This window comes from Ictidomys tridecemlineatus, chromosome 4, assembly GCF_052094955.1.
Source record: "Ictidomys tridecemlineatus isolate mIctTri1 chromosome 4, mIctTri1.hap1, whole genome shotgun sequence".
NCBI lineage: Eukaryota > Metazoa > Chordata > Mammalia > Rodentia > Sciuridae > Ictidomys > Ictidomys tridecemlineatus.
In genome coordinates, this window is record NC_135480.1 from 166,459,669 (window position 1) to 166,531,757 (window position 72,089).

Here is a 72,089-nt window from a genome sequence, read left to right on the forward strand (position 1 = left end):
ACTATGAGACTAAGAAATGCAAAAAGCACAAAAATAATATAAAGTTAGTAGTTAAAATGACTCCTTCAATCTGTGGTAATTTCAGGCCAGTTCCTTACCATACTATGATTATTTTCTCCTATGCAGATGGGGATAAAGATATGTACCTATGTTTCTGAGGTTGTTGGGAGTTTAAAATAAAGTAACATATGAAGATGATTTGAAATTATAAAGTATTGTATGAGAAAAAAATTATGGTATTAAAATATGGAACCTCCAATTCAAGATCTGAGTTGTATAGTAAAAGAATGAACAGGCCTTTGTACACAAAAGACTGAGCCAGATATCAGAACCATAGTGCAAATATTTCTTCTGAGAAACATGGATAATAATGTCTATCACTTAGAAACTGCTCTGAAGACTACGGAGATAAAGTTCATCTCTGAACTGCCTTTCCCTCCCAACCTCCACTTACATCATCCTATCTTCCAAATTCATTCATCTCAAACTTTTAGAAGTCTACATGTAAGTTTTATTTAAGAATTAAAAAGAAATCTCTCTCCTATGGCTTCCAATATACCTGCGTAGCTCCATCATGAAAAAGTATTTCACCATAATTGTTTTTTTGTTGTTGTTTTTTCACTGCTTCTTAGGTTATACCATAAATTCCTTGAAACATAACAATTGACTTAATTGGCTTTACATTCCCAAGACCTGCCTGACAAATGTTGGATACTTAGCACTCTATAAAACTTTATGGAATTAAGGTAACTAGCTCAGGAAAGGACATTCAATTGATGCTAACTATATAAAAATTCTATTTTTTTTGCTTATAATATTTAATTTCAAATTTTTTCTCTATTGTTTGAAATCATAAAAAACACCCCCCTGTAACATTGGTGTTATGTTGAATATTATTAAGGGAAAGGTTTTTTTTCTATAATAAACTGAATATTACAGTAGAATTTCATTAAAAAATTCCCCTGTATCTTGTAAATTGCAACACCATTCCTCTAAAGACATGTGTGCTATATTCATACCTTAGAGATCTTACTAGTGTTACTTAAGTTCCAAACCACCAGCAAGACCCACCTAAGTGGTTCATATGTCCTTTGATACAATAGTCATATATAAAGAATGTGTTTAGCCACAATGGAATTGTAGCTGAGATGGATGGTATGAAATGAACTTTACAGCTTCTCAGAAATTCCTAGATGTGTAATAGTAATGAATAAAAAGGAAAAATTTCTCACTCTGCCAGTCTTCACTCTTTTCATCTCCAGAATTGAAAAAAATAAATTAAGTGATCTCGGTCTTCAAGTACAAGTAGAAGCTTGGAGCTCCCTTGGAGTAGCTTTTCCTACAGTCTGTCCTCTTACTGACTCTCTGTGTGTATTTGTAGTGCATTTCACCATCCTCCACCTTCCTCATTTCCTTGGTCCTTTCTATTTTCCTCAAAAGTATATAGAAGCAGACATCAGGAACCAAAGGAGTAATGATGAAGTTTGGAAACCGAGGTGGGAACTTCTGCCTCTGATATTTATAAATGCTACTTTCCCCCACAAAGAACATTAACAGCATCTGACATGGTGAGAATCACAGATCCATAGATGGATGATCCTTCTGAGGACAATAGATACAGAATTTGTATGTTTCCTGTGTGAGAAATCTTCCAAATGGCAAACCTGAAAGTCAGTTGTTCCTGTTCAAAACACAGCACCCTCCAGAGAAAGATAATGCTCCTTTCATCAGAGAGAATGAAAGGAGTTTTCAACAGTTAGTTATTCTGGAATAGGAAAGCAAAATATTTGCAAGATATTTTATGTGTGTGTGTGTGTGTGTGTGTGTGTATATATATATGTGTGTGTGTGTGTGTGTGTGTGTGTGTGTGTATGTGTGTGTGTGTTTATGTATATCATAGTAGAAATGCTCAATGTTTGTTGGGGCAGAAAAAAAAACCCTCTGTAGCCAATACAAGTATCATATCTGAAGATGCCTCCATTCACAGACAATAGCACAGATATCAAAAGGATGTAAACACAAAACAGTGTTTAAAACAACTGAAAGAAATTATGAGGACATAGAAGTGATGACCCATACTGGAGAAGTCCTCATAGTGGAGATGGTACTTATCTCAGATAAGGAAAACTGTGGATAATATTCACACTTGAATATAGTAAAGTTTTTCAGTGGCTACATTTGTTTACCAATTTTGAAATTAAGTTGGTTTTAATCCATTTAATTGATTGGAAAGTTAATGTGAAAATGAACTGTTCAAATGTACTTTAACAAAAGTATATTTCTTTAATTTCCTACATTCCTTAAGTTGAATTTGAACCAACAATAAAAGGGAACAAACTATAGTTACATAGGATAAAGACAAGTTTGAGAAAAAGCAGCCAAACACAAGGGTAGTTACTATACAACTAACTTTATGTGAAGTTCTAAGATAACTATTTGGTGATATAATGGTAGAGGTAAAAACAGTTTTCATGGGGTTGAGTGACTGAAAGAGGCTTTGTAGATGGAGACAGGGGCCTCTGCATGACAGTAAGATCACTTTTTTATCTGGATGGCAATTATAAAGCTATAAACTCTCTGGGAACTTTGATACAACTAGAGTAAGACTTGTTCACTTTTTTGTTATGTATGCTATCCTTTATTCAAATTCAAAATAAACAAATATATCAGTCATGAGTGTAATGCATAGAAGACATATGAGGCAGGAAAATTTTCTTCTTAACAAGTCTCACATTTAAGACTCCAGCTGCCACACTTATATCTCTATGAACAATTTGTCATCTCCACGTATCCAAATAATTTGACTTGTTGCTTTGGTTCATTCCATCTTCTAGCTTAGACCATCTATCTACCTCACCCTTCTCTGGGGAGACCCTGTTCAACCAACAAACCTCATTGTGGTTTCCCTCTGTATTTAAGAGTTCCTGATCTAAATATCTTTGAGCATCTGTAAAGGAAATTTTCTTTTCTGCCTATTTTAGTATGTGTGCTTGTGCTAACATAACTTTTAAACTTAAAGCTTCCTTGAGTCAGAAGTTGTGTTATAACCCCTAGAGATCATTTCCATCCTGAAGTACTTGGCATGGTACATGGCCTATAATAGAAGCCATGCCCTATAAATAGGTGTCAAACTGATCTTTATATTAATTTTAACTTTAGTTAAATCTTTATATTCCATACCATCTTGTGGGTGATTTTTCCAGCTCCTCAGGTACTTTAACATAATATAACTATTAAGAGGAAGCTTCTATTGTTTAATATTTCAATCTAAAAGATCTACTTATAATTTTTTTTTGCTACCAAGAACTGGAAATTGAACCCAGAGGTACTTAACCACTGAGCCACATCTCCAGCCTTTAAAAAAATATATTTTATTTAGGATCTCCCTGAATTACTTAGGACCTTGCTAAATTGCTGAGGCTGGCTTTGAAGTCTCCATCCTCCTACCTCAGCCTCTCCAAGCTGCTGGGATTACAGGCATGTGCCACTGAACCTGGCCTGCAAGATCTATCTAAAAGGAAAGAGTTATGGGAATGAATGTGCATGTACAAGGAAGGCTACAATTGACTTCTGATGCCTCTCTCTTTTTCTAGTTTTCCTAATATCACTATCTTTCTTTCTTGTACCTGGAAAGCAAAGGACTAGGATCAGTTACGAGACTAGAAGGTGAGGTCAATGATGTATTCTTCATATTATCACACAAAATTGAGAAAGTTGTGGTATAGCTTCAAACCAGAAGCCACTCAATCTGCATTGGCCATCACTCTTCACTTCAGGTCTATATGGATAGAGATCAGTTCTGTCTCTTGGTTTGAAGGATTATCATAATTTTCATTTAAAAAAAAATTCAAGCGGGTTCATTCCCTCTGTGTTTGCTATTCATACCTCTACAGTCACTTAAGTCATGTAGACAGTTCTATATAACTTTCCCACCTGCCACTCATTTGGCACATTCTGCTGCTTGAGAGAACATGAATCAGCTGTAAACAGGTACTATGAAGAAGCTTCCAGATTGTGGCAGTTAAAGCTCCGATTTTTCCCTCCTGATGAAGAGGATGTTTTTCTCCAACCCTGAAATATTGTTTTCTTGGTACAAGTTTTGTTTACTACTTGCAACCCTGTTGCCTATGGTTTCAAAAACAAATTTTGCCCTTTGAATGAACCACGAGAGAAAAAGGGATCATGCAAGACAAAGCACGTTTGCCACTCAGACCCTGTCATAGAGTGAAGCTGCACTAATTAGACATACTTTTCTGTGGTTACAGATATTCATCTGTCCTGTTGGCTGGAAACAAAATTCCTTTTCCTATTTTATTCTCATGCATCTATAGATTTATTCTTGCTCTTCAAATATGCCATATAGATAATTCCATGAAAATAATATGTATTTTTTTAAAATTGAGCCTTAGTAATGGGGGGAAAATGCACTGATAGTCTTGCAGAAGAGCTTCTAAATGAAACATAAAAAAACTAACTAGAGGGGAGAAAAAGGGTCAGGAAAACAGGATTACATTATAGCAGCCGATAAATATTTTTCATTAAACATTCAAAACAACATCTGTTACTCTCTTTAACAGTGTGAAGATTTTACTTTATTAAGTTTGGGGTGGTTAATGACTTTAAAAGTAGTTTGCAATTTAAACATGCCTCTATCTAGTGGGTAATTCATGACAAAATCTTCAGTGTTCTCAATTCTATTAATTGCTCTCTCTTTCTTTCTCTCAAAAGTGACAAAATGGTATGTCATTCCTTTGAATTATGATAAAAAATAAATGGGTATTCTGGAACTATTTAGCCTATAGCCTTTCTCAGTGCTTTCCTGTCCCATTCCCACACCCACCCACCCCCTTCTTTTTTTTTCCACCAAGAAAGGATATTTAGAGATTAAAGAAAAATTGATACAGCAAGAAGCTCTCCTTCTTTCCTATATTATTCTCCAAATTGCCAGCTGATGGTGTCATTACATTCTTAGTCATGATGGCTTTCTTCACAGAGCTAGAACCAGCCTTCCCAAGGTGTTTAGGAAACGCAGATCAAAGTACAAAATTTCAGCCCCAAAGTGAGAAGAGTTGACCATACCTGCTGTATAAAAATTCAGAGGCTACTGGACCCATAGTGCTTGCCTATACAGACTCAACCTTCATGGTGGTTTCAGCTTTAGCTTCTTACCACCCACAGGAGCTATGCTGTCAACTCAACCATGATTAGCTGGTACTCTTAGCGATGTGTGGTGCTTTAAGCAATTGATGGTTAGAGATTGTTTCTCATATCTTCAACCAACAGCTGAAGTCAATACAAGGGGGACATCACTGTCATTTAACCTAACGCCATCATATTCCTCAGGATCATACAGTACCACTGTTGCTCCCTGGGTGCTCAATCCCTTCTTTCCTTGGCTTTTCCTGGTCCTGATGTTTCCCCTTCATCACTGATCTATGCCAGTTCCATTCCTGCAGGTTCCAAGTTGCTTAACATACCAGTACTATGAAGGATATATCTGAATTATATCCTGTGTCCCTTGATTCATTAGTCCAGGCATCAACCATTCTTTATATTTAGGAGAAATGGTGCCATATTTTTAAAAAGAAAAGAAGAAAAAACAGGGAATGAAGGAAGAAGCATTGTATGTAACTAAAACATCGCATAATTTCCCCACTTGGTACTATGGGTTTTTTTTTTTTTTAAAAAAAAAAAAGCTGTACTAAGTGCATGTTCAAATGGATCTCAATTTATTTCACAAAAGAGTTATTACACTTCCCTTGAATACATCTATAACATGTTTAAATGAAGTAATTACTAAAGTTTTCTATTAAATAATTCCCTGAAGACAGAGAAAACTGCAGTCCAGAAGATCAAAGAAATAGTTGAAACCAATCCAGGCATGACATTTCATATTTTATTGATAAATTCAGGGATTTTTTTTGTATTTGAAATTTTAATATGGGGTAGTCCTTTCCTCTATGTTTGTTTTTAGTGCTTGGGTTTTATTTTTGTTCTTTCACAAGTTTTGAGCAATTTGCCTGATATGATTTGGTATCATATCCTTCATATTTTAATACATAGTTTTGCCTAGATTTTTATTTTGTTTAGAGTTTTTCTTGAAATTGGAAAATATTTTGTATATTATTTTCTCTTTATTGTAGTTAGCCATTTAGCACAAATTTAGCAGTTGCAACAGCATCTATCTATTAATTCATACTTCTGTAAATCAGAAAAAAAAAAGCATGTAGAGTTGGTCTTCTTATACTGTTGGCCTGATAGAGTTCTCTCTCATTTGTGTTCTCTCTCTCTTGACTTCTGGGACAAAATCTTCCTCTTCCTCTTCATCCTTTCATTGGAAGAAGTCAATTCCTTTCAGTTTCCGGAATGATTTCCCCATTTCCTTGCAAGCTATGAGATAGAGGTACTGTTGACTCCTAGGTGTTGCCTGCATTCCATGCCACATAGCCCCTTCCATCTTCAAACCAGCAATGGTATGCTGAATCCTTGTGCATCAAAGCATTGCCTCTCTGTACTGCAACCACATGGAGAAAGCTCTCTTCCTTCAAAGACCTCAGGAGATTAGCAATGCTCACCCAAATACTCTCTACATTTTAGGGGTAGTTGTGGTAGAAAACAATCTAATTAGGACACTAAAAATCTACCACATTCATTGTATTGAGCTTTAAGTAGAGTGAGTACATTGGGGCGAGGAAACTTGGCACCCTGTTAAATTCTGTCAGCCACATTATTCACATACATTTTTTTACCCCCTTTGCTTTGCTCATGAGGAATCTCATTACATGTGGATTAAGCTTTTGTGAAGTTGTCCTATAGCTTCCTGATCACCTGTTAAAATTTTTAGTCTATTTTTTCTCTGCATTTCATTTCAATTGTTTCTACTACTGTTTTTTTTCTTTTACTCCAACATGTACAATCTTTAGTTATATCCAGTGTTTTTCTCACATATTATAGATTCATTTCTTGAATGGATTCTTAAACTATCTTTTATATCTCTTCTTAATTTTTGACCATATGGAATACAATGAAAATTACTTTTTAAAAGCTCCATCTACTAGTTTCAATACCTGTATCTATTCTGAATTGTTTTCAATTACAATTATTATTCTCATTGTAATATAGTGTATTTTCCTGTTTATTTATGAACTTTTGCTTGTATACTAATAAGCATTGTAAGTTTTACATTGTTGTGTCTGGATATCTTTGTATTTTTATAAGTATTACTGATTTTATTGTTGTTATTGTTTTGATTTCACAGGGATACAGTTAAATTACTTGCCTGATCTTTTTGGACTTGTTTTTAAGATTTGTTAGGCAGGACTAGACCAGTGATCAGTCTTGAATTGGAATAGGACAGAAATCGAGAATTCAGTTCTGGATATGTTATGTATAAAGACTCTACTAGACATACAGGCTGACATCAGGAAAAGATTAGTGATGAGAATAAGTTTATTTTAATAATGCAACTAAGCAATTTAACAAATATATAAACTATGTGTCATTCAACTGAAGGAGTCTAATCAATAAACTTGACAGAAAGAAGATGCTCTTTGTCTTTTTTATCTCTTTGTCATGGTTCAGTAATTTTTAGAGTGTAGTCTCTGGATCGGCAGCAGTAGCATCTCCTGAGAATGCATTAATTATACAAAGCTGTGGCTCCATGGTGCTGGGCCTACTGAAGCTCCTGCTTTAAGGGTAGGGCCAATTGCCTGTCTTAACAATTTGATAAGCTCAAGTGTGAGAACCGCCATGCAGGTCAATAATGCTGGAGGGTACTTCAGGATCACTGTAGTCACCTTAGCTGCCAGGTTCCAACAAAAGAGCAAAAATTTCTGTATGAAGAATAGATAAGCTCATTTCATGTAAAGGAAGAAACATGTGAAAAGGCATTGAGTCTGAATGACATTCAAACGAATCCTTTCCTACTTAGTATATTTAGGTTTATATATATGGTCTTTATTACTTGAAAGAGCCATTCATTCTGAATACCACTAAACACCATGTCCTAATTAGAAAACTCAGCCCAAATCTTTATTTTCCTATGGATATCATGTAATGCAGGTTAGAAAAAAAAATCAATTTTTAAAAGTGTAAATTTTAAAAATATTTTGTGATATTGAAATATATAAATTTATGTGATACTTATTCAGTTACTAATCCTATATTCATAATTTTGAGACCAGAAACCAGCCAGAAATCAATTTTCAGATACTCTTACAGCTGTAATTTTCCTACAAAAACTTAGGACAATATCTGATACATGGTACATATTCAGTATGTGTTAGCAAATATAATTTGTTATTTCAAAAAATCTTTCCACCCCTTGGATTCTGAAATGTATCACAGGAGCACTGTGATTCATAGCTAGTGTTCTAAGTAATCTCTTTCTTTAAGGTATATGCATTTACACACCATATAAAGTAGAGCTTGATTAATCACATTGTTTATAGCCCTATTTGAGTGCTATTTTGGGAAAATTTGGTCTTTCTGGGTAGGTATTACAGATACCACACTTCCTCCTCCTAAAATGTGAAAGATAGATGTTTTCTGTCCAAGTTCCCCATAGACAAGTTAGATCACATGCTTATAAGGGGAGCATAATGCTGAGACAAGGTCTGGTAGGCCAGCAATGTTTAATTGGCTGTCAGGTACAGGGATGTAAGTACAGGACTCGGGGTGGAATATGAAGCCAGAGGTCTGAAGGCAAATAAAGACAGGAAATTAGTGGGAGGTGAAGAGTAAAGCAGGACCACACAGAGCTAGCTCAGGATGAGGTGAACTGAGCTGAACCTCTCCCTACCTCTCCAGAACTCCATCTGGATGACTGCTTTTCTCTAAATGAAGATATGGTGCATAGTCTCTATTTTAATAGTTTCTATTTATTTCAGGTTTTCAATAATTCTGAAACAAGAATTCCATATTGCATTGCAGATAGGCAATTCTGAAATGGCTTGTATACACTCTTTTCCTTACTTTTCTATTTCTGTGTAAAACATTATTTTACTTACCCGTGGATTCAAATTTCAGAAGTATACTTATCAACTCTTTCTATTGACCATAGCTGCCTTTCCCACTCCATTAAAAATTGGTTAAAAAGTATTACACTTAATAGTGTAATACAATACACTGTAGAGTGTATCAAACGTATGGAGGAAGTTATATTATTCAGGAACCTTGCTTGCACTCTGCCATGGTCAAATCAGTTGAAGATCACTTATCATTAAAGTTTTCATACCAGAATTTTATGGAAAATCACTTTTTCCATAAAGTACTGTATAGAAATTTGAGATTTCAGATCGTTTATTTTCCAAATACCTTAGCAGATTCCAAGCTTTGCTTTGGAGAAAATCTTATTCAAGTAATGATAACAGTCATGATAATGTGGACTGCCTCTGTGAAGAAGGGTGGCTCCCATCTGTCTGGCAGGAATAGAAATCAGCCTCCTCAATTCTGACAGCAGAATACCTAATGCAACTTCTTGGTCAGTTTGTCTCAAAAGCATACAACTCTTTTTAAATCAACAATATGCCATTCAGGCACTAAGTCCAAGATAAATCTATGAATTAGCTCTGACCCAGCATTATCCAAAGGTTGCTTGAAGCTTCTAATACTTAAGAAAACATAATATCATTGGTGTGCTAGTCTTTTATTTTTCCAGGTTTAACTCTATCCTGACATTTAACTAATCAGAAATAATGTACCATCATAATGTTATTTCAACTGTCTCTTTAGTGGGAACATCAATTATCCATTGAATGACCCAAGATGTAGATGATACCATGCGAGTACTTTGAAATATCAGAACAAAAGTCAAAAACCTTTTAGTGATAATAGCAAAATCTTCCATCTGTACAATATTATTGTGTATTTTAGAATCACTATTAAAGCAAAAGCATAATATTCCCATTTTTATTTCAAATACTCATTTATTCAAAAGTATTGCCAACTGACCTTAGAGTACTATAGAAATGTTGTGGGAAACCACACTTCAAGGAAAAATGGTCCCTATTTCAAGGAAAAGGTATATTAAAGCAATCTTGAAAAATTTGCAAGTGGAAAAAATAGGTATATTGAAACTTTAAGATCATTTAAAAAATGATAAAAGATCAGGTTCAGATAATGAACCCCCTGGGAAAAAATGAGAAATTACACTTGAAAACTTAGTTTGTAGGAAGCTTTTCTCTTCAAGGGCATAACTTTTATCTTTCTTCTATTAATATTTTTTACATAAAGTACAAAATGTTTATATTCATGTCCTTCTTGTTTCAGTGATGGGAAGTTTATTTCTTAAAATAAAATTATTTACATTACAAAGGTCAAATGATGAGAAATGCTTTCCTAATCTTATTTTTAGCAAGGTTGTCACAAACACAGGACTCATTCCTTATCATTTCAGGTCACATCTATTTCTCGATTCCTTTTCCATTATTTATAGTGACTCTATTGATCTATAGTGACTCTTATTTTAAAATGATCAATGTGGTTGAAGACATTATTTTGGGAAAAAAGTGACTAGTATTTTAGTCAGATTTTCATTGCCATGACCAAAAAACCTGATAAGAACAATTTTAAGGAGAAAATATTTATTTGGCACTCACAGTTTCAAAAGTCTCAGTCCACTGACAGCTGGCTCCATTCCTTGGAGCTATTAGTAAGGTAGAACATCATGGCAGAAGAGTGTGGTTCAGGAAATTCGCTCAGGCCATGACCACCAGGAAGCAGAGATACTTCCCTCAACACAGATGTAATATATACCCCCAAAGCCATGGCCCTCACTTCCTCCAGTCATATCCTACCTGTCTGCAGTTACCACCCAGCTAATCCCTATCAGAGAATGAATACACTGATTAGGTAAGTCTCTCATAACCCAAACATCTGACCTCTGAACATTTTTTGCATTGTCTCACACATGAGCTTTTTGGGGGTATACCTAATATCTAAACCATATCAGCTAGCTTAATTTAAAATATGCAAACACACAGACTATAAATCTACATATTAGACATTCTTAATTCCATATTAAGTATAGCTTTTTCTTATGAGCATCTATGACATTGTCATAGCATGATCTTGAAATTTGCTATAAAAAAGTATATTTTAAATATTCTCACCCCGCATACACAGACAAGATCTCATATTCAATATATATCCAACATGTTGTGACCTGAGAAAAATTCTGTTAAGAGCACTCTTAGTTTTCAACTTAATCTTTGTTAATAAGATCAGGATTTTGTCATGTGGATTTTATGAGTGGCAACATGTTGAGCCCAGGGTATCATGTCATATATGTCTTGTTCTCATTCTCACTTATCAAAGTCCTCATTACATCTGGAGTTAGACTTGTGATCCAGTAAGGGATCCAGTAAGGGAATCTGAGGGAAGATTTCTAAAAAAGACTTTTCTTTCTTATAAAAAGTTCACAGAATTGTGTGGCCCTGTCATTGCCCCTAATTTCTTTGACCAAAGAGCTGTGATGAAGATATGGCAGATATTGTGACCATGCAGCATGATACAGAAGCATGGGAGACTGCAGCTTCAGAATGTTGGAGGAAAGCTGAAAATCCTGATTGTTCAGGGTGGAGGAAATGAAAAGGGTTCCAACTTCCAGTTATAAGAGGAATAAGCTCTGAGGATCTAATGAAAATGAATGATCATGAAAATCAATATTTTGTATACTTGAAATCTGCTTTAAAAAGTATATTTTAAATATTCTCACCCCCCCCCACACACAAATAAGATAACTACATGGGGGATGAGCATGTTAATTAACTTGATTGTGGAAATCATTGCATATTGTATACATACATCAAATACCACATTGTATAGCTCCAATATATACAATGGTTATTTATCAATTCTACCTCAGTACAGCAAAAATGGAGGTACAATGGCATTGTTGAGAAGATGAATTAGTATTAGCAATGTCTATGTGTAAGTCTTCTAACTATATAAGAAAAATAAAGTGATATATATTCAAGCTACTATTTTTGAAGATATCTTTGTATGGCAACAGTAGGTATCCTTAACTTGTATAGAACCATTAATTTTTATTTCTAGGATTTAATAATTTTTCAAATTGTTCTTTAATAAAGATGTCATGTATGCCACTTACCACCTTCCCACTAGAGTGATCTAATGAAGATCTTCATTAATTTTTTTTCTGAGCCAGTTGGTAGACCTTTAATAACTGTTTGTTAAATAAAAATGAATTATATCTTCATAATATCCATTTATGTTTTCTTGCTACATCAATTCTCTTCTCCTTCCAATAATCTTGAGGTCAATGGATTTATTTTTCTGGAGCATAATTTTCTTCATAACTTTTTCCTGCTCATAAATGTGAAATGACTCCCCAGTGTCCATAGAAATCCAAATTCCTTACTCCATTACTTAAAGTCATTAAAAACCTAACTTTAATACAGCCAGTCCTCTGTATCCAGGGGTGCCACATCTGTGGATTCAACCAACCAAGAATCTAAAATATTGGAAGAAATGCATCTGTACTAAACATATACAGGCTTTTCTTTCTTATCATTATTACCTAAACACTACAATATTTACATGACATTTACATTGTATTAAATATCAGAAGCAATCCAGTGGTCATTTCATGATGCAGGAGAAAGTGCATGGGTTCTAAACAAACACTACCCCATTGTATGCAAGTCCTTAAGCATCTGCAGATATGAGTATTACTGAAGGATCCAGGAACCAATTTCTTACAGAAACCAAAGGACAACTTTCCAACCTAATTTCACATTATTGATTATACTCCAAATGAATAGTATTGCTGTCAATTTTTATTACATATTTAGCCAATTGGGGGAAGTGAATGTTAATTTCCTCCCTAGAAAGACCAAGCCCTTCACATTTTTGCTGATGAATCACCTTTCTTTTAAGTTCTATCTCAAATATAAGTTTTTCTCTAAAACCTTACCATAGCCCAATTCCATGTACCTTCACTAAAGTGGAACTTATTATATCCTGTTCTAAACTATGAACCAATCATTTATTTGTAATTTTATAATGAATTTATATACTGCTTGATATTCTAAGTTTCTGTGCACAAGATTGATTCTACTCCATGGTTATACCCCTACATAAATGTGCTTTTATGAACTTTGTTGTAGTATAATATGTAAGTTTTAATATACATAAAGCATAAAATTCACAAATATAGTCCTTAACAAATATTTAGGACCATGAACACTGTTGGATAACTACCACTGAAATTAAGTTTTCAAATATAATCAGCATCCCAAATCCTTTCTCATGTCCTTTCCCAGTGATTACCTCATGCCAAAGGTGACCACTGCTCTGATTTCCATCATCATATATTAGTATTGCCAGTGTTTGAACTATATGTAAATGCTATTATTTGTCAGATATTCTTTGTGTCAAGTTTCTTTTCCTTAGCATATGTTTATGAGCTATATTAATGTTGCTCATATATCACTAGTTTGTTTCCCTTCATGAATTTATTGTTTCTTTTGTATGAATATACCATAATTTTATCCATATACATATTCTATCTGTACATAATTTCTGTGTTTATTGATAAACATTTGGTTTGCTTCCAGATTTTTGCTGTTATGAATAATATTACTATAGAAATTCTTGTATATGTGTGTTTAGGGGCACATTAGATACATTTCTACAGAGTATATAAGAAGCTTTGAGTAATAGGGTGTGTGTATATATATATATATATATATATGTGTGTGTATATATATATATATATATATTCAGATACTCAGATTTACAAAGTGGAAAAATCTATATTCTCTCCATCTACAGAACAGGTGAATATGAATATATATATATATTTTTTTCTGAAATATCAATTTTGTTTATTTATTTTTATGCATATTTTCATGCCAAATATACTGTCTCAAGGACTAGTTTTGTAATAAATCTGAATGTATGAAAGAGTAAATGTTTCATTCTTCTTCCTTCTAGATTTTTCTCTGACATTCTTGTCATGATAGTAACATAATTGTTAGAATTACATTGAACCCGTTATGGATTAACTTAGGAAAAACTGCCTTTTAAAATTTCTGAGTCATAATCGATAAAAACAGAATATCTGCTTATTAGAACTTTGCATTTTTGTCAGGATTATTTTATACTTTATATTTGCCGCATCCGGCCTCAGGAACCGAGTCCTGTGAAGGACGTCGAGGTTAAAAGAAAAAAAAAATCACAGGACATCAAGGTTCTTCATCCAGGAGGAGGCATGTGTGCCGTTTATTATCCAAGTTTGTTCCCTTATATACTTTCTATAACTGCAGTGGAAATTTAGCCAAAACAGAGGAGGAATCACACCTGTCACTCTTGGGTTACCGTGACCGTCCCTTATCAGAAAGCTCCGAGAAGGCCAAGATGTTCCCCAAAAGGCACATATGTCTGAGGCAGATAAACATGAAACCACAAGCCTGTGTCATGATCCTGTGAGCTGGCCACATTGACATGCAGAACAAGAAATTCGGGGCTGAGCCCCAGGGGCCAGGGAAGGCCTGCTACCAGCAATATTGGTGTCTTGTATCACACTCTTTAGAATTATTTCCAGTTACTCAATTTTTTGTTTCAGGTCTTATTGAATGGTGAGAACCTCCAAATGAAATAATTATAGCACTTTTTCTTGTCCTCTCTTTCTCAGTCTCATGTTTTACTCTTAACATGATTCTTGCTGGAGGAGTTTTATAGATAGTAATATTTTAAAATCTAATAAAACCTATTTCTAGTTTGATTAAAGTTCTTAACATGAATAGGGAGAATTCACCTTCTGACTGTAGGTAACTAGTATAGAAGTTTCAAACCCATGGTAAACAACTTAAAAACTGGCAAGTCTATAAAACAACTTCTTTTAGACATTGCATCATGTAAGTGATGTGGGGCTGTGATTCCTGAGAAGGGAAACAAGTTAGGTGACCCCTATTGAATTTCCAGCTTTCTTCCCGGTGGAAATTTCCAGAAAGCAATGCAAGAAAGTGAAACTCAAGGATAATGTCACAGTCTTGCTCAGAATTAGGACCTGATATTGGAGTTTGACTAGGCTAAAGCAGCTGGAATTTGTGGGATGTGACACCAGAGAGGAGGATGCCACACAAACAGCTCCAGAAATATAGACAGCTGTTCCCTGCCATCTGTTGTCAAATACTAAGCTGGGCATCAAAAGTGCACTGGATTATTTGCGGGTATGTTTTGTATTAGTCTGCTCAGGCCCCAGTAGGAAAGCATTTATTTCAGGATGAACGGCTTAAACAATAGAATTTTATTACTCAATGTTCTGGAAGCTGGGAAGCTCAAGGTCAATGTGCCTGCTGATTTGGCTCCTAGTTCTCTTTAGCCTTTAGAGCACTACCTTCTTGCTGTGTGCACATGTGACCACTGCATTCCCATAGAGAGAGCAAGGAAGAAGTAGGAGAGAGAGTCTCTTCTTAATAAGGCCACTAATCTCATTGGATCAGCCCTGTACTTTTTTCAAACCTTATTTAAACTTGGTTGCTTCTTTATAGGGCTTATCTCCAAAAAGGAGTCATGTTGGGAGTCAGCTTCAATGTATAAATTTGGCGGGAGGATATCATTCAATCATAGCATATTTTGTTTTCTGTATCTCCACACCTCTTTCATGTCTTAGTGTGCATAGAAGTTCTTTCTGGCTGTATCTGAAAAATTATATTTCAAACTGTGTAATCTCTGTGCCATATTCTTTTCCTGCATCAATGATTATTTTCCTTTGGAAGGCAGCTTGAGTAGAGTCCGGATCACCCTAATCCACTCAAGATCAATCTAATTTATGGTTAATGTATAGTGTTAATAAGGCTCGGCTACTTTCAGTTCACCCGCATTCCTAAAATGTGTCCCTAAGGGATCTCCAGCTCAGAGCCTGGAGTGTTACTAGGCACTCCCCTTGTTGACAAGACCAGAGCTCCAATCATTGCTTCCTTAGCTACTGGAGTTTGCTGAAGACTCTACTCTCCCTGGAAGCAGCTTTCTGATTTACCTCTTATTCTAATTGCTATGTTCACCTCATAGCAAGGATTCAATATATCCCTCAAAGGGAAATACCCATAGCGTAGTTACTATTCCGTTTTCCCCATCTCTAAACTCTCAGCAATCGTTATACTCAGGCCTTAACTTCATGGTTCCAAATAAAAACTACCCACTAGCCTTATGTGATTGCCCAAACCTCCTCAGCTTATCTGCTTTGGTTCTGGTCTCAGCCTACCTTTTCCAAGACCAAAAATAGGCAGATACCTTGAAGAGAAAACAACCTTTGCTCCTCTCTCTTCAAGCCTCCATTCTCACATTTGCCTCTGCAGCAATCTGACCTTTTCAATTAGATTCTAAAAACTTGTATACAGCTCTTCTAAATGCATTGATTGAACTGTTGGTCTTCCATGAGCTTCTCTACAATAGTCAGATAAGAAAGTATATTTCCTCAACATATCATTTAATGACTAATATTTTATAAACATTAAAATAAATAGTGGATATATACAACAATAAACAAATCAATAAGTTAATACTTATGGTAACTATTATGTTTGTTCATGTTTTTAGTTAGTAAATAGACCAAGATGAAAATGCTGAATTTAGTGCTCAACTTTCCTAGAAATCATGATAATATTCAAACTATTCTTTAAATTGTTGCTTTTTGGAGGACTTGGGGTATTACAAGAAAAAAACAAATGAGAGAGACAATAGGGAAGGAGCTTATAAAGAAGTTACTCTTATATTTCTCATTTTCTTTTCCCACCCATTCAATTATTGAGAACTCACAATACTGATTAAATTAATGTATGAACATAATAGATATATTTAAACCTTTGTGCTAAACTTTTAATTTTATGAAAATATAGAAGTATTTTAGAAATCACTCTTCTGAATGTTGGAGTCAAGGTAATAAATACATGCTCTTTAATTTAAGAGCATCTGATGCCTGGCTGTTTTTAGATATGATATTCAATGTAAAATAAAGAGATGACGTATTAACGTGTATATTTCATTATTTGTCATTGTATTCATGGCATTAAATTTTAACAAAAGCTAATAAAATGGGTTAAGAGCTTGGCTTTTTCTTCACAATGAATGAGAAAACAAGAAGTAAATGGGACTATAACCTAATATCCAAGTTTTCCTCCAATTTAAATTTGGCAAATCTAACAGTTTGATATTTATAGATAAATGATGTAATACAGAGAATCACCATCTGATGCAGTGTTATGATTTTCAGATGCCTACATAAGGGCATGAGAAAAGTCCAACCTCTAAGCCTTGATGTTCAACCTATTCTATTACTTGGATTTACAATTGGAGATAAAAATCAAGGATAACTATGGAAAAGTGCCTGTGGCCTTTGACTAAAGGAGTCTGTAAGTGTAAATAAAAAATTGCACCAGAGAGAACTAATCAGACAAAGAAATCTTCATTCAAGACAATTGCAACATGGGAAAGACTAATAATACAATAGGGACAGAAGTTGAATTGAACTCCAGTGAAACAGAAGCATTGAGGTGAACTAGAGAACTACTGGGCTGTAGGAGGACTTAGTCAATGCCCTGGCCATCTGTGTTTGCTTATAGGCTTTAATGGAAACCGGGCTCCATTCCTCCCACAAAGACACAGAGAAAGGGGGAAGTTCTAAGGGATGATCCCCAGGTCCTTGAGACAGACATTTGTGGCTTATAAAACTGGTAAGAGTCTGGGGAAAGACTTATACCTTAAAAAAATAAAAAGGAAAAAATGAATTGCAAATGAAAGTTTTTGTAGGTAAATGCTCTAAGAAGACGGAGCTCAGGGGTCCAGTGTTAGAAAGAGTCTGTCTAAAACCTAGTTAAGCTGAGGGGGAGGGACCTTAAGGCTGCTCTGGTCACAAGCTGGCTCAAAAGCTGTTGATCGCATACAGAAACTTCTCAAGCCCTCTCTTGTCGTCAGTCAGTTTTGGGAAGAACAATAATGTAAGCTCATTTAGGTAGATGATGCAATGAATGCACTTGATGGAAGAAGAAACTCTCACTAGTCACCTCCTTGGGAAATGATGGACCTCTATCAATGAGATTCAAGAGCCTGTTTTCCTAAGCACTGCACCACACATAAAGTAGAGCTTATTATGACATCTTTCCCCTTTTATGCCCTGTTTATCAGTGTGGTGCCCTCATGCAAATCACTATGGGGCAGGCTAACATGTATAGCTCTTTTCATTATAATTAATTAATTAATTATAATTAATTAATAATTGTACATATTAATATGTAACCTTAGCCCCAAATTTGAGCAAGGTTCAAGGACATTGGTTACTGAATAGGACATAAATCCTTTGTATATACTAAATAGCTCCAAAGAGAATAGAGAGGGCTGACAATTTTGTGTTTTATTAGCATCATCAGAATCATGCTGTAGGTAGCTTCCCATAATCACACCAATTAAAACAATGAAACCCTTTTTGATAGATAAAAACACATTATCCTTTGTGATAAGAGATTTATCTTTTCTCTTTTAGTTTAGAAACAACCTTCTGAGGGTGATATTTTCTTTAACTTGAGCATGACAAAGCTGAGTTATAGAGAAGCTAAGTAACTTGCACAAGAGGCACTGCAATCAATATTCCTATTCATTACAGTTAGGTTCTGGGGTTTCATTCCACATGTGTTGATGCCAGTGTCTGTCCTTAAGGGTGACCCTCTACTACTGCATTCTGGGCAATAGGTCAGCTCCTTCTTTCCTCCTTTCCTTTGTTTCTTCACTACCTTCATTTTGTTTTCTTGTCTTCCCTATTTTCTTAGGCTGCCTTCTTTTAGCTATCTCACAAACTTGAATAAATTGTTATTTGGGGGAATATCACATTTACCCAAAATTAAACACTTTTATATTTGAGCAATTTGAGTAATGTAATATAGGTGACTCCCTAAATGAAAAGCCTTACTCTGAGGCATTTATAGTAATTTAATAAGAAATGAAAGAGTAAGGTTAATTGGAAAAAAATTTTAAAATATTTGTATTGTCCTAGACATAAATTTATATTTATATAAATGATAATTCAAATATAACCATCTTAGTGTATTTCATTGATTTATGGTAGAGGATATTAATGATGAAATGAATTCTTCATTCATTCAAATGAACTGTGCATTTACACCTTCAATAAAATGTTTGAGGTCCCCTGTTATTGGCTAGAAAACCCTATTAAGGGTTGCTACTGATAATGTACATAATTAATGAAATGTAAGCTATGCTTGTTTGGGTGTCCCACAGTTTTTGGATGAAAACAACACAATGATAAACAAAAAGGGCATAAAAGGAGAAAGAATGTCATAATCTTTACTTCATGCTAACACAATGCTTAGGAAAACAAACTCTTGAATCTCATTGTTAGAGATCCATGGCTTCCTGGGGAGGTTCCTAGAGCCAAGACACTTGCCTTTGTAAGTAAGAGTTGCTTTTTTTTCATTTAAAGAAGAATGGATAACTATATAGAAATATGACTAGACAAAAGGATAAGATCTAAATGAAACAGACCAAAAAAAAAAAAAAAAAAAGCAAACAGCAAGTTCTGTTTGGATTCGCCTTGACTTCTCTGGGTACCATTCCTTCCTCCTGAGAAAGGCTCATGACTCCCCTAGAATGAAGAGTTTTATTAAGGACTGGTCCTACTATGAGGTGCTACTATCAGGCAGGGTAGAACAGGGGTTCTTCATGGCCTGCTGCAATACAGAAAGGCAGAAAAATATTAAAGCATGATTTCTAGTCGTTATGGGCCACCTTGGGAAAGAAGAATTCTGATTTCTAAGAATCTCTTCATAAGGAGGTAGAGAAGAATGGGCAAGAAGAGGAGGGCAGAAGGAGGTCAAAAAGGAGGTCTGAGTTCCCTGCAGAGCCTTTTCAGCATGCCAAAGTAGAATAATTTGGGGAATCATTTTCTAAGCCCCAACATTGCAGACAGAGCAAGAGAAGGACAGTCAACAAACCACAATGGCATTACACTAGCTGGAGTTAGGGTTCATTCAGATCCTTGAGAAATAGCTCGGAGTTGAGCCTACAGTAAGCAGAGAAGAATGTCTGCTTCTATTATGACTTTTGAAACTCCTTGGTATTAAAACCGTAGCCAAGTTCATGGGTGAGAGGCTGGAGGAACATTATCACAATTTGCCTTATGGTTTGCTCTGTTTACTAAGCAAGGCAAAAACAGGTGGGCAAAAAGAGAGAGAGCAGGAAATGGAAAGAGAAGTGAGGAACAGAAATAGCAACAAAGGTTTCAAGCTTACCGCAGCTTGTTCTTTTATTTCAAACCCAGAAAATAGCTCTGGGCACGTTTGCCTTGATGAACTGGAAAAGTTCCACACATTAAGGCCAGAAACCCTGACATAAGGCCATATTGAGAATGAATACATCTTTTCGATGAAGGGCTAATCTTGTACAAACACATTGCCGGGTGTTTTCAGGTCCTCTAATGACCCCCAGCCTCTCTCTTGCACCATATTGTTAATGGAGAGGATATTTGTGTTAAACATGGTGCAGATTAAACTGGTGGATTATTTTCCTTTCATTTTAAAAATATCATTCTGCCCTGTGGCCAGACCATTCCTAACAGAAACAAAATATAACTGAAATTTTCTTTGCTTCATTAGTGGAGGCTTGAGAAAATTTAAAGAGACTGTTCAACTTCCTTCATTGAAACCTGCCTCTATTCTTCTTTCTAACACACCATAGGATAACAGTGGCTTCAGAATAGGAATTAGATTATTAGAAGGGGTGCCAAATTGATTTGACCATTTGGGTATTAATTTATTCAAAAAGTCTGTGCATGTTCCCTTTGTGCCAAACTTTATAGTGGAAGCTGGTAAGACAGTGGGAAAAAAGACAGAAAGTTGTGTCCTTACAGAGCTTCCCTTCTGGTATAGTGCTGTGTCTACCATTCAGTTGTAAAACAGTTACTTAGGGTAGGAATACTGACCAATGCATTGATTCTCCCATAACCGTCACAAACTCATGGTGAGTATATCATGTTATGAAGCACCAATTTCCACTTACTTGACAATTTAGTCTCTGTGTTTTCAATTTACTCAATTTATTACTTAGCAAATAAAAGGCTAAGATAAAAGAGTAGCCTTCTGACAGTGCTGATTTACCAACACAACTCTGCTATTATTTATCAATAACTTTTCCAAAGAAGTGGGTAAAATAACAACATAGTGACCAAGGAAAAATGGCCTATTGTTTCCATTTACACTGGAAATCTGTGCCACATCCTGAGAGGGTACCAACTATTGACAATACCCAAGGGACAGTCCTAGGACCACACTGAAGAGGTCCATTATCTAGAATGCTTTTGAAATCAAGTTCTAGGTAAGTAGTAGGGGTTAAGTAAGTGGTTCACTTCATGAATCAGAAACAAACAAACAAATAAATAAATAAATATGTTCATATAGCAAAATGTTTCTTGTATACAGTTTTATTCATTCCACTAAGCCTAAGCCCAAGGTGAGTTCTGAAGCCATAAAACTGTCATACAAATGAACTGTTACAAGGGTACAGAAAAGGAATTTGGGGGCTAAAGAATTTAAAATCATGTCAGTGAGAGTTGTTGTTTCCCTTGTATATTACTGAAAGAACTAAAGGAGAAGATATTAATGAAAGTGTTTCACAAACCCAAGATGACTTTCCCTGTGAGAAATGGTAAGATTATCATTACTGTTGTAATGCATCCCAGAGACTGAGACAGCATGGTTTTTACGTCACAAGGTCATTGTGCCTCAGAAAAGCACATTACGATTTTGTTGATGCCGTCATTCAGACATGCTTGAGGTAGGTAACTCTGACCCTTTATTATCTCCAATGATTTTTCTCTGTTGAGTTAAAATAGAACAGTGTACCTCCTGCCCTCCTTCTGGGTGGAACTATATGTGTGGGTTATAAATTGAGACTTATTATAATGAAGAAAATAGGAAAGAGAAAATAGCTTGCTTATCAATTTGTCACAGTATGAGGGTACTAGGAAGTATTCTCATGCTGTCCTCAGAGGAAGAAAACTGTTTCCTTTCAACAAATTTGTTTCCTTTCAACAAATATGTGTGGCCCAAATTTCTAGAATCTGGTCCAACATGGCAACTGCAAACTTCATGAACAGCCATCCAGAGGATGGTATTTTGAGGGGATGAGCTAGGGCAAGATTAGGGAGAGAAGGCTAAGACAGAAATGCAAAACAAAAGAATATGAAAGCAAATAAACTATGAAAACCAGAGTGACAGAAAAATATTAAGTTAACGCATGAGAACTTAACAGTATCCAGAGTATAAAAGGCTGTTTCTATGTTTTTGCCTTCAACTTCTGCATGCAGACCCATGTGCTCATACACACTCTCTCATAAGTTGCATTTCTGTAGGAGTAGGCACTGCAAATAGGATTAAGAAAAAGTACTTTGCCAGGTTATTCTAGAAATTACCAGAATAAGAAGAGAACAAAGCCAGTACAAGATACGTAGGTGAGCTGGTCATTGCTACTTCATTAATTTGTCAGGGACTCCATATCCAGCACACCTCTGAGTGAAGGTGCAAAATACACCTTAACATTAACTGCACATGAAGGGCAAAGAAACAGAGACATCCATCCACATCCGTTTATCTTTCTTTTCTTTCTTTGGCAGTGGTGATTGAACCCAGGGGCACTGTATCTCTGAGCTACATACCCAGCCCTTTAAAATGTTTATGAGACAGGGTCTTGCTAAGGTGCTGAGGCTGGCCTCCAATTTGGGATATTCCTAAATTGCTTAAATTAGTCATTGCACCTAGCTCATTCATCTTTCTATAAAGGCTACTCACAAGGACAATAAAACCCAGGTTCTTTTATCTTTTATACTCTTGGAATGAGGACACTCTTGCTATTACTCTTGAAAAGGTGTTGAAGTGTTTTTAGAAGCAATGTGTACTGGATGACTAGTGCTGACCAAATGGGAAAAGTACTCAGAGTGTCTGCTGTACACACCACTGTCCTCAGACTTTATGATATTTACGTGCATTTTCTCTCACTTGAAGCCAATCCTTATTACTTGTTCTTACCAAATATCCCTTGTGAAAACACATCTCAGGCTGGGAAAACTTTTCCTTCATATTGTCATCTTTCATCCAAGCATCTACAGTAGCAGCATCAATTAGAAATGTAACAAATGCTACATTTTCTGGTATCTGTTTTTCTAAAAGTTAATAAAAAACAGATAAATTAATTTTTATATTTTCATTTTTAACACAGTATATCTAAAACATCATTGTAATATGTAATAGACATAAAAATATTAATGAGATATTTTACCTTTTTCTGGTAGTTTGATAGAGATGTGCATTTTACACTTACAGCACATTGACTATTGCTTTTCTAATATTCAATAGCCATATGTAGCTAGTAGCTATCATACTGGACAGTGAGGATCTAGGGCTTCTCCACTCCCTATTTGGAATGAATAAGGTTTATAAGCTCCAAATGCTAGTGGGGCACAACAAGTTAGCACTTCAACTGGATGTTAGTGACAGATGTGCTAGCAATATCTATGAGAGTTTGACATCAGCTTTCAAGGCAGACATATAATATTGCCCCAAGCAGACATATGTTGTCTTAAACCCCTTCTTTTCACCCCTTACACAAAATAAAACCACTGCAGACTTGAAGCAACACCAGGGCTTACACACAGCTCCAGATGTGGGGCTAGAGGAAAACCTTCCACTCACTGTGATTAAGTTTCCACATTCTGGCAAAGTAAGGAGGAAAAATGTGCTCTCCTTATGACCTATCTTAAGGTTTATGCTCTTCCACAATGAATCTGGTCTGGTTGGGATGAATGATGGAATAAAGCAAAAGTACTGGTGTATCAACCCTGTGGTCAAGTTGTTAAAGTGACTGTCTTGCTACATCCCACATTGCTTTAGAGGAAGGCAGAATCCTTGTTCAACAAACATCCCTATAGAAGGGGGTGACATTATGAAGAACTTGTTCCTGCAAGAGCCTCATGAGTGAGCCTAGAAGTGGATCTGCAGTTCTGCTCAGGTCTGAGCTTATTCAGGGGCTGTATTAGGTCTAGAAATCTTCCAAAAATTAACCAGGTCCTCCACAAATTGCAGGGGAGAAAAAAAATCACCTTTCTCAAAGGGCTTAGGACAAATTCTGAGAACTTTGTGTCAGAGGCAACTGAAAGTATAGTTATGCCCTCAGTTTAGAATTTCACCTAGGATCAAAAAGGTTTCGATCCTCCCTAGGGCCCATATTCCAGAAATGTTAACTACATTTTAACTAATGTTAACTGCATTTGTAAGGAAGCCATGCCATTGGGCCCAGCATACAAAATGCTTTATGGGAGCTTCATTAATCTTATTAAATAACGTGTCTTTGCCGTTCATTGATTAGACACACAAATCATTCACTCCCATAAGGAATTGCAAAGGAATCTAAAGTCACTCAAAACCCAGCCTTGTGCTGCCTGTGGTTGTCAAGGTAACAAACTTCTTACAATTCCAAGTAACCAGACCTCTGCAGACTATTTTAAAGCCACTATAGGTATTAGCCAGCCTCCTGCCTCCCACTTCTTAGAACCCTTTCCAGAGGCATTCTCCAGAGAACTAATCAAGATATTAAGTTTATCCACAGAAAACTAGAATGCCAACACCCTGTAGCAAGTTAGGAGAAACAGGATATTCTTTGTGTTCCATAAGCCTTAGATGCCAAGTTCTTTGGAGTCAAATGGGAGCGCCCTCTGCTGTTAGTGCTTATTAAGGCAACTGTATCCAGGCCAATTCCTCAAAAGGAGCGACTGGGCTGTGGGATGAAAAACTCTACGTGCTTCTTTAAAATGAGCATCGTAATGATTATAAATAGAATTATTTCTTATTGGCTTTTATTGAGCAGAGGAGTATTGAGCCTTATCTCATGCTTCAAATATTATCCTATGCAATTTGCAATTTTTTTGGGGGGAGGACTAGGCACTGAACACAGAGGCACTCTACCAATGAGTTATTCACCAACCCTTTTTCATTTTGAGACAGGGTCTCACCAAATTGTCCAGGGTTGTCGCATACTTGGTGATCCTCATGCCTCAGCCTCCTGAGTTTCTGGGATTCCAGGTATGACTCAACACAGTCTGCTATGCTCTTTATAAAGATGAAGAAATTGAGGATCAGTATGTGGTTGAATTCTTATTAGAGGGACCTAATGAGAACTCCCACAGGAAGTAACAAAAATACTATAGAGATGGTTTGGAGAGAGATGTCCAGGTGTAAACAAAGGGGACACTAGAACCCAGTGATCATGGAGAACTCCAAAGCTTATTTATTAATAATCTTCAGTTTGACATAATCAAAATACATTTTTAAGAGAGTCCATTAGTAGGCTTCAAAGAAAGTAGAAGTTTCTCTAAATAGTAAACTCATTCAGTTTGCTACACTAATGAAGTGATACACGTTATCCATGCATAAACACTCATACAAATAAATACAAATAAACATTTGTATGAGGACTATACAAATTTGTTTTGGGTCTAAATATTTCAAGTGGTCCTTCTTTCACATATCTTGGATTACATAAACTTTAACTTTTTTATATTCCTTGTAAATATGGTTTTTTCTTCCCTGAGAAAAACTGGAAATAATGCAACATTTCTCCCAAATGTTTTGTATCTCACAGTAGATTTGGGAAGAACAAAAATAGCATAGCTCTCAAATTTCTTTATTGAAGAAAAATGTTAATGCAGTTCTAGACAGAGGTCAGTGCATTGATCAGTGTAGCTTTAAAAAAAGGAGGCCAGTCTTTTCACAATGTTTATAATATGTCTCTAAATTATTAAAGCATTGTTGATGGTCTTTTTGCTCATTAAGCAAAAATTTCAATTTGAAATTTTTCTATAAAATAGTATTTATTAAATAATTCTATGTGTAGCTCCAGTAGATATATTTAGTTTAATGGTACCTAGGAAATTTTCATTTATAAATATCATTAAAAAATTTTAATTTCATAGATACCATACAAAAAATTGAAGGATTATGAGTACAATCATTTATAAATGAAAATTTATTGAAATTGAAGGGTAAATGGAAAAGATAAGACATTTTTTTCTTTATCTCCTGCTTTCTGGAAAGACTAGCTTTACTGAAGGTTCGAATGTGCTTTCTTGCCCCACAGTTTAAAAAGGAATCTAACCAACCTCTTGTAGGCTCACATTACTGATATTTCTGAAAAAAAAAATATGAATGTCTTCGGATTTTCTTTAAAGATTATTTTCATTCATCTCTAACTGCCTCTGCTTTCACTAATGACTTTTTCATTCATTTAATCATTCAACATATTATCTGTTGAACACATACTTTTTGCTAGGCACTGGCTGTGAGTGGCTGGCTTAAACAAGACATGCTGCTAACTCTCTTGAAATTTATAGTATGATAAGGGAGACAAATGCTAAGCACATATACCTGGAGATAAATAAATTATTTCAAGTAGTAGTTAGTGAAATGAAGACAATGGAACAGAGTGATCTAAAAGAATAAGAAACCAAACTTTAAAATTAAGATTATAGGGACTGAGGGGATGTGTCTCTCTGTAGTACAGCACTTTCCAAGCATACTTAGCAGGCCCAAGACCCTAGATTTCATTCCCAGGACCACAAGAAACAATGATCTAAATTGAATAGTCATCTAGAATTGGCAATGAGGTGGAGACCTAAAGAATGCAGAAGAATTGACCTGGGGAAAAAGTTTCCAGGCATTGGGGAAGCTACATCCAAAAATTCTTGAGAAGAGAGAGCTTACTGCTGCCTCTGAAATCTTGAAGAGAGTTCTTCCACACATTCATTTGACTCTCAGGTCATGCCACTTTATACTTTTATTTCCTTTTAATGTATACGTTCTGTTTTGAAAGCTGCTGAGGGCACAGTACTGGTTTAGAGCCATTTTTATTACTAACATAAAGCTATCTTGCATTTCAGCATCACAAACCTGAATGCCTCCTGAGTTGTGCCTGGGACTTGATGAAGAAGCAGCATTTCAACTCAGAGAAGGGGGCTCTTGTCTTCTTGACTGAAGCAGTCAAGCTTCTATATATTCTTAGTATGGCACAGCTATGTTGAATCTCACACTTGATCAAGATCTGTGTAAACATCTCTTGGGGCCTTTCCTCCGCTAGCTTCAAAATTGGATGCCAATGACTCTCATTAACAGACCAGAATCTGTGTTTCTACAAGAAGTAGATTCTGGGAAATGTAATTCCATACTTCTCTTCTGCAATGTTCCTTTTCAACTCAGCATTTGTAGTTTTCCCATCAGCCATGTTTAAACCTTTGAATTGCAATAATAAAAGCAATGTTCTCTATTTGACATGATGTGACTTCCACTGAAACAACCAAAAACATGTTATAATTTATTGCAGGGTGACCAGACTACACCAGAGAAGCCTCCTGAGAAATTAAAGTCTAGAATAATTAGTGAAGAAAAAAACAAAGAGTCAGAAAGGATAGTTTTAAAGAGATGGAGCACATGATAGGTCTAGTCCACATAGGAGCTGGAGCTAGACAATTAGAAAATGGCTACCATGGTTTATTTAAGGAGATACAACAAAGGCAGGGATAAGGTTTCAAGGGAGGAGTCTTTTTTTGTGATGTCTTACAGTCAACACGTTGATTAGCATTTTGGCAGGTCACACCATTTTACAGGGGCTTTGTGGCTACAGCAGGTCTCCCCATCTCCAGTGCTGTGGGGGACCTGGGGCAGATTTTGGATAGGGCTCACAGTGTCTCTAGGCAGTCAACCAGAGGAAATGTCCACTGGAAGTTCCCAGACACCAGATTTCCCTATTCAATTAGGCTGTGATGTCCACACACAGCCCATGGATAGCTTGTGACAGTAATTCATCTCAAAAAGTAAAGATGAAAATTTCTTATGTCCCTACATGCATCTTTGTATAATATTTTTGTTTTCTCAGTCATAATCACCCTTTGATATCCTTTAATGTAAAGATTAAATTTGTAGCATTAATCACTCTTAACATTTTTAACATGTCTTATGGATGGTACAGAAAGGAAAAATAGTAAAGAAAATTATTAATATATAAAAATATGGACATAAAGCAAAGAAACCTCCTTTTTATTATGTACATGTATGAATATATAACAACAGGGCCCAATATGTTTAGTGGCGCTGAAGGCTGAGACAGGAGGATTGCAAGCTCAAAGCCAGCCTCAGAATTTTAATGACATCTTAAATTACTTAGCATGATCCTATCTCAAAATAAAAAAAATTAAAAAGGGCTGGGGAGGGGCTGGGGATGTGGCTCAAGCGGTAGCGCACTCGCCTGGCATGCGTGGGGCCCAGGTTCGATCCTCAGCACCACATACCAACAAAGATGTTGTGTCCGCCGAGAACTAAAATATTAAAAACTCTCTCTCTCTCTCTCTCTCTCTCTCTCTCTCTCTCTCTCTCTCTCTCTCTCTCTCTCTCCTCTCTCACTCTCTCTTTAAAAAAAAGGGCTGGGGATGTGGCATAGTGATGAAGTAACCTTGGGTTCAAGTCCCAGTACCAAAAAAAAATTATACATAATTTAAAAAACTGAAATATACAAAGTCCTCGTGTAATCACTCATTAAAATTCAAATTTTGCAAAGGGTGACATGCCATCGTTTTTTCTCCACTGCTCACTCTGTTTCCTTTGAGTTACCACCTCATTAGGGTCTACTTTATGTAGAGACCCAAACCATGATTCATGAAGAGTCTAAAATGTTATTGTTACTGTCCAAAATCTGCTATTGCAGTCAATGTTCCAATAACCATTAATATTGGAAATAACAATACTAGAAGTGTACTGTGGAAATCCCTGACTTCTAGACCATCTCCTCCATGCCTTTTGTAGATGATTAGATTAACTATTCAAGTTAGAAAAATGGACTTCTACTTTGCCTATTAGATCAATGGAGGTGGGAACCCTATTGACCAGGTGCCAATCTCAGCTCCCATTGCAATGGGAAAATTGTTGTCTCTTAATGGAAACACCATTGTCCCTAAGTCCTTTAAACAGGTAGAATTCAAAATTTTAGGGACAGGAAACAAAAATATTGTGACTGAGTTCTCAGGGGAAATAGAAAAGTCACATGCACTTTCATACTGTTCCAATTCCTGGATCCTATATATTCTAGCTATTGGACAAATGGCTTTGTATATTAGTCAGAGGTTCAGAGAACCTCATTACACAGCATCATATTTCATATCAGGTTGTTACTTGGGTTCTGAGCCTTCAGTACACCACTTCACCTGATTCCACTGGTTTAGAACTCAGAATATGTATAAATGCAGAATCTAAGCACATTCTCTCACTTTTAATGTTCAATGAGTACAATGGTCCAAGACAGTGCTGTATGTGCTACCTTGATTGTAAACAAAGCACTCAGTAAGTACTGGTGTTGTCATGTGGGACACAGAAGGCAAATCTAAAAACAGAGTAAAAATATCTTCTAATGAGGACAAATTGAGGCCATTTCCCAGTGTAGCTGACTTGTCCTAAGATGCCTGGTTCACCCTGGCTTTGGGGAATAATGCTATACTAGGGTTCCAGCATTGGCTTCTGCTATTAGTAGATTTGGAATACATCTATAGTGGTGGCTAGAAAATTAAGATACGTCTGTTAATCTCATGAATAACATCCCTGCTACCATTGTCACTTTGTTCATGAATACGTTGAACAAACTGGTCAGTTTTTCCACATTTACAAAGTATGACTGTGGTGAATGTTCACATAGGATTGCAGAAATCTTAATTTTCTGTCATTCAAAGAAGTCCAATTATGTAAGTCTTCACCAATTTTCAATCATATGCTTTCTAAATTTATAATATTGCCTAGTATTTATTTACTTATTTATTTTTATGACCTTGGGTCAGGCACAGGTTCTTTTTTATTTCTGAAAAACTATTTCCCCAGATTTATTAAATAAATAAAAATATTAATGAATAAAATATATTTTTACTGTGTACGATGTAAAGTTTTGATACATGCGTACATTGTGAAATGATTAAATCTAGCTAATTAACAAAACTGATATTCTTGTGATAATATTTAAGATCTATTCTCATAGCAATTTTCAAGTAACAAATTTATTATTTTTAATTCACCATGCTGTATAACAGATCTCCAGAAGTCATTCTACCTAACTCAAACTTCTAATCCTTTGACCAACATCTTCCCACTTTCTTCAATGCCCCCAGCCTCTTCCAATTACCATTCTACTTGCTGCTTCTCTGAGTTCCACATTTTAATATTTGTACATATTTACATTTTACATTTTTATATTCTATATAAAAGCGAAATTATTTAATATCGATCTTTTCATGCCTGGCTTTATTTCATGTAGCATAGTGTCCTACAGGTTCATTCATATTGTTTACAAATGAGAGGATTTCCTTGTTTTTAATGTTGTATAATGTAAGTTGTTTTAGTGTTTCTCTAGGCAGACTGTGTGTGTGTGTGTGTGTGTGTATAATGTATATATAAATTATATAACATAGTAATATATATATTCATAAAATATATAATGTAATACATATGGATAGTATTTATCCATTTGTCTGTCAATAGACACTTGAGATAATTCCATCTTGATCACTGTTTATGCAGCAATAAACATGGGTGTGATAATATCTCTTTAAAATGTATTTTTAAAAGTGGTGGAAGATGCTAATTTATTTACAGAGGTAAGATTGCTGTATCACATGGAAGTTTCATTTTTAATTTTTTAGTATCTTTCACAATGGTGATACTTTTTACATTCCTACCCATAGTGTGCAAGGGTTCACCATGTTTGTCCACAACCTCACCAACACTTGTTATCACTCATACTGTGATAAATCTACTCTAACTAGTCTTATTGCAATTTTAATTTGCATTTTCCTGATGATTAGTGTTGTTCAATTTCTTTTAATATATCTTTTGGCAATTTGCATGCCTTATTTTGAAAAATTTTTATTTAGATCTTTTTCGTTGGGTTGAACTTTTAAATTTTTTCTTATGTATTTTGGATATTAACCCTTTATCAGATACATGATTTGTAAGTATTTTCTCTCATTTGTAAGTTGTCTCTTCAGTGTTGGTTGTTTTCTCCACCATGCAAATGTTTCTAGTTTGAAACAATCCCATTTGCCTATTTTCACTTTTGTGCTTGTTTTGGAAATCACATATCTTTGGGGGATTTTATTTACACTTATATAAACAAACTTTTCCTGAAAGTTTTCTCCTAGTAATTTTAAAATTTCAGACCTTATTTTTAAATATAATTTGAGTTGACTTTTGTATATAGTGTGAGATAATGGTCTAATTTAATTATTCTGCACATGGATATTCAGTTTCCCAACACATTATGTAGATGAGATTGCCCTTTCTCACTGAATATTTTTGAAACCTTTGTCAAATATCAAGTTAATGCATGTATCTATTTCTGGGCTTTCTATTCTGTTCTTTTGGTATGTATCTGTTATATTAGTGCCACGCTGTTTTGATTCTTATAACTTTTCAGTATATTTTAAAATCACTTAGTATGATACTTCTGGGCTTGGTTATTTTGTTCAAAGTTGCTTTGGGTATCCAGGTGGTTTTTGTCTCATATGAATTTTATGACATTTTCTATTTCTGTGAAAAACTGCCATTGGAACTTTTATAGACATTATATTGAGTGTGTAAAACACTTAGAAGTATGCACATTTATACAATATTAATTATTCAATTGCATGAACATAGAATATATTTCCATTTGTTTTTGTCTTTTTCAATTTATTCCAATACAAATTAATTTAGATCTAATTATTTGGACATATCTTGTTTTATCTAAAGAAAACGACCAGATGCATGGTACAAATTCAGCCCATTGGTGGAATTCCCTTATCCACTGTGTTTTATGACTGCCTCTGAGTGAAGATTTTATGCTGCAACTCTGCTTCACAATTGTGGTGACATATCATCCACAGTTTTCTGTCAACTAGGCTATTTTTTTCCTCTTCATAATATAGTTAAAAAAAAACTTTGTTGAGGTCATATGATGTAGGTTGATACGAGATATTATGCAACAAAAGTATCACTTTCATTCTATTGAATGCTATTGTATGTGCCTCAATTTATGGCTTTGATTCATCCATTAAAACCAAGTTTTTTGTATCTCATTCTTTAGGAATTCAGTTCACATAAGTGTTCAGAAGCAGGGCATGAACTGTTACTCAAAAGGAGAATAGTTTTCTATATATGAGAATACAATTTTACTCTAAAATTCTGTGTGTGTGAGGGTGTTGTTTCATTGTGCTTTGAGTTTTAAGGATTTGCCAAAATTTTTATAGCAGCATCCATAATTTAGTATAGGAATAGGAACATCAAGTACTACTAGATTTATTGGGTGACAGTTTTTGAATTTGAAACAAACAGCAACTTAGATTAGTTTCAAAGCATTATTTTTTTGAGACCCCAAATCAAAAGGGATATTAGTTAAAGCCACAGGATTATAAATTATTTTATAAAAAGGTTAAAACAACATGTTCAAATATAAGACATGTTAGAAAACAAAATACCTACTAAGTGTTGTGCCTTTATCTTAATAGTGGGTGATATAAAATGGAAGGATTATTCTTTAATTTTTGAGAGACAACTAAAATGCACCAGTTTAATAAACTATTATAAACTTAACAAATTTTAATGTTTGAATTTTCATGGCTTTCTTTCTCACATTTTGTTATGCATGTGTCTTAATATGGAATTACACAATTGTGAACTGTTAGTGACCAGATACAAATAGCATTATTTCAACATTCAACATATCAAAGTGATGCTGTGAATAATGGCAAGATGACAGCAGTTCAAAGAAAATACACCCAAATTCCAAGGCCGTGTTTATTTGATGCAGTAAAGACTTCATCTAGAAAAGGAGCTATAATTGTAGTCACCAAATTACTCTGACAATAATCAATAGATTATCTCCAAGTTCATTCTACTACATAGGCCAAACGGTGGCATCAAATAGAGATGTAATAGGAATTATTATCTTTGAATTTTTAAATCTTTAATGATTATATTAATATCTGAAATTCTACCAGGAAATATGAAAAAAAAACTTTTGGATTACATGTTTACTAGGAAAAGGCAGTTCTAAGAGATTCCTCCTCACACTATTTATCATAATCGATTTAAATAGCCTGTGCAGGCATTCTGCTAATTTTGAGCATGTATTTTCTAATGATTCTTTCAGCAGATAGAGAAATACCAAGATAAATCTATTGCCCAATGTGATATGAATCCAGGGGAAAACACATTTTTAACATTATGTACCTAAGCCCTAACTTTGAAAAGTGAACTTTAGTGACATTTGAATAAATTTGGTTAGATCAGAGCCGTATCTGGGTTATATTCCTTTCCTCTAGTGCTAAGGCCTCTTTAATTGGCCACAGGATCCTCTAGAGGAAGCTAGCTTGAATATTTATAACAGTTACTTTGGAAGTATTATAATATTCTACCAAAAGGGAATTTATTTTCTTCGTCATTCAATAGATTTGGGTTCTGGGATTGTCTACTTTTGAGAAATGAGAAAAAGGTTATAACTCATTGAAGTTCTAGAGATTTTTCATTACTCATTTGTTTATACAAAAAAAAAAGTAAGACTATCATAGCTTTCTAAACTCTATTGGTCCTAATAAAATTATGTTTAATTTGCCAAGGTAGGCTGTATCTAAACCAAAGCATTTTACTGCTTTTCTATTGCTGTCTATGTGAGTTAATAATGTTCTCTCATTTCTGGAGATTATATTGCTTCTGTTTGGCCTCAGCTCCTCTGTGATCACATTGTCTCCATTTAACTCAATGCATCATTGAAATGCCTGTTTCACACTATCATGCCTGTCTTGAAGAGTGGAACTAGTATACTAGTTACAAATGGGCTGCCAGTCCTCCCATGCTCTAACAAAGGAGAGTTCTCTGGGTCCTCCTGAGGGACATAGTTGGCATAGATAAGTTGACTTCCTATAAGAAATCAATTTTAACATTCTTTTCCCTAAATCTTTATGTTCCTTTCTCTACAGTAAACCAAAGTATTTCTTCAAAATCAACTTATTTTATTAAATACTGTTGGGTCCATGTTTTCAATAACCTCTCAAGCAAAATATTAAAGTCACTCTCGGCTGTCAAATTAATGCACTGAATCAAGAATCTTTGTTGAATGTACTATTATTAAATTAAACCAGATTATTTTCCTTTATTCATGGTTTAATAATGGTTTTTAATACACCCCTATATATTGCCAAGCTTTATGTCTCCCCCTATATATACACATACACTTTACATTACATATATATCATACAAATAAATACAAATAAACATATGTGTGTATATGTACACATATTTGTATGGACATAGAAATATACATATTTATGTTCTATATCTAGAAGGATTAGCAGAAACATATCTATCTAAATATATGTATGTGTATATATGTATATGTATATATGTGTGTGTATGTATATACATACACACACATATATGTATATATAATCTCTTTGTACATTTCCCTGCTATAAGAAGTATGGAGTCAATGAAAGGTGGTGGTGGATCTTTCAGAAAACCAGCTTTCTACTTTAGTGATTGATAATTGAGATTGAAGGTATGTTTATAGGCAAAAGCTGGTTCAACTCCTCATTGATGGAACAAGAATCTCCATTTGCTATTAAAGAAAATGCAGTGTGACTTTGGAATTTTTTTTTAGGTCCTCATATTCTTTAAAATTAACCCATATGTGGTTTTATTTTCAAAATTCCATCTTTTTTTCCTGATAAATTCTATAAATTTCTTAAGAGTGAGAAAGACTATGAGTTTAATTTGCATAGTAATTTAGCCACTTTTAAGTGCCCAATTTGAGATTTAATTTTCAAAAGTTTCAACACCCTCTAAAGTAGATGAAATTAAAGGTTGTTTATATGGCAGTGAAATTAGCTCTTCTTTGCCATGACCTGTGGCCTTCATGCAAACTTTACAGTATAGTCAGAAGGTATTCACTCCATCATTCCACCCCATTGTAATAAAGAGAAAGAATGGTCTTTCACAGCCTTTGGTTCTGGCAACAATAAATGATAATTAGATACTTTGTTTTCCTACTACATGCATGGACTACCAGAATCTCATTTTTCCACTAGCAATGCAATGATTCCAATTATAACCTTCAAAACATTTAACCAATACCAAATTCTCATATTTGACATTTTATTTCCTCATAACTTCTTCAATTATAAATATATGTTGGTCAGAATTCTCAGAATATATTGTTTGAGTACCAATTATGATTTTTTAAAAAATACAGTGAAATAGAACCTTGCACATCTGTTCAAAGGCCTGAAGGAACAGAAATCAGAGAGACCACTGCTAGCAATCAAAGCCTGTAGCATAGATACAAAGGAGATCACAGAAGGTCACATGACTAATGATGAGTTGACAACTTAGCCTACACTCACTTTTCACAGATACATAAGTGTATTAAATATATCACTTTTCTGTAATACTATTCTAATTTTACATGTTAACCATTACTTCATTCTAATACTAGGAGTGCACTAGGGAATAGTACAAATCATGGCAAACTGGAGGATTTACTTATTTGTTCCAGTGGAAATATAATTGAAATATTATGAGATATCCTAAAGTTTTAGAATATTACACATTTATGTAGCAGATAAATCACTCATTTTGCACAACAACTGATCAACAGTTTACAAATGTGTTAATAGGTAACTGTACATAATGCATAAGATTCACTTCTGCTAAGTAAATTATAGTACTAGATTTCACCAAAGCCAGTTTCAACCCCTCTTTTCTCTAAGATAGTTTCCAGGGTCTACTTTTGAAAATATAGTGTCTTAAGATAATATGCAGCCTAAAAATGAATAATGCATCTCTCTTCTTTTCCAGTTAATTCCCTGCTTGTCTATTTTGTGCATGGCTAATCAGGCAGTTTCCCTTCTCCATGAAAATTTTGCCTAATACATTTAGGTAGTCTCATCAAACCTGAGACAGTGTTAGTAAAATTTAAAAATAAATGGTATTGCTAATTTTGAATGGAAAAATTACTTTCCTTAGTAAAGAATCTCTATTAATTAAAGAGAGAGTTAGTATTTACCGAATTTTTAAAAGAAAGGGAATGGAGTTATTATGCCAAGAACAGGTACAAGTAGTGACATGACATAAGGAAGTATAGCTTGAGAGTAAAGATTTGCAGCAAGGACATGAATCTTTCCTCAAACCACTTATACATTAGTAAGATATGTAATTATCTGTCCTCATTTTTTCTCCTAACCCTCCTACTACTGTATACTGAAGCTGAAGAAACCTACATTTATTATTCTTATTGGAAGGAAGTATGGGAACGCTAAAAACTAAAATGAAACAAATTTCAAATGATTGGGACTCAAATTATTTATTAAGCCCTTTCACATCTTCAAGTTAGTTTCTTTGAGGGTGGACAGAGGACATGTAGAGAAGAATATTTTACACTGACCTAAATATCTCTAGTCTTAAGAAGGGAAAGTGGTAATATAAAACCCAGGAGGTCAGGCAACAGCAAGATGGGCTGAGAAATTTGTTTTTATAGCAAAGCCAGAAAATAAGTTTGGAGAGTCACTGTGCTAATTGTCAGGAGGCAACCAAACTTGTGAGAGGAGGTGTCAAAGGAGAGCAAGGAAACAAGAACTTAATATAACAAACAAAAGAAAAAAACCAGGCTAGAGATCGACTATGGAAAGTGAATCTCTATAAAGTGATCTATTCATTTATTCTCTCACTCTATAATTATTAAGCATTTGTTGTGTTCCAGAAACTGTGCCTTAATGCAGTGAATACAAGAGATGACCTAGATAACCTGATACTTGGGCCTAGCACATTATCCTTTAGCAATGTTTTTAATATCCTTCTGTCTGTGGGATGCTCTGAACCCAAAGTCATGTCTTAAGAAAAGTTTCAGTTTCTTAGCCCATTTATTGTTTGTTGTTGTTGTTGTTGTTGTTGTTGTTTTGTTGTTTGTTGGGGTTTTGGGGGGCATTAAATTTTTTTGAGTTCTTTATATATCCTGGAGATTAGTGCTCTACCTGATGTATGTGTGGTAAAAATTTGCTCTCATACTGTAGGCTCTCTCTTCACCTCAATGATTGTCTCTTTTGCTGAGAATAAGCTTTTTAGTTTGAGTCCATCCAATTTATTGATTCTTGCTTTTACTTATTGTGCTTTAAGACTCTTGTTAAGGAAGTTGGGGCTTAATCCAACATGATAAAGATTTGGACCTACTTTTTTTTCTATTAGGTGCAGGGTCTCTAGTCTAATTCCTAGGTCCTTGATCCACTTTGAGTTGAGTTTTGTGCATAATGAGAGATAGAAGCTTAATTTCATTTTGCTACATATGGATTTCCAGTTTTCCCAGCACCATTTTTTGAAGAGGCTATCCTTTCTTCAACGTATGTTTTTGGCACCATTGTCTAGTATGAGATAACTGTATTCATGTGGTTGCTCTCTGTGTTCTCTATTCTGTATCATTGGTCTATATTTCTGTTTTCGTGCCAATACCATGCCATTTTTGTTACCACTGCTCTGTAGTACAGTTTAAGGTCTGGTATTGTGATGACTCCAGCTTCCCTTTTGTGCTAAGGATTTTTTTGGCTATTCTTGATCTCTTATTTATCCAAATGAATTTGATGATTGCTTTTTCAAGTTCTATGAAGAATGTCCTTATGTTTTTAATAGGAATTGCATTAAATCTGTCTGTATAACAGTTTGGGTAGTATGGCCACTTTGACAATATTAATTCTGTCTATCCAAGAGCATGGGAGATCTTTCCATCTTCTAAGGTCTTATTCAATTTCCTTCTTTAGTGTTCTGTAGTTTTCATTGTAAAGGTTTTTCACCTCTTTTGTTAGATTGATTCCCAAGTATTTTATGTTTTTTGAGTCATTTTATGAATGGGGTATTTTTCCTAATTTTTTTTCCAGTGGATTAATCACTTATGTATTTGATTTATGGGCATTGATTTTATAACCTGCTACTTTGCTGAATTCATTTATTTGTTCTAAAAGTATTCTGGTGGAATTTTTTGGATCTTCTTGGGATCATGTCATTGGCAAATAGTGATAGCTTGAGTTCTTCTTTTCCTATGCTTACCCCTTTAATTTCTTTTTTCTGAGTGATTGCTCTGGCTAGAATTTCAAGGACTATGTTGAATAGAAGTGGTGAAAGAGGGCATCCTTGTCTTGTTCCAGTTTTTAGAGGGAATGCTTCCAATTTTTCTGTTTAGAATGATGTTGGCCTTGGGCTTAGCATAGATAGCTTTTACAATATTGAGGTATGATCCTACTATTCCTAGTTTTTCTAGTGTTTTTGATCTTAAAGAGGTATTGTATTTTATTGAATTTTTTTTTCAACATCTATTGAGATAATCACATGATTATTGTCTTTAACTCTATTGATGTGATGTATTACATTTATTGCTTTCCATATGTTGAACCAACCTTGCATCCCTGGAATGAACCCCATTTGATTGTGGTATACTATCTTTTTAGTATGTTTTTGTATGTAATTTGCCAGGATTTTATTGGGAATTTTTGTATCTATGTTCATCAGGATATTAGTCTGAAGTTTTCTTTCCTTGATGTGTCTTTATTTTGTTTTGATATCATGTGATGCTAGCCTCATGGAATGAATTTGGATGGGTTCCCTCCTTTTCTATTTCATGGAATAATTTGAGGAGTATTGTTAATAGTTCTTGGAAGGTCTTGCAGAATTCATCTGGTCCTCGGCTTTGCTTGGTTGGTAGGCTTTTGATGATGTCTTCTATTTCCTTGTTCGAAAATGATCTTTTAAAATTGTGTATGTCCTCCTGATTCAGTTTGGGTAGATCATATGTTTCTAGAAATTTGTTGATGTCATTGAGATTTTCTATTTTATTGGAGTACAAATTTTCAAAATAATTTCTAATTATCTTCTGTATTTCATAGTGTTCATTATGATATTTCCTTTTTCATCACGAATTTTAGTAATTTGAGTTTTACTCTCTCCGTCTCTTCATTAGCATGGCTAAGGTTTTATCAATTTTAAGCAATCAACAAATATATGAAAAAGTGCTCAACATCTTTAGTAATTAGAGAAATTCAGATCCAAATTACTCTAAGATTTCATCTCACCCCAATCAAATGGCAGTTATCAACAATACAAGCTCTAAAAAGTATTGGAGAGGATGCAGAGAAAAAGGTACACTCATATATTGCTAAAAGGGTACTGCAAATTGGTGCTACCATTTTGGCAAGTGGTGTAGAGACTCCTCAGAAAACATGGAATGGAACCACCATTTGACAGAGATACACCACTCTTCAGCCTATACCCAAATGATTTAAAATCAGCATACTACAGTGACATAGCCACACCAATGTTTATAGCAGCTGAATTCACAATAGCTAAACTGAGGAACCAAACTAGATGTCCATCAATAGATGAATGGATAAAGAAACTGTGGCATATGTACACAATGGAATATTACTCAGCATTAAAAAGAGAATAAAATTATGTCATTTGCAGGTAAATGGATGGAGGTAGAAAATATTATGCTAAGTAAAGTAAGGCAATACTAAAACACTAAAGGCCAAATGTTTTCTCTGATATATGGATGCTGATCTATGATGGGGTTGGGGAGCATGGGAAGAATAAAGGAACTTTGGATTGGGCAAAGGGGAGGGTGGAGAGGGATTATGAGGATAAGAAAGAGGATGGAATGAGATGGATATTATTATTCTAGGTACATGTATGATTACACAAATGATGTATCTCTATATTGTGTACAATCAGAGGATTAAAATGTTGTACTCCATTTGTGTATGATGAATTGAAATGCATTCTGCTGTCATGTACAACTAAGTAGAACAATTTTTAAAAAAAGAATTCAGCCTTCTCTTGTCACCTTTTCCTTGGGAACTGCTTGTTAAGAACTGGGTATCAGTATTTAGTTCAGTTCACAAAATAGTCACTTCCTCATGTTCACCAGCAATAGAATGAATGAGTAAATAATATTATAACTTAAAAAAGAAAAGTTTAAACCAGCAGATGTGAAGTTATTACTGAAATTGTAAAAATAAAAGAAGGAAATACAAATACTCATAGGTATTCCTCTCTTTATCCCAATAGGCACTCAATTTTGAGGTATGTACAATAATATGTGTTAGTACCAGCATAAAATTTTAAATGAAAGTGTGTGAAAGCACTTCCATTTCATTCCTTTACCTGGTTTTACATATCAGCATAAAGATAGGATTAGTACACACAAAGGGCTTTGAGTCTCCTTTACTGAATGCTTTTATTCTCTAAATCAAGAAGTCATCTGCAGTGCAAATCCAAAATTTGCAGAGGCATCTTTAAATCCTGTTCAAAATAACTTTATTTCTTTTTAAATTCTGCTCATTTGGTACCTTGACTTTGGATAGCCCTTTTGTTATAAAGTCACATCTCAGATATTCCTTATAAATAAATTAAACTTCAGCTTCTATACAATAAGAGTCAAAATAATTGAAGATAGTCTCTCAGTGTATAAACACTTTGAGAGAAAACTGCATAATCTTTGAGAAACCCATAAATATATATAAACACATGCAAACACTTCAAGGTTACAAGAAAATCATTTCACAAATCATTGCTTCAGTTATGTCAATACCTTATGACTCAAATTGTTATTGTCTCAAATGACTGACATCTGCAATGGAGGAACCTGGTTTGAACTGTGTGTATGACAAATGAAATAAACCAAAAATCATAATTATAATAAGAAGAATTCTATAAATGGATAATGTTATTATTCCCTCTACTGATGTTGTATTATTAGCTTATTTACTTTAAAGTGATTTTCATACAAATACTCATTTGGAACAGTATTAAGAAAATTTCAAAATTATTATGAATTTAATAAAACCATGACATGCATTAAATATTAAATTTATTTTAAGCACTTTTACATTATTTGGCAATTTAACCCTACCCAAAGTGCAAATCTACAAGGCAATTTAGTTGCTATCATTAATTCTTTATGAATTAGCTGTGACTATCTACTTTGCTCAGGAAGGTTCTTATACATCTAATTAGTGCTAATAGCAAATGCCTTTAAAATGTTCAAATTGAAACAAAAAATATGACAGCAGTTATTCTTATCAGGAAAATGTGCCGACTCTAAGGCATCTTATTAAGGGTGATAATATAGCAGACAGTTGAAAGATGCCAAGGAGTCTACTCATTTTTATGTGTGATTATTTTTTTTACTCTGTGTACCTATGTAAATTAGCATCTGCAAAATCCCCATAAGCTTCTAAACAGGGAGGAAAACTGGGATTTTTTAAAGTCTGAATTGAAAAGAATAGAACAGTGGGAGAAATAAAGGAAGGGGGGGGAGATAGAAACAGGTAGCTAATGCTAAAAGAAAGAACAAAGAACCAAATAATCTGTCCTTGGCCTCTTTAAGAATTTGGTGTATTTACCTAAATAATTTGTTTATGAAATATTTGGAAGGTGACTATTATGTTTCAATTAATATGCCAATAATTGGAAATACTCCAGTGTAAAGGTATCATTCCTGCTCTAAAGCAGCTCACTATTTAATAGGACAATAGACCCAAATAGAGTGGCAATTACTAAGATGATGTATATAGAAGGTACAAAGAAAGCATAGACAATGTGGGTACATTTGCCTCAGAAATTTAGAGAAAGCCTAGGAATACAGAACACAGGAGCTGACTTTTGCAGGAAGAGTAGGAGTTTTTTAAGTGAATAGGAAAAAAAAAAAGGTGAGGTCAACAGAGGAACAGTCATATGCAAAAGCACAAAAACAGCACGCCAAGTGAAAAGAGACTGCAAGATGAGTCTCTATGGCATAAATGCGAGCTCCATTTAAACACTGGTCAGTTTCTGGTTATCATCAAAAGTAAGGGGTAGACAATTTGTTCCCTGAAAGCACAGTGTTCCTAACCCATGAGAGTTTATATTGAGTTGAAATGAAATGAAATCCACTCATCCATAAAGTTTCATAACAACAACAACAAAAAGCCCTAACACCAATTGTAATACAAGGGGTGTATTACAGTGATGGTTGCCCATTCTCATTGAGAAGCCTATTCACCTGGCAATGGAAGGAAATATTCATAGGTGGGGTCTTGGGGGTCCCAGAATGATTAGAACATGTTATGATTTAGATACGAGATATCCCCACAGAAGCTCACATTAGGCAATACAGGAATGTTCAGAGGTGAAATGATCAGATTATGAGAACTGTAACTTCATCAGTAGAATAATCCATTTGGTGGATTAATAATTTGAATGGATTACTTGGTGGTAATTATAGGCAGGTGGGACATTCTGGTGAAAATAGGTCCCTGAGAGTGTACCCTTGGGAGTTTATATCTTGTCCCTGACTCACATTCTTCAGCCTTGATATTGTACCTCACCCCAGGCTCAGAGAAATGGAGTCGGCCAACTACCGACTAAGCCTCTAAAACCATGAGCCCATAATAAACTTTTCTTCCTCTAAATTGTTCTTATCAATTATTTTGGTCACTGCAATGAAAGCTAACACAAGAGGCAATCATTTACATAGTAGAAGGGAAATGCAGAGCAAGGACTTACTTGCTCATAGACAATAGAACAGGAACAAGGTCTGAGTAGGACTGAAATCGTAGTGTACACAATGCTTGTCTAAAGTTTCCCAGTTCATTAAAAGAAAATAAAAAGACTGAACTATAAAAAACTGCCAACTTACGACCTTTTGTGATCTATGAAAATGAAATTTCATATGGCTTACTGAATATTTACTGATTGCTTACCCAGGACCTGTTAGTCTACTAAAGACCTACACTATCTAATTAATTAACATTTGCAGATACCCTACAAAATAAATTCAGTTATGTTCAATCTGCAAAGAGGAAACAAGATATCAAAGTTGTCAGGGATATACCCCAAGACAGAAAGTTACTAAGCAACAACAACCTCTTTGTTTCCAAAGGAAGAGAATTTTCTAATTCTAAGATGCCAGCATCTTAATCTGTATACTGATAGGTTCAAGTAGACAATGAACACTCTGAAATCCTATGACAAATTGGAGGTGGTTTGCAACAGGACAGCTAATGGGTTGAGACCCGAACTTCAAGTCCAGAGGGTTTGCTTCCTAATTATTCTTTCTGCTTCTGCACTCTACCTTCTTCCTATTCTATGTCTTCCTCTTACTCTCTCCCGGACCCATCCTCCCCTCATTTCATCCCTGCCTTTATTGTCCTCTTTCTGCAATCATGTAGAAGTAGGTTCAAAACTGTTGGCACAGCACAGGGAAGGTTATAGCAATGAACTATCATTTTGTAGAATAGCATTTCAGATATGGAAGAACATTCAAGCTCTATTAAGCAAAAAATAAGAATTCACAAACTTGATCAGAATATCTGCTCTTTATCTAGTTTGTTCTTTTGCCAGGGGACAATGTGTGGTACAATATTCTTAGAGTTATCTCTGAGAAGAAAAAAAACTTCTGCTCATTAGACTGTCTTTTACTGTTAATTTTATTAATAATGAGACAAATTTGTAGAACTATTATTTTCAAAACATCTAATTTAACACACCTGTTTCTGGACCATTTCCCCTGATACATAGCTGATTCCAAAAAAGACATTTCAAAGGATTCTTTAGAAACTTCACCTGACAAATCTCCTCATGTTAAAGGACTTTATTCACTTACTAAGTAATAATATATTAAGATTTTTATATCATTTATCTTAAAAAGAAAAGAATAGTAATGACTAGCTTCCTTAATTGCCAAAAACTTCCAGTGATTATTCTAAATTATTTTCATTAGTACATTTCAATTATACAGAATAATGAGTTTCCTTGTGGCATATTCAAGCATGCAAATAGCATACTTTGATCACGCCCCTCCATGATTCTCCATATTGCAGATTTTTTTAAACTGCTACATTATCTGTTTCCTCTCCTGTTCTTTGCCACCAGCCAAAGTATTTTCCATTGCATCATTCATTTGGAGTTTTGGCCCTTTCTGAGAGGAATAGGAGAGCCTAGACATAGTTTATAGACAAAGTCAGCACAAGGCTTTCTTAAGTAGGACCATTAGCCGTGCCCTTTCATGTACCAATGTCTTCTTTAACAAGCTATTGATTTCTCAAAGAAGGTAGAGATAGAAATCAAAATGCATCTAAGAAAATGAAGAAAGCATGTGGAAATAAACTGGAAAGGGAAGTGTACCTGGAACACATTACCATGGAAAAGATGATTAAATTATTAGAATAATGGGAGGTTACAGTGTCTGAGGATGCCTGTAGATAGACAGATATATTGCAGAAGTGGCTAGCAATTGTGTCTTGACTCATATGTTTCTGTAGTTGATGCCTATTCTATTCTTGACTTTGGAACAAAAATATTTACTAGCCCTATCTCATCCAGGATTAAAAATATAATTTGGTAAACTGGGTGGTTTATATTTACCAAGATTCTTTTGTCTCTCTAATAATCAGAAGACAGAATGTGAGGAAACCTGAGTATTTTCCCCCTTTGCAAACACTGCATGGATCTGAACTTATCTGATTGTCTAGTAACACTATATAAGTCAGAGTGTTGAGCTGACCCCTTCCTTCATAGCATAGCACTCTCATTCTTCAGCAAATCACAGGGAGGATTAGTACACAGGTGCTCTGATCTCTGGTCATGTGTACTATTCACACATCATCTTTGGGCTAATCCTGAAATCTAGCTGAAACTCACTTCTTTACTGTATGAATAGTGTGTGGAGCTCTCTTGGGCTGCCATTTCTCACTAGGAAAACTGCTCTATTTTCTGAAGTAAAAAATAATCTTATCTGTGGATAAGTTGATCTTACTTGTGAGACATTACTCTATCATAGGCATTTCACACAGCATTATAAATATTAAGATTCTAGCAACTTGAAGGTACTCTGCAAACAAAACTGTGCAAAACACAAAACAGTTTCACATTCAGTCTTTATTTCCTAAAATTTAAAGTTATTCTATTCTATGATTTCAGTGAGATCAATGTGCTCTGTAAGAATAGATCATATGATCATTTACTATCTCATTTTGTCTGAATAACCTGTACTTTAATTTACTTTAAAAAAATTTATGACAGCTAACTTGGCAAGTATATATTTAAGTATTTATTATAGTCCAACATATTACATATTATCTACCCTAAAATTTCTAGAGAACACTATACATGATAATTCAAGAGAAATGCATGAATGTACAGCTGTATTTCTACCTTGGGGCTTTTTAATATCTTATAAATAACAAGCATGAATTGCTTAAATCCCTCAACAGAAATACAACCTTATAATAGTACACTTGTCATGCATTATCCTTCATGCAATTCTCATCATTGTCTAATTAGGAAAGATTCCATTTGTATCAATCATATACCTTCATAATTAATTTATTGCATCAGAAAAATTTCCATGTCCCACTACACTTATAACTCACAAGCTATTAAAAGAATTGATGTGGAAAAGGGGAGTCCAAGTATATTTATTCCATTCAAGTTTCTTAAGAGATTTGGGGATTCTAATTTTTCTTTTCAGTGTTTTCAACATTAAAATGTGATAGAAGATTTACTTCAAGACTCGGGATGGTGAATGTCCAATAGGTACTGATCCAAACCTGGCTCAAGTTGCTCAAATACCCACCCTAACACCCTAGAGACTCCCAATCAGCCTACCCAAAGAACATTTTATGTCCTCAGGTATACCTAGACCAATTCTTACTCATATCCTCTAGTTTCCTCCTAGTGTGTCCAATTTCTGTCTTACACCATTGACTATTCATAATATCAATAATATAACAATAGTATATGCTGCATATTAGACACAAATATCAGAGTATTTTCATTGAATCTACACATTATGATATAGAAAGCAGAATTGCTGTTTTAAGTTCTAGCATGACTAAATGTTTCATTCTCAATTCTTAAAAAAAAAAAAAAAGGTTCCCATATCTACTGAGTAGGTCTTTGGGCAGAAAATAAATACAGTACTCTAGAGCACAGCTTTTGGTATATCAATGGAAGTAGACCAGGGGGAATAGCTCTGTTATCTCAAGGCAGGAACACAGAGGAAAGTGCTGGAACACAGTCTTTATCATAGGGCGGCACTGTAATACTGAATGTCTGCTTGTTCACAAAATGTCTTGAGAAATGACTCACTATCTCAGCTTTCCCTGAAAAAAAAAAAAATAGGTTGTTGGGGAAACTAATGACAAAGGCTACATGCAGTGTTCAACAGATTGTGCAGTACCTAACTTTGGGGCACCTTTCACACTGTAATCTAGTACTCAGCCTACTCTACACAAGGGTGCCCAATGGCAGGCCAGCTCCCATGGCACAGGGTATGGTCACTAACATTAGCACCATAGCAAGACATACCTATCTTGAGAAAGAGCACTGTGCCCAGAAAAGTTACTATGCTGAGATTCAAGAGGTGGTAACCGGAAGGGGTGGATGGTTAACTGATCTGTCAATACACTTTTATTGCTGTTTCATAGATAAACTGTCTCAATTACTGTGAAGAATTTTCAATAGATTAAGGCCAAGTATTTGTGATTGCCTTTAATTTTTTACTAGCTAAAGGCAAACTAAAATAGTTTTATAGATTATTTAATTGCTTAAAGGGTTGCTTTACTATCTCAACTTTTAGAGAGCAGAAAACTCTGTGAAGAAAGGCTAATATTTTCCATTCTAATAATATCCAGGTGGTAAGCTCTAGATTTGAATTCAAGAATGCTCAACTTCAAAGTCATTGGTTTTAAGTACTGTGCATTTCCTCCTTTCCTCCAAAATTTACACAGGTGTTGAAACTGTGCCTGGAATGGAATTCAGAGTGATCCTTTTTAGGTCACACAGTGAAGGTCTTGAAGAGTACAAGGGTGTTTTAATTTCTCTAGCTTTCTCACTTTAAATGCTTTCCCAGAATTATCCCATAAAATTTAATCAACGTGCCAAAATAATCTTTTTTAATTACTCAATATTATGTATCATCATTTACTATTACGGGGCCTGGGTTCTACTAGAACAGCATTTCAAATTAAGTTAAAATATCTTTGCCAAAGTATGTATGTGACATTCTGCCGTTCTTTAAAACTCAGGATTAATGTTATGACATGTTTGATTTTCGTCATTAAAAATGTCATAGTTGACAGCCAATTTTAATAAGGATTACAAATTTTGATTTATTTTATTCTTATCAAATACTCCTGGAATTCTACATCATTTAGTATATACAAAAATTGGGAATAATGAAACAATAAAGCAGAATATATGAATGTATAAAAGAAAAATTCTCATAATGTTTAGTTGATCATGGCACCTTTCTAATAAAAAAGAAAAAACAGTCTCTCTCTTTCTCTCTCTCTCTGCCTCCACCTCCCATCTCCCCATATATCATCTATCTATCTGAAATTTCTTTTGTTCTGATTCTTTAACTAGCTTGTTCCTACGCAAGCTAGTTAGCCTACAGGAATATCTAAATTGTCAAACCATGCTCATATGAATCAGTGAAGTTATCAAATATGAGATTTAATAATAAATTCAGGGATGTGGGCAATCAAGAATAGACAAAGCAGAAAGAGGTCTAGGGACATCAGTGGTAGTTTCCAGTATCCTCCTTTTCAATACCTGACACATGATCTTTGGCACAGAATAATAGGTGAGCTCTCTTGTTGAGGTTTATGGGATTTGTCCTATAATGGTATGCATTTAAGTTACACAAATATCTCCATTTTATACTGAGAGTTAACGAATTTAAATGACATCCTTGAAGGACCCATATCTCAGATTGTGGATTTATACGTTATAAGTAATTATGTAACCATGGATATCCTGTTAAGGCCATTCTGTGAATAGGAACCCTTCCTAATAAGCAAATACTATTAGTTTACTTATCCAGGGACACATTTGACAAGGACATTAGCCCTGATCACTTGTTTTCTCGTTGCTCTCTTAGGGGTTCTCTCTGGGAAAGATACATGAAGAGGTAGAGCTAGCTTCTATAACACTATTTGTCCCACTGAGTATTTATTGAAGTAGCTTTGTTTATTTCCTCTCTCCCTTTTTGCTGTCTTTTTTTTTTCTTTCCCAGCCATATCTTTGCCAGGCAATTCTGTCTACAAGTCACTTTGGAGGGGATTTTCTCTGTTTTTCAGGGAGTTAATCTGCATGATCTCCCTATGAAACTATAATGCTAGTGGATAGCTGATGCTTTGACAAAAAAAAAAAAAAAAGAGGTTTTACTCCTCTTTAAGGGTATTGTAGTAATTTGATCAGTTGGCATTTATTACCTTGGAGAAAAAGGACCTTTTCATTTGTAGCACTAGTATCTCATTGCTAAGGGAAGCTTATGTCTTGAGGAAGGTGTTCATTGAGAGAACTGTGAAGACATAATTCTAACTCAACATGTAGAAGAAACAAGACTTTTCTGCTCTTGAAAATGCTTCTAGTGTTATAATAGTGCTTCAGAATTAATGACTGAATGCATGAAGGTTAAAGAAAAATAATATGTATTGGATACCACTCTAATAGAGATAAGAGATGGCAATCACTAAAATACCATTTAAAGAGGGGTCACTTCTTCCTTCTCCTCTGAATAGTAGATGGAAATATTATTGTGTCCTGATATTTTCTTCAGGAAAAAAAAATGGAACAGCATTAAACTGTACAAATGTTAAATTAGCATCCATGGCAGCAGAAGCAGCATTCTCTATACAAAGCAATGACAAAGGGTTTCCTTGGTATGTGTCAGTTAATAGCAATAGAAAAGACCTTCCATCCAGAAGATGCATGTTAGACAAAGAACTAGGAATATAAAGCAATGAGAATTTGTCTTTGAGCATGAGCATGCTGGGGAGAGCCAGCAGTGGTAGGTGAGCGGACAGTGGCTGCAACTACATCAGTAGACCAAGCATGTCTACTATGTTTCAAGCAGTATGTGCTGCAAACTTCAGCTGCAGCACCCTATCATGGTAGTGTGTGATCAGTTCCTCAATGGTGGTGATTGAGTCTCTAAGACTCCAATGTATAGGCTTGAGTTTGACAATTGCTGGACAAAAACTCAGTCCAGGATGCTTCTGGTAAAGGAAGGAAGGAAGAAGGGAAGGAGCTATGGGATAAAAATGGAAGAATTCTGTGATTTTCATGTACCTGCAAAAGTGTGAATAAGAAACATAACATTATTTTCTCCTCTAAACAGTACCACCATATACAGTCTTATAGGTTTTATGAACATGAATTTTGTCCATTTATTTGTACAATGTCTTAACCTAATTCTAATCTTAATCCATATATGCATATGCATGTGTGTTCATGTATACTATTCATTCTTTTAAATGCATTTAAAGTATTTTTATTTGTTGATGTTATCTAATAGAAAAAGTACTGACAGAGTACTTCTATGTCTCCTGAAAAATTCATGTTTTAGTTATTACAGTGACATTCATAAGGTAAAATGATTAGATTATGAGAGTTGTAACATGATCAGTAGATAAATCCATTCGATGGATTAATAATTTAAATGGACTACTAAGTTTTAACTGTAGGTCAGTAGGGAGTAATTGGAAGAAGTAGATTACTGGGTATATGCTCTGAGGGATTTTTATCTTGTTCCTGGATCCTCAGGGTACCTCTACCTCTGCTTCCCGGCTGCCATCAGCTGAATAGCTTTTCTCCTCACCACATGCCCAGAGCAATGTAGTCAGTCATCCATGGACTGATACATCTGAAACCATGAGCCCAAAATAAATTTTTTCTCTTCTAAGTTGTTCTTGTCAGGTATTTTGGTCACAGCAGAAAAAAAAAAAAACCTAACACACAGGGAAAACATGCTGAATCTGTCATATTCTCAACACTCCTACTGCAGGCTATGATTACTAATTGGAAAGAGATAAGACAAGTGAACAACAAAACTCTCTCTTCACTTCATGAATCCCTTGCCATTTCTTTACATCTTCCCTTTCTCTTCCTCATCAATACTCTCACTATTAATGAATATTAATCTATAAAAATGAATATTAAAATAGAATGATTACATATGCAGACAACTAGAAACATATTAGAATTCTTCCCTGTTTCCTCTAAGGAAATAATTAACTTAAGGCTAAAACATTCAAATTCTTGGCCTTCTGCCAATAGACTTTATCTTGCTAGCTGTGGTTAACTTTGGTCAACTAGGTAATTGTGAAAAAACAAATCTTGTTCATGCCAAATATTCTTGCTGTGGACGATATGATCTGTGAAATTCATATAAACTGAGATATTAAAAAGACAAATCCTAATAAGAGCTCCCCAAATCTGAGATGGTTGGAAAATATCTACAAGTAAAACTTGTGAAGGATGCCACACAGATTCCAGAACACAAGGTCATCAACAGCCTTCAATTCCTGCTTTCTGTGTCTGTTTTCTGGCAATGTTTTAAAGTCTCAAAAACCTCTAATAAAAAACATGTAGAAATGTTTGCCAAAACATAATAAATATCCTTTTAAATGTATAACTGAACTCACTAAGAAGCAGGGAGAGCCTCCGGAGGCCAGAATTCAGAAGAGTGATGGGAATCAGAATGGCAGACTGATGCTAAAGTTATGGATGCCCTAGGGGAGCTTGTCAATCTCAGCATCCAAGAAGCTTAGGTTTTAAGGTTGTGCCCAGAACAGAAGAAAATGACCTTGAGCCTAAACTAGATGACATGTGAGAACAGTGCCTGCTTCAAAAGGGCAGGAACGTAGTAGTACTACACCTTCATTAAAATGTGGACTAGAAAGATCCATGAGAAAAGCGAGAGGTTGACAAAGACACCTGATATATGCTAAGAAAAATAAATGCAGACCCTAATAATTCAGTATTAGCAAACATTGGTGATACAGGTTTCACGTAAACATGCTCGGAAACTCCATCATTAGAAAGTAACACAGATGATTCATTGGTGTTACCTTGTGGGGTAACTTGCAAAAACAAATGAAAATATGTGAATATATCTTTTTAAACATGTAGAGCACCAAAGACAGAGTTATCACCAAAGAGACAGATTACCTGTAAAATAACACCTCAAGAATAGAATGTAAGGGAGGTATATTTTCTGACTTTAAGAAAAAATATTATTTGCTTTCCTCCCAGGAATTCTTTGATAGATGAATAGTAAAAGTCTCCAAGTTATAATAAATTATTGCATTTTTCATAAACTCTTTTGGGATCCTCATGAGCACTTAGCTGAGGGTTCTAGACTCTAACCACGTTCACTTGATCTTTCTTGTGGTAACATATAACATACTCTAAATGGAGTGTCTAAGTGGTATCATATGTACCAGATTTTTTAGACTTTCCCTCTTGAACTGTCCTTGATGGAGTGCCAAGAATTCCAGATCTTTTGGAATCATGCAGTTATTATGATATGAGTTTAAAGGACGTTTGCTTTATGCCTCATGGGTGGTTATTGTGTGACAGCAAATCTCCATCACTTTTGTTTTCTTTGTCAGAAAGTTAGGCTATTGTTCCCTCTTCTAAACCACTGGAAGATGTGCTCCTATAAGAATGGGCTTAATCATGTCTTCTTTTATGACTATCTCTCAAAGGGCAAAGTAATGGTTGTTTAAATAAGATAGTTAAAATAAAACACCTAGTACAGAAACAGAAAGACTACTCATTTGTCTTCTTTTGTGTTTTGTTTTTCTTTTCCTGTAAATAAAGTCAGGAAGAATCAGTGTTTATAGTAGAGTTCACTTGATTGGATTCTTTTTAAATTCGCCAGCAAACTTCATGAAAGCTTAGACATTTTTACATTTTTAAATCTTCCTCCATAATAAAGAAAAACAAAATATCCCCAACATACTTTCTAAAAATGTGGAAAAGATAGTAGGTAAAAATCTCTTATATATATATATATATTTTTTTTTTAATTTTTTTTTTTATTGGTTGTTCAAAAGTTACTAATATGGCATTATGTAAAAATGTGCATGTGTAACCGATGTGATTCTGCAATCTGTATTGGGGTAAAAATGAGAGTTCATAACCCACTTGAATCTAATGTAGGAAATATTATATTTCAAGAGTTTTGTAATGTTTTATATATATATATATATTTAATGGATGAACTAAAATCTCTTGGGCTGGGGCAAATAGGTTACATGCAAGGGGGCTGAACTACTTTTCTTTCATTTAACATTTTTTTCCAAGAATGCTAGAGTAGTTGGAAAGAAGATTATGACAGAAAAGATCCCTTACATAATTAGTTTTAGGTCACCCAATCCTCAGGACATGTGTATTTACCAAATAAAGAGAACACTCTAGCTTACAGTTGTTCTGTTTTTCTAAACTTGTCTCAGAAGCAAAAAAAAAAAAAAAAAAAAAAAAAAAAAAAAACAGTTTCAGGCCTAATCATGATACGTATAAATAGCAGAGCAGAATCCTGTCTTAATATTAAGCATCATTTCTAAATCTCCGTGCTCTCACTTGAAAGATGATATAATATCTGTATTACAGTAGTGTCTCCTTGGTCAAAATACCTACTGCTCCCATGGAAAACACCAGAGCCTCTAGTTTGCCATCCAGAACCTTTAGTTCTAGTGTAAGCCCCACTCTTTGTTTGGTCAAGTTGAAATATTTGCTTTCCAACAATTAACAAAATTATCTCAATAAACACAATTTCTTTCACTGAAAAGATATTTTTTTCTTTACTCATCACCTGGTTATTTTTTATCCAACCTTTGTTCTCAAATTAAAAGTGACCACTTCTTGCAATCCTTTTCTATTTCCCATTTCCCTATAAGATTAAACCTCCTTCCCGCGTCCTTATTTTAGCATCCTTTGTAAACTCCTATAATTAAAACTTTTTTTTTCTAGTTTTATGAATGTTTGTGTGTTTAGCTCTTTCACCAGACTTTAAAATTCTATAGGGAGAAGACATATTATTATCATAGCAAAAACTATAGCATGGATTGTAGCAACATTAATGATTTTATTAATATCCTTTGAGAAAAGAATAACTGTGCTTGTGAGGATTTATTAATGCTAAATATAATTGAAAATCAATAGCCAATTATAACAAGTTACATCAGTTAAACACATACTCTGAGCTAGCTTCAGGATGTCTAAAACACACCCAGCTTCCTTGTCTTTCCTCTTCAGCACTTTAACTCTTTCTGTCTTGAGCAATTTAAGGATCACATGTGAATAACTGAGTACAGAACCATTTCATAAATCCCATAAAAACCCCTTAATTTTTCAATTTGACATTGGTCAGTGATGCAAACTCATCACATGCCTGAAACAATTTATGAGACTATGGAATGAGTTCAGCTGACGTATTTTGTTATGAATTATGTAAGAAAATTTTTCAGGAAAAGTAAAATTTTGTAGTTTTTCATTTATTTTTCTTAATAAAAAAGGTTAAGAAACTAAAGCGAAGGAGCTGAAATAGTAAATGAAAATGGATAGCTTTTTATTTGTCTTCGCTTTTAGAGAGAGAGAGAATTTTTAATATTTATTTTTTAGTTTTCGGTGGACACAACATCTTTGTTTGTATGTGGTGCTGAGGATCAAACCCGGGCTGCACGCATGCCAGGCGAGCACGCTACCGCTTGAGCCACATCCCCAGCCCTGAAAGAAAAGATCTTTAAAAGGCTTTGTGGACAGACAGCCTCCACAGTTCTACTAAGGCTTTGTGGGGGGCTCTCGCTACATGGTAGAATATTACTGTGGCATTCCAATCACCTTAGTACTTTGAGAATGATAGTCAGTCACCTATGCCTAGACCCAGGAAGAGGTTTCCTGGAATCTCAGAAAGAATTAGCAAATTCTTAAAGCCCATAGTAATTGCTCAACCAGTGGACCACACCACCTCATTATCCTCTGAAACATATGAAGTTACATATGCAGTAGGAGTTGGTTGCAGGATAAATCAAATAAAACCGTCCTTGGAGAGATCATACATATGTATTAACCAAGATTTTTTAAAACACTTTGATAATAGCAAACTACCAGGTTGAATTGTAGATGATGAATCTGTATATCGAAAGAACTTAGCACTTTTTATCATCACTCACAAGGTACAATTAAAACTTGAGCAAACGTAAGTAATTTCTGCAGCTAATTACTCTGTCTTCATTAAAATGTGCTATTTTCTTCATTTAATACATATTTGTTTAATGATAATTCAATATTTAAGAAGAGTATAGAGAAAGTGTTTTAAGAAAAAAATGAAAGCTACAACTGTTATCTAATAAGCATGACTATTAATAAAGGACCGAAACAATGCAACTGAAGAAAAAAAAAAAAAACTCACATCAAAACAAAGCATGCAAGTTTACTGTGGAAAAGATATAAAAGATAAATTTGAGTTTCTTGAAAGGAAAGATTATATTTTTTTCATACAACTTTTTAGTTCAATAAAGTACAAAGTATATGGTCAGTGAATGTTGATTGGTTATAATTGCTGGACTAAACAAGAAATTGCAAGAAGAAGTAGACATGCCAAAAGCCACTATGTGTCTCCTCTGCTGAAAGTACACAAATCAGTGTGAATGAGCCAATTCCCGCCTCCATCTCTTTTTTTTTTTAAATAAAGTCTTCTTATAATATACTGGAACATACTGTTCCCTGTATACACACACTGAGTTATATATGGCTTATGTCTGCTCTCACTCTATAATGACAGAGTTAATTTATTGCACTAAGAATATATGCTCCAGAAAGTCTGAATTACTTATTGTGTGGTTCTTCATAGGACTAACTCCTGCCCTATATGTCCACTTGTATTGTGAAATGAGAAAAGCAGTCATCATCTGACAACTGCAAAACTTTTCTAGCATCGATTTTAGCCTGGTTTGAATAATAGGGTTCATGTATCCTTAGAAAAGAAGCTTTAGTTGGAATAATGGTGCTAGATATGAATGGAAAAATTAATGAACATACAATAATCACATTTTAAAACTTTGACTCATATAGTTCTGAATTTGAATCCTGGACTCCAGGGCTTGTGAAGCTGTGAGATCTAGGGCAAGTTACTTGACTTTTAAGTATCCATTTCTCTACTAGAAAATCAGGGACATAGGTATTCATTCCATACCATTGTCAGGAAGATGTCAGGAAGATTGATATAATTAGACTATCCATTTACTAATGAAGGTTCAGTAAATCTGTTTTATTGTTTCACAAAACAACCTCCATTGGGCCTTTATTTTCTGAGACCTCTCCAGTAGTACTAAAGAGGCAGGAAATGGCTAGTCCCTTCAAAGTTCTACAAGTTGGATCCTAATCTTCTTTAACACCAACAATAACAAAATAGTACAAGATCATTCAACTGGTATTCCAGTACTTTATTACAGGGGTCTTTGATAGTAGAGTTAGGAAATTAGTCTATTTCCAATGTCAAGGTGTCAAGTATCAGATGTAAGAATTGGAATGGAAGATGTTTACTCTTTTAAAAATATCTCAAAAATAACTGGAAGACATCATTATCCAAAGTACATGTATGAAGACATGAATTTGTGTCAACATACAACCAGAGATATGAAAAATTGTGCTGTTTATGTATAATAAGAATTATAATGCATTCCACTGTCATTTATTTTTTTAAAAATCAATAAAAAATTACTGATATTAAAACAGTGTAGTATTGCAATAAGCATAGACAATGATTTAATAGAAAAGAAGCAAGTCCAGAAATGTGGGTATATACATATTAAAATCAATGAGCAAAAATTAGTCATTCAATAAATGAACTATCGATAACTAATCATTTGGGGGAAAAATGAAAGTTATAGCCCAGTTCCATTACATAAATAAAACTACATTTCATATGGATTAAAAAGTCATTTTAATAATGAAAACAATTAAGATAGCATTAGAAGAAAATAAAATGCATTCTTATGTGAGTATAGAAGGCCTTTCTAAAAAGTAATATCTTCCAGAGCAATAAAAGAAAAATATAACAGATTTATTTATATAAATATTAAAAACTTTTGAATGAATACAAAAATTAGAAGCAAAATTAAAGAATAAGAAATTATAGAAGACATTTGCTAAAATATGTATGACTCAGAAAATTTAATGTCTATAAAACTCTTACATACAATAATAAGCAAAATAACAAAGATAAAAATATGAACAAACAATTCACAAGCAACTACAGATGATGAGTATGTCTAAAAACCTACCTCATTAGGAATCAAAAAATACTAAATATTTTTCTATACATTGACCTGTTAAAAATTTTTAAGTTTGAAAATATCCAGTATGAGTTAGGATATCAGATATCTTGACAAATTTATAACAACACTAATAGATAACACTTTCAAAGTGATTACTAAGTCCTAAGCAATCATATCACATGTTCTTAAAAACCCTATAAGGCAGTTATTTTTTTAACTATTTTTCAAATTATAAAACCAAGTCACAAAGAGATTAAATAACTCAATCAAGATCACATAACCATCAAGAAACAAATTGGGATTTTAATCTACACAGTTTCAATTAGAAATGTGTCACTCAAAACATTTTGCCTCTACATCAGCCATGATATTTAGTAATAATGGGCTCATTCTAGTAGATAACAAAACCAAGTTAGAGGATAAATAGCTTTCCCAAGATAACATGCTCAAAAGTGTAAGTTGTAGCTTGAACCCACAGTACTATATAGGTTGAGAGCAGGAAGGGTAACAAGGAAGCTTTGGATAAGAAATGGCCCAATATTCAGACAAGGGGGAATGTTAAATAAAAAGCATGATCAATCCACATTAAGGAATACAGGGAACAGAATTCTGAGAAATCTTATGAAAAGTGTTCAAATATGATAAGAGAGTTCTGGAACAACACATAACCTATGGCCTTGTTAGTGTTCTACAAAGTAGGTATGTACATTCTTATATAGAAGCACAGAAAAAATAATTGGAAAATTGTACATGAAATTAGTGATTGTAGAGTCTTCTATGAAGAAGAGCAGGACTATAGGGAGGAAGTACATTTCCCCTTACAAGCTTCTTCTTTTACAAAGTGATGCAAATAAAATAGATTCATAAACTTGAATATGTATGTTATACTTAATATATATTATGTATTATATCATATATTATATTATGTTATATATTATATAATATATACCACATATTATATATATATATTATATGTAAATATGTATAAAATAAAATTTTCACAGTATTTACCATCTCCTAAAGATCTTTCTTTACAAATGTGGCAGATAATTCTGTGAACTTAACCTTTTGCTCATTTGGGTCAAAATAATGCCTGGATTGTCTTTACTGGGCTGGGATTATCTTCGATTTGCTTTTGGTTTCTCTCTGTGAGAAGCCTAATATTTCCTTCCATTTATTTTCTGAGTCTTACTCCATGGCCTGCTAGGACAAAAAGAAGTGTTAATCACTTTTCCCTGCAAGACCAAAATAGAACGGCTAACCTTCAGGAACTGATCTTTACCTCCTAAACAACAAATTAATTCTCTCAGATCTTTTCTCCCAAGACACATACCTTAACTTCTCGCCTGGATGAACTGTTTGTGGTTTCAAGGAATATTATTGAACAAATGGAGCTGCAGGAGTAAGGAAGTAACTAGTTATGTCTGTTCTAAATGCACTCATCTTGATCTGCTTCTGAGCTTATGTTCTGAGGCACACACTTCATTTTCTTTAATGATGAAAACAGAAAAAGTGATTTTTTTTCTCCCCATTGCCACTGGTAAGTGAGTTTACTTTGCGTGGTATAAAATATTTTGTACAGGGAGTGCTCAATTCAGTTGACCTTGAAGGTCACTCAAAATCAACCCTCCTGCTCAGGTAAAGTAAGAACCAATAGACAATGCTCTTTGAAAGAGTGTCTTGACCCTGCACTGTGTGAGCATTTATAGCACAACTGTCTGGTCAAAAAGGTGTAATCACTTTCCTCAGCTTAGAGAAGGGTGAATAGGATCAGGAACTAGAGGATGAGTGAGGGGTAGGGCTGCCTGAATTTGAATACTGGTTTCCATGGTCTTTCAGTTGGAGATCTTAGGCACGTAAATAAACTATTATTAATAGCTCTCAAATTAAGATTTGAAAAAAAAGTAAATCCTTCTTGATAGGTTTGTGTGGGGATTAAATAATGTAATATACATGAAGTCTTTAGAAGAGTTCCTGATGTTTTATGACTGTTGTCTCTCAGGACTGTTACTTGGCCATTAGCATTTCATTCATCCATATAAAAATTTGTAAAATAAGATTATTATAGGATTGAATCCCCCCCCAATCTTATGTGTTCGAGTCCTAGCCCACACACATCAGAATGAGACCATATTGGGAGAAAGATCTTTAAAGAGATAACTAAAGTTAACCTAGGTCATAGGTGGGCCCCTATTCCTGTATGATTGGTGTCCTTTAAGAAGGAAGGAACATCAGGTTATGAGAACACAGGGAGAAGGCTGCTGTCAGCCAACCAAGGAGAGAGGCCTCAGCAGAAACCATCATGTCTCCCCTACTTACTCTGTCCTCAGTCATAATGAAGATAAAATTATTACTGTTTCAAAATGATCCTAGTAAAATACAAATCTATTTTTTCTCATGTTCGGGAATTTTCTGTTTTGCTTTACTATCTTTTCTTTTTCTTCCCTTAACAAGCCTCAATTGCTTTCTTTATTAACTTTGATAAAGAGAAGTACTTAAAACTTTAGTTCTCTACCAAGTTTACCATCTATAACCCATCTACCCCAAACAGTGCTTTTTAAACTTCAGTAGCTTCTGAACCTTAGGTCCAGTCTACCTACCACAGAGGGAAGCTTCCAAGTGATAAGTTGCACATGAATAAGAAGGAAGAGATAAGAGATCCTGATGACTGGGTAATAAAAACTGGCTTTTCTTGAAGTGACCTTTGACTCTATCTGCAACATATGTGGCCAAAGCCCTTGGCTTCCCCCAAATACCTGGATTGTCTTTTCCCTATCTCTAAATTACCACAGAAACTTACTATCTCATACTCCTGGCTAAATAACAATGGAGACAGCAAAAAGAAATAGACTTCATTCAACCAATGAATTGTCAGTGGGAGTTCTAGGATTTCTATAGGTAGGGACTTATCTGGTTTGAGAAGGTGAATCACTGGAGAACCATGTTGAAGATGATGTCCCATAAGCTTCTATATTAACACTGAAAAATAAATACCTCACCAATTTACCATAACAAAGAATAAGAAAGGACTTGGTCAGGATTGGGAAAGCTCTCATATTGCCTCAAGACTGAACGTGGTGCTGCCACCACCATGACATATGATATTAACTATAAGAATATATTTCCACATAGTCATTAAGCTAACAAGATTGTTTTCATTTGTACCAGAAAGGTACTGTATCAAGAAAAAGCCGTTTAACATAATGTGTATGCATGTGCACACACAAAAAATAGTTAACTTCAGAGAAAACAAAATTCTGTATAAAAAAAAATACATAATCATCGGACAAAATGTAGCACTTCTGTATCTAAGATTCCCATAGTTATAATAAGGCAAACACTAAATATTGATTTATCCAAAAATGGCAATACATTTGGTTTTATAGGATAAAGAAAAGGGAAGTGTATAAATATGCACAGGTACAGTAAAGTCTTGATGTTTGGCATAGTAACAAGTAAAAAAATGGTTAAAAAGAAAAATTAAGAAATAGCATTATTATTTATTATTTAATAATATGGGTATAAATAACAGGAAAGTTGAAAGTAGCTGCCTTTGAAAATGGTATTATTTTGATGATTTTATTATAAGCTTAGTAGCTTGATTGGGTTTTTGAAGTACATGTGTATATTTCTTGGATAAAATGAAAATTACATTTACATATACTATTGTAATTGATTTTAGACCTCCTTTCGTCACATTTGAAACAATGTGTGTGTGAACCTTTGCTCATATTGACTTTTCTCTCCAAGGTGTTTTTGTTTTGATGTTTTCCTCTTTAATCTTAGAGAATCATAGATAGTTTTCAAGTATTTAAAACATTTAAATTCATTCTTCTTATCTAATTAACAATAAAAAAGAAGTGTTCTGATTCTTCACTACTCTTCCAGTTTGATTAAAACAATCAGTAGGAGAATAGAGGATCAGGGTTATAGGAAAGTAGGAAATGAGTATTTTAAAGGAGTATTTTATGCATATTGTTATATGTATGATTAATAGATGTAAATATGGACAATTGGTATCTTAGTCCATTTCATGTGCTGTAACAGAATACCAAAGACTGATTTATAAAGAACAGAGATGTATTTTTATAGTTCTACAGGCTGTGAATTGAGGATTGAGGAATGTATGGTGACATATGTCTTATGCCTTTGCATTGTTATCATCCCATGGTGGAAAGGAGAAAGGCAAAAGAGATTTGTGTGTGTGTGTGTGTGTGTGTGTGTGTGTGTGTGTGTGTGTGTATGATAGAAAGGGACAGGAGAACACAAGATGGGGCTAAAATAGTTTAAATTAACAAACTTACTTCCAATAACAAATGCATAACAATAATGTCATTCATGAGGAAGCTCTCATAACCTAATCACCTCAACGATCCAATTTTATGGAACACATTTAAGCCATAGCAAATAAGTAGATAAATAGGTCAATTTTTTTCAGTCTTATGGTATTTTAATTGTCTAAAATTTGCCTGCAGTTGCTAACTGGAAATTCAGGAATCTGAGTATAAAATTAAAATCTTTCTCAAAAATCTATATTTTCTTCAGTTTGCTAAGAACCAACATTGGACAATTAGAAATTCACCTCCATTCCAGAATTCTGCATTTGGTGCTGGCCCCTATGGTTACTAAATACAGCAGGAATCTTACTGGATTTGTGAATCTTAAGACTAGATATTTATTTTACCTGTATAATACCTGGCATTTGTCTATGAATTTTAAGGGAATTCAGAGTAGAAATTTAAGCACTTTTTGGATTTCTCCTTAAGCATCTCTGTTTCACTATTTTTATTATGGGATTAGCTCACTGCTCTCTTCTAAAACATGGCATAATTGAAGCTGTATCGTGAAGGAAACTTCAAAATGATCAGGGTGGGAGGAGGTACAGAAGGGGTGAACAATTTCTGGGAACATCATAAGGACTCTTTGAAAATCCTTGGCTATTAACTAAAGAATGAGATTAGACTCATGTCAAACTTCAAAGCTCCTTCCTAACCACCTATTTTAAAAGGCTTTCTCTGGAAATAAAATAGTTTCCCTTTTCTTTACAACACAGTGAGAAATATATTTCTATTCATTTATACTTTTTTTCTTTAGGGCAAAATCCTTTGAGTTTATATGAGTATGAATCTTGTCCTGCCCTTTCTTGTCAATGATTTTTCAAGGTAATAAACGAAAGTACATGTAAACATTTTTTTTCCAATTTGTGATGAGCAGTCAATAAACAGAAAATGCTAATCATACTAATTTCTTCTCACTGGCAAAGTGATGCATAAATAATCTATTAACATGCAAGGGCCAACAGGGTTAAGCTGCTCAAACATTGTCATTGATTTCTTCCTTGTCCCCCATGCTTATTCCTTCTTATTCAACTGGTACAATATAACCCCCTTTTTTCTATTATATTGTAAAATTCCGTTCCCTTGAGCATCTCTGTGAAGCTCTGCTCTTAGAACATTAATTAAAGGGAGGTGAAGTGTTTGACTAATCAGCAGAGGAGTCTGCAGGGCTCCCATGCTGAATGACAAATGTCAATATGTGCTTTAGGTTTGTTGGATCAACCAGCCAATATGGAGAAACTGATCCATCATCTTGTCACCAATTCCCACTGCATCCCAGAAGCCTGTCAATTAAAAAAAAGTTGTAATCACAATATATCACTCAGCCACTATTGCAAGAACATGATAAATAGGGACCTTTTTCTCCCTCTGTGTTGAGTATTAGATGTCTATCTTGAAAATTTATTCCATTTTTTAGGTTGGTGCAGAACTCTGATCCAAAATGAAAAAACACCTGAAGATATATATATATTCCTCTGTTCTTTTTCCTGAAGCATAAATTAACATTTTGTTGAATAGGTATAAAGTCTTATAGATTTATGAAAAGTGACAGAAATGGTTAAGATAGTAACTTGTATTACTGAGAACTGGCCCAGTTAATGCTCTTTCTCTCTACAAAGGGGAAGTTTGGAATTCTGTGGTGAATATTCACAAAAATGTAGAAGATGATACAATACGTGAATCCCTTTTCATCCCTCATTTCTTAACAAGACCAAGATATGCTACATCAGTTCATCCAGCCATATTTCCAGTCTCATTCCTCCCCACACTCTTCTCTCAGCTGTTCTAATCTCTAGGCATTTCTTTCTGGCGTGCTTTTTCCTTTATCTGCTTTTTCCTTTACCATCCTGATCCTTGAAGCATTCACCTAACTTCTATATGTTCTTCTCAACTTGTGTTAAATATTATTGCCCAGTACACACACCTTTCACACTCAAAGGTTGAATTAAAGACCCTTACTGGGCTTCCTCCCAGATCTTCTTTATGATTTGGTGAATGCCTCTCTTTCAACCTGAATGCATTCATCCTTTTTTATTGTAGTGAGAGAATTTTATTTGTTTCCCTTTCAAGGTTGTGAGCTCCTTGAAATACAGGAACCATCTCACATTTACCTTGTACCCCAACCATTAGCATAAGGCTTAATACACAGTAAGTGCTCGAGTCTGATAATGCATCAAATTGGCTTAAAACTCACATGTTTAAATCTCTCAGCAGTTCACCATTTTCTTCGAATCAAGTACAACTCTTACAAGGTCTATAGAGGCCTGGACAAACTGACCTCTGTCCTCATCTCTAGCTTCTGTTGAACCAACCTCCTGTTCCCTCATTTTGCCGTATTCCCAATTGACCTTCTTTTTCATTGCCTCCCATGTGACAAGTTTCTCTTTATCTGATGGACTTTGTACAGGATATTGTCTATTCTTGAAATGCGTTTTATCACTTTTAATATGATTAATTCATCCTTTAATCTTCACTTTAAAAGCCAGCTCTTTAGGAGACATGTCTCTGATATTCCTCTCAAAAACTAATAGAATTCTATCTCCAATTGCCTTATCCCATAACACCCCATATATCTTTGGTGCACAGATTCAATCATTTCTAGACTGCAAGCTTCATGAGAGAAGGGGACATTTTTTATGCATACATTTTGTATCTGTCATATCCAAAACAGTAAATATCTGTCAACTGAATAAATCTTGAATAGATAAACAAAATTTTGATAGCACAAACTAGAACAAAGATTATAAACTTGTCACGGTACTTTTTGCAAAAACTTAAGCTTTTGTAGTAAAAATTATGAAACATTCTTCTCTAAGAAAACCATACTCCTCTCTGCATTGCATGTACCTAGAGCCAGTCAAGGAGATTACAGCCGTGTCTTAACTCTTAAAAGCCAGGTGGCTCCATTTGCAGCTCAGGAAATTGGCCTGGCGAGAGTCCAGAAACTGAGGGTATCAATGAGTTAGATTGGAAATATGCATAATGATTTCTCCTTAATGCCCCCAACCCCAATAATTGCATGCACCTTTAACTTCCTTGACAGGTGCTAGTGCCACACTCCTTTCCTCTCCAACCGGGTGAGGAGTAAATGCTGCCACTTCCCAAATGCCTCCACACTTGAGAGGAAAACACTTTGATATATGCCGACCAAAGGCTACACAAGTTTCCACATTCATGCTCTACATCTTAATCCTATCATCTCCGGTTGTATCCCCTAAAGTAAGGGAAAAAATAAGAGGAGGAAGGAATAACCAGTAATACTTGTAAAATCTCTGAAAAGCCCAAGAGGGAAAACTGTGCCTTTCATATCCTTTCCAGTTGTCTGCTCAGGCTGCTCACCAAAGCCTCTGTCTGCTTCCTCTATTAGTGCTCAGAGACCTGGTGTGGTAAACAGGTGGTGCTGGTCTTGGAAGAGGAATCACAGAGGCTGGAGTCTCTAATGCAATCATATAAAACATGGATGATATTTTGGCTTAAAAATGATGCATCCCCAATGACATTGCCTGCTGAAATCAGTGGAATTTATGAACTTATTTATTTATTTACCTTCTGTCTGAACAAGCATCTTACCATGGAATTAAAATTCAACAGACAGAAACCCAAGTTGAGAACTGCGCTCCAGGTATTGTTTTTAATCTTTTGTCTGATTCACACCGATGAACAAGGCAGCATTAAACTCTTCTAGTTATTTCCTCAAACATTGCAAAGCAACAACGAAGACCAGGATTACTTTTAAAGAGAACTCTCACTAAAATATTCACAGACCAAACAAAGGAAAACAAGCAAATAAAAGGCCAGGAAAATGTAAAGTATATACACTCAACTACCAGAGTTGGTCTGTGTGCTCAAGTGAAACCAGATCCTGGGGTGAATAGCCAAATGTCTGAATGCTCTTTTAAGAACTTCTTATAGCAAATCTAAAGCCTAATAAGAAGATGATAAAATTCCCAATCACTATAATTTCATGAACAGTATTTATAAGCTTTACATAAATATGAATTTCTGTTAACACATTTCACATAATGTTACATAGAAGTCTTTATAGAAAGCTGAAATATAACAAAGTAGGCTATTATTTTCTTTGAAAAATGAAGACATAGAACATTCCTTATTACATAGCACAGTGGTTTTAAAAGGATATTAAAGATATTTATTTTAATTAAATATATTTATGAAACTCCCTCTCTGTTTTCTCATCCAATCCTATTTAAGTTATTTTGAATGTTCTGTTTTATTTGATCCTGCCTAAACAAGGAGGAGGAAGAGTTCATCTGCTCCGTAGAAGCCTGAAGTTTTTTCTAGTTCACTTTTTTTGATTCTACAAATTTTACACCATTCATCTGTGACTGTATCTGAAGGCTGTCAACATTACCACTCACCCTGAATTTAAATCATCGATTATATCACTTGCTTGGAAATGTGTGGGCAAAAGACTCATTTCATCCATATATTTACTTTTACTTTTGGGGGGCCCTATTTCATTATCTTCTTGACTAGGCAGAATAAAGACAGTCCTTATTACATTCTTATTAACTGTCTCCCCAATTAAAAACAACTTCCATCTAATTAGAAGAGAATAATTGCTAATAGCTAGGATGTTTTACACTGTAATCTTTTGGTTTAAAATAGCCAAGTACGTTGAGGCAAACAAAGGTATTGAGTTTATATCCCATGACTCATTTCAATTTTCCACTCCATGGAGTGGCAGACCTAATCAAAGGAAACTAGAGTTGTTTGTCCTGTGCTGTTTTGGGGGTCTGAAGATAGAGTCAACTCCAGTTAATTCTACATTGGTGATGGGGTAATCTTTGCAGATTATTAAATTTCCTGATTTTCCACTAAAAGAAAAAAATGATAAATTTTCCCTTTGCCACTATATGGTAAAATTAAGTAGTAATTGCAAATTCTAGTTGGTAATTTTGTCTTTACTTCTGGTCTAAGACGACAGAAAAACAATGTATATTATTTCCATACCTAATAAGAAAAAAAACAATGGGTCTTAATCATCCTGTGAATAAATTTGTATGGGAATGCAGATCAGGCTTTCTTTACTGCTTAGAGGCAAGACCCCTGACAGTACATACACCACCATGGGTAGGAGGTCATTCACTACATTGGTATTATAGCAAGTAGGACTGGACCACAATGAGGTGGCAAAGCTAATCAAAATTCTTTTCTGAAGTAGTCTTGAAATCTATATCCTAGGAGGTTATGGCTCCTTTTCATTGCATTTGGTCTTACGTATGATGGCTGTTGTTAACTATTCACTAACTTTTGCCAGTTATTTCAGAGAATCCAAACCAAGCTGAGTAATTTTAATAATGTTATTATTCACTAATAAATAAAATTAGTAATTTCATTAAAGGATTGGCTAAGAGTTTGTGTGTAGTCCATTAGAATTTGTTTCTCCTTCTCAAATTCTATATTTGTTTCTAGTTTAACTAAAATGTGACAGTACCTTTACCAGACACTGAATGGTAAATTTATATTCCTTCAAAATGAGTTTATTATATTGTCTTTTACTTAAAAAAAAAAACACCAAGCAATTGGCATTTCATTTTTCATAAATAAAGATAGAAAGCTCATGTGAATGAGGTGCCTACCAACTGCTAGAGCCTGTTCTGGGGACCTGCCATTAGCCATGTCCTTTCATTCTTAAAGTGAAACTAAGAAGTTGGCATCACAATTCCTTCACATTACCCTATCTTAACAAGGAGATTTTGATATTTTGCCAAAAATCAAAGGAGAAAGTGATGCAATGAATAGAGCATAAACCAGATTAAAGGATTAAACATATTACCCAAATAATCTTAAATCCTGTGCTTTGTTCCAGGATCAGTGATCTGGTAAAAGACCTACGAACTGTTGTATTTAGATCTTTTGTGAGCCAGAGGAGATCGGTTGTTTTTCAAAGTACATTTGTTCTGACAATTTCTGTTGAATTTCAGGATGGTGAGAATTAAAATGTCCTAGTTATAAACTGCTAAGAAAAAAATGGTTCTGTAATGGAAATGGCATTTCAGCTAAAAATATATATGGACCATGCTGGGTCATGTCACTACTGGTGCAGAGACTGCAACCGCCTGAAACATTTTGAAGGCATCCCAATTCTACTTCTCAGGCATATTTTTCCCTATTTATTTGATTAGTAAGGTAAGACTGTATTTTGGAGACTCTGAAGATAGACACCAAGATTTATATAGACCTTCAAACAATGTGTGGGGTTTAATTAGGTAATATATTTCCCTTGTCTCTGGAAGCCAGACAACATTACATTTCCCTGCATTAGCAACTACACTGAATGAGAATTGCTTATATTTGACTTTTATGAGAAAGAGGAGCATTTTTGAATAGCTCTGTTGTCTTCTCTGTAGACACATGGCTGGTTGGCTATAAACTAATTAGCATGGGCAGTAGACATTACAGACTGGCTTGTCACTGAAGCTGATAAGACACTACAGAGTCTCAGGAATAGCACCAAAGGATCTCTCTGTCCTCTGCTCAAAAATGAGAATGCTAATACCAGTTTATTAAAATTTGTAATCTAATATGCTCTACTAATTTCCTCTTGGGGATAGTACTTATATTAAAAGAGTTGCTCTTTCTATGTGTATTCAAAAACAGATGCAATGAAAGAAAGCTAAGTTTTAGGATTTTCTGTTCTTGTCTTTATTATCAGATGTGATTGGTTTTGAGGGAGGAAATTTGAGCATGTAAACCCATCATATTCTCAAACATTGTTTGCAAGGCTTTAATTAAATCAGAATGATCTTTATAGTGTTTGGAGCTCAAGCTACTGCAAAAACAGGAGAACTACTTGTCACTTGAGCAGGATTATGAATAGCTATACACATTAGAGATAAAAGTATTAGAGTAGTAAGGAGGATCATTTCTCTCTGTTAATTAAAAAACAACAACAACAACTACAACATAAAACTATAGTTGCATTTTTAGAGCAGGCAACAAATATGGAGAATTCACAGTAAGCTTGACATAGAAGAAAGATCAAGGTTTACAGTGAAGAAAGTACGGTTTGAATCCTGGCTTTGACACATACTGAATAACATTGGTCAAAAAATTTCTAGAAGGAGCAGTTTCTGCCTTCTAAAATAAAGGTAATTAAGTGTAACTTAAAATTGCTATGTGCACATAGCCCATATGGATAATCAACAAATATTAGTGTTTTGCCTTCCCATCTAAGGCCCCCAAAATTTCCTCCATGGGGGAAAAAAAAGTAAAATAAATAAATAAATAATATACCAATCTCAAGTTCACACATATTTAACACTATATTTTATTCATATCTTTATACTTGCAATATAACTTAACTGGATACAAAGTCTTTGACTCACTGTTTCATTGATTGACAACAAATGTTACTACAATGTTGTTTCGCTCTATATATTGCTGTCTAGAAATTCAGAGATAATTTACTTTGTAATGGATTTAGTCATTTTTGCCAGGGGTCTTGAAGTCTTTGATTTTGTTCAAGTCTAATTGCCTTCACTGGGATATACCATAGAGTTGTCAATTCCATGTTAGTTGTTCTTTGTGTATGATGGTTGGTCAATTTTAATTAAAAAAAAAATTCCTATAGGAAACTTACAGAAAGTTTCCTTGGATTTTCTTTCACATTCCTTCCATTATGATTTTCTTTCACTTCTACAAGACTTGAATGTATATTTCTTCCTGTCTTCTCTCATACCTCCAAGCCTTTATGAGGTGCCTCCTCCTTTCAGGTTGTTCTTAGGCAATACACACTGAAGTATGTAGGCAAAAGATGTTATGAAGGGCTTAATGCACTTCCAAATGATTCAGCAAAATTAAAGTTTAGATGTGAAAAAATACACGCATTCTCCCAAAGAATAAGATAAAATGACTATGGCAAAACATTGACAATTGGAGAATATTTATGAAGGTTGTATGGATATCCATTGTGCTATTTGTTCATTTTTCCTATAGTTTCAAGTATTTTCAAAATAAGAAGTTGGCGATGAGGGAATAATTAGCGTTATTTTAAAAATTACCAACTGCAACATTTTATGACAGGTTGACCTACTGCTTTTTTTTTTATAATAACCATCCTTACAGGTATGGTCATTATGGTTTTAATTTTCATTTTCCTGATGATTCATGATGCTGAGCACTATTGTGTGCACCTGTTGTCCATTTTGTGTCTTTTCTGGAGAACAGTCTTTCAGATCCTTTGCTCACTTTTTCATTAGGTTTTTTTGTGTGTGTGTGCTACTGTGTTCTATGGGTTCTTTTTTTTATTTTGGATATTAACAAGGTTTTTTAAATTGTTGTTTCATAACTCCATGCCTTTATGATATGCCTCATCCTTTCAGGTTGTTTTTATTTTCTTGCACAAATTATATGAAAGAAGGGGTAAAGAATTCAGAAAAGACCACAGAAAAGTATGATGAAGTATGCTTTGAAGGCTATATAGGAATCAGCTAGCCAGGGAAGTGGACAGGAGTGTTTGAGCCACAAGAACTGAACAGTTGAGAAGGAAAGAAGGCAAAGTATCTACCTGCAAAAACTGAAATGTTACTTTGATGATGCAGAGAAAAGTGGGTGCATGCCAGTCACATAAGGCCCCTCAAAACAGCTTTGAAGTCATGTTACCAGCATTCTTAATAACCTTGAGAATCTGTGAAGGCATTATGGAATTTTGTGGACAAACGATAAGAGATTTGTATTTCAGAAAGGGAAAATAACCAAAATACCCATAAAATAAAACTGGGTATTAGCAAAGCTGCATTCTTTTCCTTGTTTCCCTACCCCCAAATATTCCATATCCATTTTCAGGAAAAGATTGGACCTCTCTCTTTTTCTGACTTCAGCTTTAACATCTTTTTAAAATGGATCCTTCTCTGTCTGCACTATAGACATTTACATAATTCCTATAACATGACTTTGAACTTTTAAGGAAAATATTCAAATAGAGTAACAAAATTTTAAAGCCATATAGTATCTTCTCTAACTGGAAAAATGCAGGAAGTTTCTACAATTAATTGGGTCCTAAAAATAGATAAAACATGTACATTTTTTTCAATTAAAAAAAAGACTTTTAAATTGTCTAAAAAGTATAACACATTTCTTTAAAGTATTATAGATACAAATGTGGTATGCTCCTATTTAAATACAGCTTTTGCCATTTTTTAAAGCTATACATTTAGAAACCGTTGAACTAGACACAAAATTTAGGTTTAATGCAGCTTAACAAATGCATTGTCATGTAGTATAATTGCAAAGAGCTTAAGAATTTTAACTATTGAAATGAAAACAAGAAACCTGAAGAACAACTGGATCAGTTCTACAAAGAATTTGCTGATTCAGATCAAAGATTTATAGAACAAATTGCATGTGATATTGGTGATATTGATAACAACTGCAATAATACCAATTAATTATACTTTAAGTTAGTGCTCTGCATTTCTCAAATAAAGTGTGTGCACTCTTTGCCTGTTTTATCTGATGGAAAGAAAAAGAAAAAAATGATATCACTATCAAATAATTTTGTGCAAACTTGCCTATTCCTCTCTTCAAATGTCTAGAGTTTGCTCCGAAGAGGTTTAAATTACTTTTTGTGTTTTTCTCAGAACATATGACCCACCTTTATTCTAAACACAAAGAAAATATAGTTCCACTCTCATCTGTACTTTGCCTTTACAGCTACTCTACAAATCAAGCCCAGTCTTAATATAAAAGAAGAGACCGGAAGAGGAACTTCCAAGAGTAGCTTTGCCACTGATGTTATGTGACTTGATTTTATTCCAATGAATAAGTAATTTTCAAACCTCCACATTTTGACAATCAGTTTGGCTGAAATCAGCTTTTGTTCTACCCTGTTTTTCTTACTAAATTGGGATTTCTATAATTATTAACTGAAATACTCCCCTGACAATTATCTCACCTCTATAATTAAACAGAGGATTTGGCTGGGTAAAATGCCAGGTCTTAATCTGACCCAAAAAAGAAAAAAAAAAATCAACTTCCAAATTATCGTCAGGACAGGCTGAGCTCACACTTATGAGTTTCTCAGAATGTGCCTCTCATTTTGTTTTCAAAGTGGAACCTTCAAAGATAGAAAAAGAAGAAGGACGTTCTGGTGGCCTTCCTATTTGGAATTAAGCCAGGAAAGGCTGGTTTCTCTTAGGAGAGTGTTACGGAAATAATAATTAGGTTAGTGGAGTGCCTTAGTTACTTCATTGGCACAAATGAAGAGAAAATGCTCAGGGAATTTAAAAATCCATTTTATCTATTAGACAAAGATATCCTTGAAGACTTTTAGTACCTTGCCAAAAAAAAAAAACACTAAAGAAAAAGTATTTAATGATAGTTTGTATTTATATAATTTTCTTGTAAGTTATAGCAGGCTGTTTTTCAAAATGAGTGGGAACAGCTCTTAGTCAATCTTGAGCTATTCCCTTTAGGATGTAATGGTGACTAGAATGTGACTCCAGGCCTGTCCTCACTGTTCTCATTTTGATTGCTTGAGACCGAAATTATCATTTCGGTATACTCTCCTAAGAGAAACTAGCCTTTCCTGGCTTAATTCCAAATAGGAAGGCCAACAGAACTTCATCCTTCTTTTTTCTATCTTTGAAGGTTCCACTTTGAAAACAAAATGAGAGGCGCATTATGATAAACTCATCAGTGTGTAGGAAATAGGAAACACTCAAAGAATACCACTAGATGGATAAATATCTCATTAGGTCCTTAAAAATTTTCTAAAGTCTTCTATGTCAGTCTCTTCCCCCTCCAGTTCAGACAAATCACAAAAGTTAAAACTAGACTTGGTTCATCAAATGAAATATTCCCATTACCTTAAACAACATCACTTATTATTAGAGAACAGCCTATTATGAAAATGTTTTTCCAAAGAGAAGCATTCTTTGAGAAGGGTACAGCAATTTTACTCAGTTCTGAGTAGTAGATTGGTATTATTCTTTAATGCATATTAAGAATTTTTGAAATATAACTTTCTAGTTATCGAAATATCTGCAATTAAATGTATTTGATCTATTTGAAGAGGCCAACATATAAAGGCTAGAAGTTTGAGTTCTAAAATCAGAGGGAACCTAGTTAATATCTCAACTAGACTGATGGAAAATTTCTTTAAAGATATCATTTTTCCATGTATAAAATTGGAATAATGCTAAAAATATATATCATATATGTGCATTCCAGCACAAAAATTTCCATCCTTTACTGTTAAATTTTTCTTTTGAAGCATATCATGGAACACAAAATTGTCTTTTGTAAAATAATACATAACAAAAAAGCCTGGAATTATGTGCACCAAAATGTTAACCAAAAATATAATACAAAGTCTATTTTATGGGATTGTTTTGAGGATTAAATGAGAGGACACTGGTAAGCTTTAAACATACACATAAGTGAGAAATAAATAAATAAATATTATAAATAATGATTGCTGATTCGCATTTTATTAGTATTTATATAACTACATGTCATGAATTAATAACCATTGTTATATAACCCCAACATGT